Source organism: Sphaeramia orbicularis, chromosome 1 (genome assembly GCF_902148855.1).
Source record: "Sphaeramia orbicularis chromosome 1, fSphaOr1.1, whole genome shotgun sequence".
Taxonomy (NCBI): Eukaryota; Metazoa; Chordata; class Actinopteri; order Kurtiformes; family Apogonidae; genus Sphaeramia; species Sphaeramia orbicularis.
This window is the reverse complement of record NC_043957.1, coordinates 28,481,597-28,545,442: the sequence shown is the minus strand read 5'-3', so window position 1 is coordinate 28,545,442 and position 63,846 is coordinate 28,481,597. Positions and strand designations below refer to the sequence as shown.

The window sequence follows — 63,846 nt, the reverse complement described above, 5'->3', positions numbered from 1 at the left end:
CAAGGTGATCTATAGCTGACAAATGAGAGGCCTAATTAATAAAGGCAGCCTCTCACTGGAACCTCTTGGCCTCCCTGTTATTATATGTACATTACCGGCTTGTGTTCATTGCCTGCTAATTAACTATTGTTTAACATGCAGCGAAGGGAGGAGGACTGCAGCTCTGGCGGCATTTACCTGGACGGTCTGGGTGCCGTCTCTGCACTGTGCACGTAGCAGCAATGGGATCCCCAGCGAGCCACCTATGATGAGCCCCAGAGGACCAGGATGCCCTTGAGGACAGCCAGGGACTGTGGGGCAGAATGGATGGCTGCATTCACAGCCATAAATTCACTGCTTCCTAACTATCTCATTCATCATATGCACACCACCAGACTCCTCCGCAACCATGAATACTCCAACACACACTTACACCTCCCACTACTCCTACCTCCCTGGTTCGCCCTAGTAAATAAGGCATACAGACAGAGATAGGGCAGAGCGAGAAAAACATGAGATAAGTGTATCAGTGAAATGACCATATGACAATGCACAGCCCTCTATTTCACCTTGGAATGTAGGAATACATTTGTATTGGTTTGGAGACAACAGTATTCCCTTCACTCTCTTTCTACAAAAGATACATTTTCATATCTTATTCTTGGCTGGTTACCATTTATTCCAGAATTTCCCAGAGTCTTTGCAGATACGGCGTCTGGGTGGTGGAATAAATCACATGGCTGCAAGTAGAACTGAATCTTATGTAGAATATGATCACACACATGCAGCACCAGAATGGAAACCAAAGATGAGTGGGGATTGGTACAGATGCAGTCCTCAATAACGGTGTAACCTTATAAAACATAAAGCCTTTTAGATCATTGTTTACTCTCAGACAAAGGTCAGTGTCTGCTTTTGATTTTGGCTTCTTTTTTCATCTCATTTTTGTATTCAAGGAAACCAGACTCCGCTATATTGATTGTCCTGTAAAATCAGATTCAGAATAAATACTCTAAATATCTTAGGCCTATTTATGTGTTGTATTAAGAAGTTGTAATATAAACAAGCTAATAAACTTAATAAGATGCATATTTGATTCAAAAGGAAAAACAGAAATGAACATATAAGTCAGTGGGTTCCTAACCTTTTTTGGTTCGTGACCCCATTTTAACATCACACATTTCTGGCGATCCCAGACATTCAAAAGGGAGATTTTTTTTTTTTTGCTAAAATTAATTTGTTTCTGTTCACATAATAGCTTGCTGAACTATATTGCAAATAAACATTAATTTTAGACAACATTTAGTCTATGTAATGTATATTATTATGGATGGAGGCAGAAAAGCCAGGTGTAGATTACTGCACAAAGTGAGAATTTTATTTTCCTTGGTCAGGATATGTACAGTCAGTCCAGCTTGGATTTAGAAGGCTGACAATTAATACTGAAAAAACAATAACTCAAACCATGAATTATGAAAGAACTGCAGCATCTTAAACTGCCCACAAAGAACATTTGAAAGATAAACAGTACCACAGTGCTTCAGCTTCAGAGTTTGTCATGTCTTTTATGTACTGTGATTGTCTCTGTCAACTCACCATATATATATTTTATTAGTAGTTTTAGTTTTATTTGTATCAATTACTAGAAATTTCAGGCGACCCCATTTGAATTCCAGGTGACCCCACGTGGGGTCCCGATCCCAAGGTTGAAAAACACTAGTATAAGGATTCAGAACATAACACAATCCAGGTTTATATTTTCATCATCAGTGAATCTGATTTATCGCAAATTCCTGTGGACCAAATTCACTGATGTTTGACTGAATATGCATCACATTAAACTTTAAGCTAAAACTGGGTAAAGCATACAAATGAACTTTCTATATGCAATTAGAAATGCAGGAATAGACCTAAACTTTTCTTTGAGTGTATCAGGTTTTGTGTCGAAGCTAATGCTTTAATCTTTACATTTAAGATAGATTCAATTTCTCTTCTTAAAAACCATAAAAATGAAAGGCTTCCATTTACTTTTGCACATCCTCATTCACTCTTACAATCTCTTTTGTTTTTCTTGCTCACTTCACTGTGACCCACTAAGTGATTCGTGGCAGCTGAAGACAATGAGGAGCCGAGCAAAAAGAAATTTCTCTCTTTTGACTGAATCCACGTTTCATACTTTTACTGCTATTGCAATATTAATACTGTTATCTCTGAATCAATCATAATTAGTCTTGCTGCTTGCCAACCAGCCTGGCCTGAATGCAGGATGAGGACCAGGACCAGAGGATTACTCAACATCATGCATATTTCTACTGCCCTCAAGTGTCTGCAGAGGGAATTTCAACAGCTGCCGTTACTAAACCATATAGACACCATCGAGAACCCACATCACAGTTGGACATAGAGACTAAAAAAAGCAAATCCATAGCAAGCAGCTCAAAAGTTTCCAGGGTCTCCATGTGTTTTGAGGAAACAGATGTAATATTTGCACAAGAATCTCAGTGTCAACTGTAAAATGCTTTCTTCCTGCCAGGAATTTGAAGCAGTGGACTGCTTCGCTGGAGCCCCATCACAGTGGGGAGGAACACTGAAACACCAAATAATTTCACTGTGTTCTCCTTTTTCAGCCCAGTTTCAGTCACAAAGAGAATTATTTGGAGGCAAAGGAGGTGTCTGCAGAAAAGATGGGGTTTGTTTTGAATTAGTAAGGGTGATGTTTGAGAAAATTCCTCTGTTTGCAAAGTATTTTGTGACACAACTGCAAAAAACTAAAATAAAATAAAAATAAAAATCAGTGATTAATTTGATAGTCAATAGATGGTATCACACATTATATGTGGATAAAACTGTTTCTTGCTCACTCCTACAACACATTCATTTTTTTTTCCTTTTTTCTGTAATACACTATATATTTCTCTAATTCTCTGCATATGTCATCATGTTTTCTGAATATTTTCATTATCACCATAGGCTCACAACCATGTTTCTCTCCCGCTCCCTGTGCCGCTGGTTGTCACTATCAAAACAGGGCAAACAGCAGACTTTTTGTTTCAGTATTAATGTATTCTATCTGTTTTGAGAGCTGCACATCTCCTCTCCTCTCCTTCACAGCAGTGCTCTAACCCCCTCTGGGACAACTCAGGGATCCAGTCAACATATGGCAAAGACTGGTGAAATATGTTGGAGGCTGTGGACCCCCACGTGTAAGGTGGCACGTTGTACTCAAACAGACTCGTTGCGGCAGCTGAAAAATTCAGCACAAAGAGACTGCTCTGTCAAATGCATTTTAGGCTCTCTCCTCCTTAAGACGTTTTCATTCACGCCTGCTTATAGCTACACATTTATACTTTTAGGATAAAAGTACTGCAAGTCATGTTTTCCTATGCATACATACCTATAGGAGACACAACATAAAGGATCTATAATTTATATATTTATATACCAAATGTGAGAGAATATTATCTGCTATCATATCAGCTAATTATTTAGTCTTTTGATTTGGAATGAGAGGTGAGAGATGCAGAAGGATGGTTAATATTCAGTTCCTGGCATTATCTCTTACATTTCCACCTCCTGCAGCTGTAGATTATTTATATGCAAGAAAACTAGAGCTCCTGTCAAATGTGCCAACACAGCGGCACATGTATGTTTCGTCCTAATTATATGATGCATCATGCATTCATTAGTGTCTCAAAAACATTTTAGCTGTAATCTCCACAGAGTGAAAACCACACAGTCTGTCTTACTACTATGGCTGTACAACTGACAAATTACAGAACCTTTGATAATATATAGGCCGAGGTATATCAACTCACAACTTTGTTTTTAAGTTTTATTCCAGTGAAAGGGATCTTTTTAGCCCACAACCTATAGTTTATGTGAAGCAGGGTACGATTAAGTTCCTAAAAACATTTATATGTCCTTATAAATATAAACTGAGCAGAACATGGCTGCATAAGTTCATTATTAAGATGTGTGTGATGTTCAGTGGCACCTAGTGATGAAGTGAATGAATGAATGAATGAATTTATTTTTGGTTTTGCATCAATCATTGTACTCAGTACATAAATCGTAATAAACATAAAAACCAAAAAAGGAATAGGCTAGAAGCAAAAGCTTATTTTTTTGCCTATCCTTTTCACCTAATACACTGCTTACATCAACTTAAATGTGTACAGCATTGAGCATTCACACCATAATAATAAAAAATAAAAAATAAAAAAAAATCAACAACAACAAAAACATATCTACCATTTCAATTCAATATTTCTGAATAATTTTAAGCTTAAAGCTTAAGTTGTAATGAAGCGAATACCCCTTGTGCTTGTATGTCCAGACCCACCTCCACACTGTGGGGTGGAGTGTTAGCACTGTATCATTGCTGTATTTAGATCTCACACCTTCCACTATTGTTCTAGAATACAGCTAACAGTTATCTGGGTTGTTTGGTTAGTTCTTGGTTAGAACTTAACACAGGATGCTGCAACAGTGCATTTACAAAACAGTGTTAGAAGAGAATGTTTTTAGTGGAACATGTGCGCATGTATAAATGCATTGTGGTGTTAAAATGACAAAATTCCAACAAAGGAAAGTTCATTTTCCAAACCACTTAATCCTCAAAAGGGTAGTGGGGATGCCAGAACTTATGCCAGTTACCAACAGCAGAGGTGACCTCACCAGTTCATCACAGAGCACAAAGAAAATGGCACATAAAAAGGTCCATGGTTTTCAGGATGTAGTCGATGCTCAGAGGTTGTTATTGTTTTACCACATAGTAAGGAGGACATTGAAAACATAATACAAAGCTAGCAGAAGGGTGGAGAATGATAACATCTCACCATGGTCACTACAGTGCAATGTAATATTCACATTTATTCCAGAGCACACGTACATGCCAGTGAGCCAGATTATGCCCCCTGAGCGCACTCCTACGGTGGTCGCAAAAAAATCCTCAATAGCGCCAGTGTTTGTTCTGTCTGATCTGTTCTTTAATTAAGACAATACTAAGCCTGGTCCAGAATCAAACATAGCAGGTGATGGTAGTGCGTCTTAATGCTCTCGCCCGTCATGAAACAGAAAAAAAAACTAGTTACTGTAGAAACATGGTTGTGCAACATGACAGACTCGATGAACAGCAACTCACTAGGACTCCTCAGCCAAAAAATAAATTCTCATTTTCATATGATTAGAAACTAATGAAAACATTATTATGAATATTATATTCCATTTCTGTAATTAGGTCCTTCTAAATCCTCCTATGTCTGGGACTTTCAACTGGTAATTTTAATTTACCAGATGCCAGAAGTGTTTTCAATAAATTAAGCAAAATAACATTGTGTGGAGTCATTTTTTTCTGCGACTTGTTTTATAATTACTTCCCTTTTTGAAATGCCACTTTCTCGTTTTTGTTTGGCATTTTATTTCATTTCTTTTTCATGGGCTAAAATTATACTGCCATCATTTTTAATGCTGCTCAACATGTTAATTTTGGTGAAATATATCTTTAGCATTTTATGCCCTCAGTAGGTTATGTAAATGCCAGTATTCCAGGCTCTCTAGAAATTAGGTTTTTAAGAGAAAAAAAATCACTAAATTCTCCTCGGGGAGGCATCGATCCCCCTGGAGTCTGCCAGAGTTTCTGGTAAAGTGCTTCAAAACATCTCTTTTAGAAGTTGAGAGACAGAGGGTGGGGAGAGACAAGAGGGTGTTACAAGCTTTGAAGGGAGTTGACAGGTTCTAAAATCACAACAGGTCAGTGCCTTCAACCACCAGGGCACAGTCTAAAGTGGAAACACCCTTTGAGAGAATCTGTTTCCACTTCTTTCAGTGTGAATGCCAAAGCAGCTCTTTGGTGCTTCAGAGCATCCCTTTGCTTGGTTAAAAAAAAAAAAAAAGAAAATATTAATAAAAACGTAAGTGACATCAGACTCTGCATGTTGTCTGGACATTTGGTTTAGTTCTTGTTTCCAAGTCTGCACAGTCCCGGATGAATTCATGTCAAAAGACTCGCTATTAACAGAACATTAAAGCCCTACCCTTCCAGCTCCTCTGAACTCTTTGAGCTTGGTATCAGCAGCAGCAAAAGAAAAAGAGTTGTCTCTTCCCTTTACAAGGCAACACTTAAGTGCTGCAAACCCATGAGGGAAGCATGTAGTCTTGCGCACTCTCTGGAGAAGTGGCTGCATTAGCAGGCTGTTACCACTGCTCTTCAAATGTGAGGTGAGTAGAGAGACGGCTGAAGAGGCCGAGGCACAGGACAAAACACCAACGGTCTGAGGAAAACGTCACACCACTGAGAGGTTTGCAAGGGCAGAAAGCCATGGCTCCTTACAAGCTGGCAGTCGTGTTGTAAAGATGTTGCAGCTCTTAATAGCCACAGGAGGCACAGCGACAACACAGATGTGCTTATTTGAGTTTTGTCAGGGGTATGAGAACAATTTCTGAAAGCTTTTAGGAATACAGGTTAGACATGTAGCACTCTGAGGTGGTGACCCTCTGACACAAAAATAAAACACTCGCACTGTTTTTAATGGTTACCTGTCTTGACAAATATCTAAAATTCTAGGTCCGCTCACTAAAAAAAAAAACAAACCTGTTGGTGGGTTCAAGAGGCAGATGCATAATTTTTTTGATCTGCCAAAATGCAGTGTAATAAACACCCTCTTCATCACCCCCTTTTTAAAATAACAATACTGAGCCCGTTAACATGTATACTAATACTCCAATCATTATCTAATTACTGGATTAATCTGATTATTCAAGAGATCATGTAAACAGTGTAATCTGATATGATTTATCAGATAGCAACAATAATCTGATTATTAGAAATCAGATTAATATACCTGGATTTCTCCCCAATACTCTGATGTATACCTGTTAATCAGATTTAATTTGTTCTTTTACATCTGTGCATATGTTTAAAAAAACAGTGATAATAGTTAATTAAAATGGTAGAAAACTTCCACTCAAAGTTTGAGTCTGCCATCACTCTGTATGTACATACTCTGAAAGAAATAAGAATAATGGATTGAAGCATCTAAACTAGGGTTTTTCCGATTATCGCATTTCTGCATGAAAAACAAAAAATCAGATCTGATTATAATAACCGTTATCAGATTTCTCCCAGTTATCAGATTTTTATTGTCATGTAAACAGGCTCAGTGATATGTTTGGCTAAACATGCTTTTAAAGAGATCAACACCAGACAAAACCATAGATTAACAAGAAAAGCACTCGGAGAGTGCAGACCTCCACCAAGACAGCCCCCCCCCCGCCGATCACCACCAAAATTTAATCAGTTGTTCCTTGTGCCGGAATCAACATTTCTTGAAAATTTCATGAAAATCCATCCATAACTTCTTGAGCTACCTTGCTAAAATCAAACAAACAAACATGCAAACACACAAAGCAAAGTGATCACAATACCTCCTGGCAGAGGTAATTATTCCTTTTGCTGATTTGTTTGCTCACTTTGGGAAGGCCAGTCCTGTAAGTGAGGTGAGGATTGTGATAAAGAGAAAACTGAACATGTATCTGGGTGAGAATGACCTCACTGAAATGTGACAGTAACAATGGATGGTGCCAAAACAGAGTCAGGAAACTTGCATTCTCCTTGCATCATAGATGCTCCTGAGTCCACAGGGTACTCAGACTGATCTCATGAAATTGCGTTGTATGTGATGCCAGTTGGGGTACTACAACCAGTGTGAACACTTGTCTATTTTGGTTATTATGTTTAATGTCATTTGTTAAAATGTTGATGTGGTTTGCATGTGCGAACCCTTTAATATGGTGAGAGGAAGGTCATAAACAGTCAAAAGTTATCCAAGCTACACCACCTACCATCAGAAGCTGTACCTGTTTTCCACCGCCCTGTGTGGTAAATAAACACAAGGGTGGTCTGAACCAAAAGCTCCGTCTCAAGCCTCCTTTGTGTTTCCAGCTGCTACAGGTCATTCTTATAAGCAGCGAAACAACAAGGGAGCTTCAAAAAGTTCATGGAAATAGAACCTAGCTTTGACATGGTTTAAGTCGCACAGCCCTCAGTTTCACAGATGGACTTTAAGGCTGGTATCAATGCTTGCAGAAGTGTATTGACCTAGATGGAGTATATGTTGAAAAATAAACATCATAACTTCAACTGTTTTTTTCAACTGTTCTTTTTTCACAAACGTTTTGAAGCCCCCTCATATATAACCTGACCCAGTTCATGGTAAATTTGCATCTGCATGTACAAAGTTTACTTTGGCCTCTTTCAGGGTTCCTACAGGTTTCTACAAGTTAAGTTTAAGACTTTTTAAGACCTATTTAAGTCTACTTGGAACAGAATTTAATGCCTATTTCACAGCCACTCCCCTCCACTTGTGTCAACCAGTTCGAGAATGATCTTTTCTCCAACCAGGCATATGAAATGTGCACTTCCCCATGCTTTGTTTTTTGCTTGTAATTCGTCCCTTAAAGTCAATTTTCTCGTGCAACGCGCACAACTAATGGCTGCGTGTGTTGGGCTGAATGTTCTGTGGTCATTTGTCACCGGGGGCTGCAAAGTTAGCGATAATTGGTTCCTAATTTGAATATAAATTGTTGAGTTGAAGCAGGTGGAACTGACATTACTTTCTTAGCAACTTGGACATTTCCTAGACACATTAAAACACAAAAGAGCGAACAAGTTTTTAGCGACATAAGACCTGCCATATCAAATTTATTTAATACCTTTAAAATACTTTTTTTCATGGTATTAAATACAGTTTTGTACATTCAAGACTTTAAGACCCCACGGGAACCCTGGCTTAACACAATGGTACCACTGTGGTCAGCTAGAGTATTCTATTCACATCAACATAATCTTTATTTATACTGATGGATTTTTCCTTGGTCGAGGGTTTCAGCTACTTTCAGAACACAGGGTAAAGTGACCCAAACCTGATCCTTCTCCTCACCTCCATGTGGTTCTGCATCAAGAACAGATCTTTACCTCCGCCAGGATTTACTGTGATCACTTTGCTTTGTGTGTTTGCGTGTTTGTTTGTAAGCAGGATAACTCAAAAAGTTATGGACGGATTTTCATGAAATTTTCAGGAAATGTTGATACTGGCACAAGGAAGAAATGATTAAATTTTGGTGGTGATGGGGGGGGGGGCGACAGATCTGTCTTGGCGGAGGTCTGTGCTCTATGAGTGTTTTTCTTGTTTACAATGTGAACAGTTACGTCAGAATTACAATTGGATTTCATAATACTACATACTTTTATGCAAAAGGTTTGGAATGTACACGTATTTTCACTGTGTATTTGTACTTTCACTGAATTATCTGAGCACTGGCAATTAAACCCTCAGAGACCAAAACAGTCACAGCCAACCAAAAGCACCTACTGATCCAAAACATTTAATAACCTCTGAACCACTAATTCTATCAGTACATTGAAATAATTAAGGTAAAATGCAGTTTCTCTGCATGTCATCATCAGGTATGACCCATTTGGACCATGAGAGGCTCCATAGTGAATGTGCAAAGTCATCTTCTACAACGTTGTTTCACCGATAAAACCCAGGTGGTTTGATAAAAGATAATGGCTGTAGAGGCTTGTTTTTATAGTCATTGCGTTTTTATTTTTTAATGCCACTTTCCTCAGTTTTCCTTGTTTTTGTGCAAGAACCTTTGAATTTACACTGAGCTTTAATGAATAACTATATGGCCATTAAATTAAATACAGGATAATACCTGATATTCAAGAAAAAAATGCAAAGTGCAGAGGGTAATTCTACATATAGCAATAAATCACTTGGGAAAGGTTAAATGTAGAGATGTTTTGGAAGAAAAATTGTAGAAGGTCCTTAAAGCAACATATGACTTTCTTCACAATTTTTTTTTTCATATTTGTAAAACCCCAGTGATAGCTTAATTATCACTAATCCATTAGTCTTTCTGTGCTTACACGCCTGAATCTTTTCCCTCACAGTGAACAACTTTGAAGATGCCTCAATTATAATCACAGACCGCTTGTTTACATAAACTGTCATGTCAGTCAGGCCTTTTTGGAAATTTTTTTGCTAAGTACATTGTGGGAATGCAACCAAGTGAAAGCAGTTTCTCACAGATTTGGCAAAAAAAACAAGCCAAATTGCTACAATGTAAAATTCTCCAGTCCACCAGGGTTGTTTTAAAGACTGAGTATAGGCATATACGGTGGATAGACGTAAAGACATTTGGGTTCAACACTCATGAAGAGACAGCAAAATTGCTGCCGCGTGGACTTCACATTCCCACAATGCACTGACAAAATTTCCGAAAAGGCCCAAGTGACGGTTCGGTTTGTTATGTAAACAAGTGGACTGTTTATAATGGAGTCCTCTTCAAAGTTGTTCACTGTTAGGGAAGTGATTCAGCACAGAAATACTAATGGATTAGGGATAAATAGGATATAACTGGGGTTTTACAAATTTGAAAAAAAAAAATTGCGATGAAAGTCATATGCTACTTTAAGGGTTAAATGTGATGTGTTGATGGCTATCAGTGTTAGCCTTCATTGCCTATAATATGCATTTTTTTCCCCTAACTCAACCATGTTCTGTCCAGTTAAGTTTTAAGTTCAAACCAAATGTACTTCTCAATAAGTACTTACAAAATCACAAACAGGCCTGTCTTCATAAACCTACATCTCTTCATGCTTATATAATTTTCCTCCAGGATGAACTGTTTCTTCAGTGTAGGTGCAGAAATGTCAGTGCTGTGGCTGAGTGACAGGGAACTTCCAATATCCTCCATTCACATCCATTTGCTGTGCATCGTCTCCTGCTGCTGTTCTGACAAAATTTATTGCCCACATGCTCTTACACTAATGACACTTAATGGTGGCAATGCTAAACTACATTTGTCAACTTTTCTGTGGAGGGGCTACCAGTTTTAACTTTTTGTATATGACTCCTTGGAATAAAAGTAGCAAATATGCTGCTGGTTGAGTCAAACTGTCTGTAAATTCTTCTGGATGCTATGTTTAAACTGTTGACAGCAACTGCAGCTTAAAGCATCTATCCAGACACTTTCTGAATGAAATAAGACAGACTACCAGTTTTCTCTGGTTGTTTTTTGTTTTTATTTGCAGTTCTTTACATTTTAGAAAAAGAATCCAAGGATTTTGCCTCCTGTGTGTTTCCGTCTGGCCTCTTCATGGTCCATGATGCCAGCTGAAGTGGTCAGCACAATGTATCTGTGGAAACAAAATACAGCTATAGGTGGTGTTCACAGATAATGTAAGTGCTGTCAGAACTGAAATCTCTATCAGTAAATCAGAACAGTTTAATTCCATCTGAAAACATCCAGAGGCCAAACGGGACCAAAGAAAATAACCTCCTAATATTGTTGTTTAAAAGACAAGTCAGATGCATCTAAGCCACAAACTGCACCAAAATACAGATTTAAATGAGCCACACAGAACACTTAAGACATAAGACCCCAAATATCAAGCCATCACAGTAAAACTAAGCTCTTTTAAAAGCATTGTTAAGTTTTCAAATAAATCTTCAATGAATGATGACAGCTAATTAATTATCCCTCAGTTTTTCTGTTCCAGACCATTATGCAGCACATGGGCTTGACCTGAATTTCTAAATACTCATTCACAGGAGGACATCCTCGTTTCAAACATTTACATTTCAGTTTGACAGTGACAAGTACTGAGTTAATCATGCACAAGTATGATTGCTTTTTCATGGTACTTTTTCAGTTAAGTGTGGTTCCTCCTGTTACATACAACCTCTTTGACAAAATGGAGAGCCTTCTTCAGCCCAGCAGCTACCCTCACTCATGGTGTCAAGGAGTCACTACTGGGAATTCTGGGTGTGCATTAATGTGGCTAGACTAGTGGGCTCGTTTATGGTGATTCTTTAGAAGCTCAGAACTAAAAGTGCTCAGCTCATTCACTTCAACCTACATAAATATTCAATGATCTTGTACAGTAAAGTCATGATGTCAGAGTTAAGACTAAGATCATGTTTAGCTGCAGATGAACCATGATTGACCATCAAACTGTGGCCAGTCTGGTCCCAGTGTGCACCCACATCCCAGTGTATGCATCACAAAGTTAATGGCCAGTAGCAAAATTTCTGTTCACTTTCACATCTGTGTTAACATGTTATGTGTTCTTAAAGTGCATGTTGGATTGTGTACGCCATGGCTCTACAAATTAATGTACTGCAAGGTTAATGCAACATTAATGACTTCTTGTAAATAAAGCTTTGAATGTTCACTGCTGATTGCTAAGCAAAATCCATTAAATGATCCACTGATAATCCATGATCCATTAAATAATTTAATGTGGCCCAATCCCATACAGTAGCACACATTTGACCTCTACACCCAAGTATAGTGTATGTAGTGAAACAATGCCAGTATAACTTTCATACACTTCAGATAAATTCCAAAAAAACTAAATTCAAGGTAGGCAACTATATTGGTATTGAGGAAAAAATATTGTGGCAACAATGACAAGTTAAAAAAAAGCAGAGCATATTAGCAGCTTTCTAAAATGTAATTGAAGCTCCTGACTATCACCAAATGCAAATTACATTTGTGACTTTCACATCATTAAAATTATTACACTCAAATCCCATGCACTTTAAGACAGCTTCCAATTGACCAGTAGACTCCATAAATATGATAGACTTAAAGGTTTTACTATCATCAAATTCTACCCAGGCTAAGTATATTTTTGATTCCGAACATACTCCTTATCATGACCTCTGATACTGTGCTTCTGTATCAGGCATCTCCTAATTTGACATGTGAGCAGAGCCACAGTAAACTTCAGATTCTGTGAATTACTACATCTTTAGTAAAGAAAACTCTGGGCACAACCAGCAAACATAGAAAGGGAAGAACCACCTGTTGTAGAGCAAAGACATACAAAATTTGTGTGTGTATGACATTTAATGTCATCACACTGTCAAACTGGTATTGTATTGATTCATTTCATCTGAGGAAGAATAAAAAAAACGCACAACCCTTCAATCATGTCACTTACACTATTTGTATCTGTTAATGACCCTCCTGCTCATTTCCTTGATACAGGTCTTCAGACCATCTGACTCCTATATCCAAGTTCAGGTCTTTGATGATGGACCCTGCCTTGGTATTGAAACCCTTTTCAGACCTGTGGGTCCTGACATTTGTATACCATATTCAATAGCCACATCATTGCAGCATACTTCAACACAGATTTATATTATGTCTTCAACACATCTCATTTCATATTTCTGCAGGACATTAATCATTTTCAGCTGTATGCTCCTTCAGAAGTTTCCCATCTCCACCTTTAAACTGGCACTGTCTGCTACTCACTGACCAGCCACCTTCTAATCAAAATAAGACCACTAATATAGATAAAAACATTTGTCCAATGCTTTTTAGCATTATAAACTTCACACAAATAATGCATGGTTAACATCAAGGTAACTGCACCTGAGAGTTTCCAAGCATTAAATCAGACTCAAATGAACCAGTGAGACATAATGGAGAGGACCAAGCAAAACTGACCACAGCAGGCTGTAAAGGCGCTACACTGACTCAATGACCAAAACTATGTCTAGGCATAAACAACATTGGTTTTAATACAGTAATCAACATTACAGCCATATAACATGTCACATCACCAAACAGATGAATGGGATTCTTACCCAAACTGTCTTGAGGGAAGCAGGTTGTTCTGCCACTTCTCCAGATCTTTGAGCTGGAGATCAAAACGTGGGCTGATCACACCACACTGAAAACAATACATAAAAAAAACACTGGTTCAAGCACAGACAGAAAAGGGGACAAGTTGTTCATGTGCTCAGAATGTTATGAGCTTAAACTATAGACTAGTTAGACAAAATCTAAAGTGAGATAGTCTGACTCATATTTGAACACTGGCTGTGTTTGATATTGGTCTATTACAAGGTACTGGCATGATAAACTGGGCAACAGTGTACATCAGGTGAAGTGAAAAAATAAACGGGAAAATCCAGCGCCTGTCGCAGACACCCAGATGTATACTGCCCAGAGAGAATTTTCAACGAGCTGCCCGAGCAACCTGCATGATATACTGTCGCCCATAGTGCATTATCATCATGTTCCTTCACATCTCATGCTGGATTTCACTTTGTGAAATTAGTGTATTGCTGCCACCTCCTCTGTTGGAGGTTGGACAGGAGTTCACCATTTACACACATTCAATCTGGAAAAGTTAGCAAACCAACTGAGCACTGTAGGAGTGATGAACAACTACACATTTATAGTACCTGTATAGAACTATTGATGGTGAGACATTTATACAACAAATGGATCTACAATAAATATGAACAGCCTAATTATCAGTGTATCAATGTTATCAATCAGCGATTACAGTGTAGAGCTCCAAGGAGTACTCAGGTAATTTGAGTACAAAAAATCCTTGAATAACTTTGTAATTTGAGTACAAAAAATTCCTTGAATAATTTTTTTTCCCTCGAGTATTCATTTAATCACAAATTTTGCTTAAGTCATCACTTGCATCCCCGCTCCAGGGATTGTGTTGTACACGAACTGTAAATAGTGATGCACGTGACTCGGAGCCAAAAAGTTGGTGTCATGGAAGACAGTGAGGAGACCGTCCGCGAAAGGAAAAAGATGTCCAAAGTTTGGAATCACTTCAAAAACAGAGAATCTCGTGCATTGTGTGTAAATACACATCCAAAGCCAGCACAAGGAAAATGCCCGTCTTCCACTCAACAGTAGCCTAACATTAGTCGATTTAACGTGATTGCTGAGAAACACAGCAGTGCTGGTTAGAAAGTAGGCTATGCATTTGTTGTAGTCTATAATAATGAATCTCAAGGATGCTCTTGATCATGGCTTGATGATGAAATCTGATTACTCTGTAAATTGCTGAAATATTCAATAGAATACTCGACTTCAAAAAGAATCGATAGCTGCAGCCCTATTTCTGTGTAAATGAAGCTACACTTTCCCTTCAACAAAAGCTAACTGGTACTTGTTTCCATTGTGAGATGCTTTGTTAAGTATGTGACAATGCAACACATTGATTGTAAAATACAGTAAACTCCATTTTATATCACTAGGCCATTGTCTAATAAGTAGGGATACAATAGCAACTTTAAGAGGGTTAACTGGGAAGCTTACCTTGTTCAGCCTGCCTGTGAGATTGACGACAATTTTCCCGGCTCTATGGTCGTCTATGATCTCAAACTCACCAATGTAACCTAGGGGTTTCATGAAAAGATATTGAAACAGATTCAAAGCTTGGCGCATTAACAAAATGCTATTGACAAACCAGAAAACATTCACTATGGTTTATATTTCACTCACTGGCTGTGAGTTGGCTTCTGCCATCAGTGACACCTTACAAGATAATGAGGTTACAAAATGTTAGATGAGTAGTCAAAACAGTAAACTCACCGTGCTTCATCATGACGGTCAGAAAGCGCACAATGACCTTGGAGCAGGGCCTGATGAGGACCTGGCGTTTCCCACGCTTCTCAGCATTGTTGATGCTTTTAAGAGCATCTGCGAGAACGTTCATGCGCACCATGATGCCTGTAGAGAAATCACAAAGTGCATCAAGTGTAAGAAAGACAACACTACATTAATCCTCCTAATACTTATTCTCTTTTATATACTCCATTCCAGAACCCCCAGTCCAGATATGTTATCACTATTCATACATTACACACTACAGTTCTCTACATTAATATGATAGGACCTCATCTGGCGTCTTGTTTAGTCAATTATGATTTAAGATGAAGCAGAGATCTGGACATGAGACTGAATACTAAACAATTTCACAAAAAACACAGCAGTATCAAATGATGTAAAATGTCCAGTTACCAAGTCAGGCTACTGCTAACGTCAATTCACGACCCAATCCATCAACATTAATACATGTTAGCATGTTGGCTACCAATAAAAACACACATTATGAGAATATTTAATTGATACCCGTCGCGTTTACCGTCGAGTGTAAAATACTACGCTTGAGTTTGAGTGTCTGAATAAAGTGAAGTTACACTACAAAGCATGGTCCTCAGGATGCAAATGGAACAGCTAACTAGCGTAGCAACCCCACAAACCTAAAAATATCAAGAGCAGATTGCAGTATTAACAGCCACAATTGGCGAGACAAAACCGCGTTGCAATAATATATTCTCACAAAAATTGGTGTACAAATTTATCACTATATTCTACCTCAAGACGTTAATTTTATGGCGACGCTAAGAGTCGTAAAGGCGCCTTGAACGCACTAGTTCCCAGGGCCGGGCAAGGGAATTGATGAGTGATATTTCGGGGTCTAATGTACTTAAATCTTGACTCTTTTCGAAACAATAATCACCCCTACTTATTGACCTAAACATCCGCTTATATAAAGTATGTAAAATGTATTTATTAACACTTCGATGCTTAAGATTTAAAAAGATTCAAAACGACAAGGTAAAAAGACATCTTACCGGTTCTGCAATATGGCGGAAAGAGGAAGTAGCTTACAGCTGCAATGCAACATGGGAAAAAATCCAAGACCTTTTCAGGACAAGATGGTTCACACCAACCATAAGAATGAAGGTCTACGATAACGTCTCAGCTGCTTCAAAAGAAGTTTATTAACCACATTTAGAAACGTTTCAGCAATATATTTGTATATTTTGAAGATATCCTATATCTACGTATTTTGTACATAGTGGAAAAACATCAATATATTTTCCTTCTTTGTGAAATTACCTTTCTTTGTTGACATAAATTTGCTGTTCCTTTCCACACTGGGCATCAGTAAATAAATAGTAAAACAGCAGCTTCATAGATAATGCATTAGCAGATGTGTAAAATTCAAAGTGCGTCATCTAGTGCAGTGGATGAATAACTGCACTTGCACAGAGTTAAAAGTGTTGCTTTTAGTGGTATGTTTTCATGATAATGTGTATTTGATGTGTGTATAGCTTGTTTTTCCATTGCTTTAGAAATGAGCCATACATGCTTGGAAATTATGGAAAAAGGTTCATTTTTGTATTTATTGACCTCATTTGCAGTACTTTGTCTGTGGAACTCAAAATACAGTATGACCATAGTAAATGCAGTCAGTTTTCGTGTGCCTATGACTGAACTCCGGATTTTACTCCTTAATCTTATTATTACAACATAATTATGAAGTATTGTGCTTCCTTTAGATAATAAAATGATTCTTCAATTCTCATTCATTATGATTTTACATGCTACTGCAATGCTGTGCATCCATGTGCCTCCCCTTATCCTCCCTTCACCCTGCCCCTAATCTCTCTCTCTCTCTCTCTCTTCTCATTCTCTCTCTCTCTGTCTCTCTCTCTCTCTCTCTCTGTCACTCTTACGATTTTGGCACTATGTAAATAGCATTTGATTTGATTTGATATACAGTACTACTGGTATGTTGTAATTTTTCCATTTTTTTTTATCATATAAGCAGTTTGTATTTATTTTCATAGTTTTTCTAGTGCATGAAATGCTCTCTATAAATAGTATCCTCATTGAATGTATAGAAAGGAGTCAAGCTGTTCACTTTGTATCTCACTGTATCTTCTCAGGATAAAAGACATGCCTAACACATCTTCCAGTTTCTTCCTAAACAGATTATATGTCATAATAAAGATGCCTAAGACAATAAGACAATAGGCAAGAAAGTGGTTTTGACACTGTCTGAGCCATTTTATTTCTGTTTAATTCTATGTTTCCACATGAGTAAAAACTCTGTCTGATACTCACTACTGGCAGGTACATCACCACCAGTTGAAATAGTTATTACAGTACCTAGATGAAAATAAAACATTGAATACAGTAATACTTGCTAATGTTTTAAAGCACTAGTGAAATATAAATTGCAATACAGAGTCTGTATTATGTCTTTGTAGGTCCTTAGATACAGATTATATTTTAATGCAATGAGCAGTAGCAACCCCATTGTCATGTGTGAAGTTAAGTTGATCTTTATTGCGCAAACCTCACATGCAAAATGAGTAAACAGGAACTAAAGTTTTAGATTACACCTTACACATGTAGTGGGGCTGTGATGTGCTCGTGCTGGCCAAGTCAGATGAGTATCAATAAGTAATCACACTTTTGTCTTACATGCACACAAAGCAATATATCTCAGCACTGCATTAGGAGATTGTGGCTATAACTAAGTGACATAAGTTGCAATGATGATTGTCTTTGGAACTGTGTGTGCAACAACAAGCTGAATAAAAATATAAACAGTTTAAATGTGGTGCATCCTGATAAAGCTTCAAATACATGGGAAATGGTTAAAAATTCCAAAGAAACAAATGACTGTGATGTGAGGGAGAAAGATTATAACTACACTAATTATGTTTCATGCTATTCCCAATGCTGACAAATAGGTGCAACATGCTTGCACCACTGATATTTCTAAGAATCTTTAATCTTTAAAAAGTATTCTTTTCTACTACCATGCTCAGAGGTTGAATTTTCATGTAGGGTGGTAAAAAGAGTGTCATCATGAGGATGTGTCTGGCTATCTGCAAAATGTAAGCCTCCTCTACTACAAGTACAGCACACTGGGATTTAGAAAGCACTTGTATCTGTTGTCCAGTAGAGGGAGAGCCAAACATTCCCACCCAGACACTGTGACACACCCGCCAGCCAAGTCACCAGTTTAACACACACACGGAGCATAATGGAATGCTGAGCGGCACAAGAAGTAGTAACCACATTTCTGTACTATTTCTGTGGTTACATTAAAAATTTCAACACATTTTTTCCACCATCAACCCAATGTATGGCTACCTCTTTAATTCCACCATCCTTTTTAACTTAACCACCATTGCTAACCATGCTGACCAGCGAATCAGCATCTTGGGAATCTACACCCAGCTTCTGGAGGTCAAGGCCCATAGCCACTAGCATCTGGACCAAAGTGAGCTCCTGTTGGGTGGCCTGGTCCATCAGAACGGGGCATGTGGGGTTGCACTGGGGCCACTGGCAGGTGTCCACCAGGTGGAATGGGCAGCCTTTGGCAGGGGTTCTGTTGTTACGTATTGCCTCCAGATTTCGGTCCCAGCAGTGTAAAGCCCGTGGCAGAGAGGTGCCTCTAACTTGGAAAGTCATCCAGTTACTACACAGAAACACAGATTACATGGGTAAGATTTACAGAAATGAAAATGGAGAAACAGGCAACAGACAAGTTAACAGGACTATTGAAGAACACTATCTTATTACATTTGTTTTCTAAAGTGCATATATACATTGACCTTTGACCACTGTTTCCCACACTAAACATGAATGAGGCTAGTCTATGTGCTACATATTTATCAGCTCCAGTTTATCTTTATCATTTTCTTAACATAACTGAGCAAAAAATCTATGATTAACTTTCAGATGTTGTAATTTGAGTTGAGTGAGAGGAAACAAGACTTCTGCAACTCTTCTAGACTTCGTTTAAAGACTGCAGATAGTTTCAGCACTGATGGTGTTTTCAGAAATGTTGGGGAGCTGAATATGTGATTGATGATAGGTTTCATAATCAATCACTGTTAGTATTCTACATAGCAGCTCCCATAGCAGGATAGGCTGGTAAATCTACTACCACACGCTGACAGAGATCAGAAGTGATGATTGAGAAGGATTATTATTCTATAAGTCTATATGGTGTTTTTAGTTTATAGGAAAATCAAAAATGTAGAGGGAAGGTGTACATTTTAATGTTCTAAAATTTTTCTCCTTTTATGTCGATGATTTTTTATTCAACTTTAAGGAAATACAATATATGAGATGAAGCCATGATATGTCCCAAAATTTTTGTCCATATACTTTATAAACATCAATGTTTCCTTAAAGTTCACTTTTCTTCTTAAGTGAGATGTGAAGAAAGAAGATGATGAGTTTTGGTAGAAAATTCTTTTGTCCCAATACTTTTGTCCATATAGTGTGGTATGCAACATTTTAATGCCACATGAGCGAGATATACTTTCTTACCTTTTAGTTATCACTGTATGTGAGAGGCAGGATGGAGCAAACACTGCCCTGAAAATGCAACACAGCAGACATTAACTGGGTTATGAATCTATTTGTTGATAAAGAAAAACAGTACACTGTGGGTGTATTCACTGATCCATGTAAAGCATTTGATCATTCTTTATAACAGAAAAGTGAATAGTATGGTGTAGAAGGTGTCACCCAATATTAGTTAAAAAGTTATTGACATAATATGGTTTCAGTGTGTAAAAATGAATAATACAGAATGACACTTTACAAGAGTAACCTGTGGTGTTCCACATGGTTCAATATTGTGACCTCTGTTATTTATACTTTATTTAAATGATATCTGTAGAGTATCAAATTTCTTAAAATTTGTAATGCTTGCAAATGTACAAATCATTGTTTTCAGGGGAGGATATAATGGTAGAAAAGAAAAGTTTTTTAAAAAATGGTTTGAGGTAAATAAGTAATCATCTAAAAATTTGTATGAGTGGTCATAGACCATAAACTGTTGGAAACCACATATAGAATATATTAAGCATAAACTATCTAAATCTATTGGTATTCTGTTTAAAACAAGAGATTTATTGCGATGATTACATGTACTGCAGTGTTCACTTATAATGCCGTATATGTCAAAATGTTGAGATTTGTGGAAATGTATGGAAAATAAATAAAGACTTTAAAATCAAAAGCTCGTTATCATGAGCTCATTAATTGTCCTTTGTAGGATCATCCATCCTGAAATCACTGGATACTGAATATGTAAAAACACTACATATAATTGATTTTCCTGTTAAGAGAAGGGAATTATAATTGAAGAGGCCGTGTGTCTGTGAGACATGTAAAGTGGATATCTTTCTGACTCTTGACTCAAAGTTGGGAATGCACTGAATGAAGAGTTAAAACTCAGTAGCTCTCTGTTGAGTTTCCAAAAAGCCTTAAAATGTAAAATACTTGAAATGTAAGACTAAGGAACAATAACAGGAAAAAAATCTAATCAATTATAATGACTAATGTTAAAGTAGTTGAGAACATACGTGACATCGGTGAGGGTGTTCTTGAGTTCCCGGCCCAGGTTCTGTATGTACTGCCACTGCTGCTCAGACAGACTCTGTCCTCCCATGTAGATGTTCTCCATTCTCAGCTGCTCCTCATCAAACAGCCACTGTACGATAAACAACGGGGCTACAGGAAACACAAAAAGATTTCATGTTGAAGCTTTTCTTGATACCTTCGGATAAATGCATTGGGAATCCCTCAGCTCTTTGGCTCTTCAACACTTAGTAAAATTTACTAACATCTAGTGGTGCAATACCAAATCGTACTGCTCTATCCTCACCTTCACCTGCTGCTACGATGACAGCAAAAAAGAAAAAAAAAAATTCAGCTAGCGGTTATTTTAGTCATTCTGGTCTTTTTAGGTTTGCATTTTTAGGTAACATTGTTCTGTAGTGGATGCCTCATGTGGTAAAGTTACTGTAAAAAAAAACAACAAAATGTAACAATTCATATTTGTAAGTGATGATAAACTGAGGAAAACATTATTATGAATGCTATGTTCAATTTGATCAATTAGACAAAATCCCTAAATGTATAGAATTTAAATATTACACATTGGACCTTTAAAGTCATTTTTAACCACAAGTCTTTGCATTATTGCACACTTCACTATTTTGTTCAAGCTAACATCAGTATTGTTTCTAGATTCAGCTTTGATGACCACATTGTACCCCACTTATCCACACCAAACAGTGACAAGATTAGAATTATGCATTTGGCTTGGAAAAGCAGGGGTTAATGGAGACCAGAACAACAGCAAAAGAAAGAGAACATTGACCTTTGTCAGCCCACATGAATGACAATATTGCCATATTTACCAAAGTTATTTGAGATAGTTCTTGTATATGTATTATATCACGTGAAGCATCTTGTGATAATAAACACTCATAGAAAAATCAATAGTTGCCATTTTTAGGCGTAAGTCATATGTGATTATACAATGGTTATGTCAGTTTCGATGTTGGAAATCTATTTTCTAGTTTGTAAAGGAACATGAATCTGTATTACAACCAAATGCAAAAAAAACAATAAACAGTGGCTCCAGCATGTCTTCAGTGTTAATTTACTATTTAATTCCTGAATAAAATAATAACAGCTTGACATTACATATCAACAGAAAAGTGTTATGTCACCCTAGGTGGACATTCTCCATGCCGTGCATGTTTCTTCTGGGTCCTCTGCTTTCCCCTGCTATCAGTAACATATATGATTGATTCTTCTGGCCTTGACCAAGGTACTGGCATAGATCTGGAGTTGTGGCCTTCAGTGGTAGCTCACTGCTCCTTGTCTGTACTTAGATGGGTGAAATTCACAGGCTGAATTTTCCTACAGGGACAATAAAGGTGAACTTTACTTACAGGTCAAGGTAGAGTATAGGTTGTGACCAAAGAAGCACTGCCATTCCTCTCCTCTCTTATAGAGTTGCCGACATCTATCGGGCACAACTCCATTCCACAGCCTGAGAAGACCACACATCACACACATTCACTGCTCAGTTACTTGAACACACAATGATGAGTGTTTTTTTAACTGTAATTCCCATCATTAGACCTATATACAAGAGAAAGAAGACATGTCCTTACCTGAGGCCTATTTTGATAGCGTCTTCAGGAGAACATGATACAGTTTCAGGGCAGTTTGGTGATCTCTGCAGTTTACTCTGTAGAAACCAACCAGAATCCACAAGGCCTCGGACCTGAGCCTCTGCACCGAGCTGCTCGAGCTGACTGGCCACCCTCTCGATGTTCAGTAAAACACCTGTCCCACCAGCGCTGCAGGGGAAGCCACATAACCTAATAAATAATTTGGCTTTGGAGTTCCAGCTTAGTTAAGGGTATCAAAGCGATCAAGCATTCCAGATAGCGGACAATGTTGTAGGCTTGCCATCACATTAACAGCGGATCCTGTATTAGGGCTTTGGGGTGTCCCAAGAATCATGTTGCTAACCTCAGAGGAATGTCCACTATCATAGGGCAAGGCCTGTTAATAGACATTATGTCATTGTTCACACTTGACAGCAAACATCTTCATTGCTGACATGAGTATGAACTTAAAATAGGTCTGTTGTGCACAGAGATGGTCAGTTGAGGCATCACCTGGGATTAGGACAGAAATAAGGTTGTGTACAGAGGATGTAGGTGCCTGTCCAAAAACTGTGGTTAGCAGCAGAGGGCAGTACAAGGAGCTCACCTTATGCCAGACAACATGACAACCTTGGCCTGCTTTATTCCTTTAGGGACGAGATCTTTGATGACCTCTCGAATGATCAGAGATCCCATGAAGGTGTATTCAGCTGGTAACAAATGGAGACAGGACAGCACAGTTAGGCTAGATAGCTATGCAGATACACTAGTATTTATTAACCAGTGCATAACATTTCTGTATGATTACCATTTACATAATATATCATTCAATCCATGGCATTTCAAGGGCTCTTGGGGGCCCTTTGGTGGCCAGGGAAGTCCTTAGCACATACATTGAACATAGAAACTTTTATTAAATGCTGCTGAGACACTTGAACTTCCCCACTGTGGGATCAATAAATCTTATCTTATCTTATCTTATCTTATCTTATCTTATCTTATCTTATCTTATCTTATCTTATGCATCATTCACATTTTCAGTATGATCCAGGGCTTCCAGGATTCCCGTTAAATACATAAACTAAAAAAGCACTCAGAGAGTGCAGACCTCCACCAAGGTAGATCAGTGCCCCCCCTACCCGATCACCACCAAAATTTTATCATTTGTTCCTTGTGCCGGTATCAACATTTCCTAAAATTTTCATCCAAATTCGTCCATAAATTTTTGAGTTATCTTGAACATGGACAGACAGACAGACAAACCAACACTGGTAAAAAAATAACCTCCTTGGCGGAGGTAATGAGTTTCTTTCAAAAAATTGATTTTTCAGACCAGTTTTTAAAAAGTCCTCTATGTAAATTTAGGGTAATTTATGAGCATTTAACTGCAGTAATGCATGTCTCAAAACATGGTTCATGCCTAATCTTTCTTCAGTATTGTTATTTGTGTAAACAAAAAAAATCTACTGAAGTAATTGTCAGAAAACATACTTGTGTTTGCATTTCTGTCTCTTTCTTTCTCTCGGCCTCTTGGTCTCGGGGGAGGGTTTGGCGCTGGTCCTGTGCCGCTCCACACATCACTGGAACAATATGGGATAAATCTGCAGCAAAGGACACATTCACAAACATGAGACCAAAGTCTCAAATTGGCAGCATTTGACTACAAGGATATTTAATGTATTGGAAAACATACGCTCATGTTCAAATAAAACAATATATACGTCTATACAAATAAAAACACCTGTACTTACACAATGTTTGCATTGTACCAGTGTGGATTTTCCTCTGCTTGGGCTGACAATATTCCAGTCCCTGTAAATGGAAAGAGATTTGTCAGATGCTGCTCTCTTTGTCAATGAGCCAAACACTATACAGACATGCATGACACACTTTCTAAATCATGGCCAACCTCTTTTTGTTTGGGGCCACATCAATGAGCTCATTAGTCGGGGGATATTTTGGTACCGGGAATCACAGGTCTCTTTGCTGTAACAGCACCAGCCACCTAAAAATAATAGAGACTAATATTAGACAGTCACATCCGGCACAGAGCGGGAGACCCTTTTAGCTCATCGCTGAGGCCTGTGAGGAATGGAGAGGGAAAGGGATGCACCTGCAGCAAGACCCACGAGTAAAAAAAAAAAAAAGACAGATGATTGACACAACTTGCATTTGACTTCATCATAGATACAGATTTTTATTGTCTGTTAATGACAAGAAAGACACACAGAAGTCATTCACGATGATTCAAGTGAAATCATTTTATTGGGTAAGTAATCGAGTAAATTCAATACGCAATCAACAAACATTTTAAAGCCCACCAAAGTAAAAGGCAGCAACCAAAAAAGGATAAAAAGAGAAGATGACAGGGCAAGATGACATCCCCATCAAAATTCCAGTGGGGGCGTCACGCCAGAACAAGCTGACCTTTAGGGACCAAATTAACCAGTTGAGTTTTTGAATACCCACCTTCCAGAAATAACAGCCATCGACGGCTTCCTCTGAACTCCTTTAGGTAAAACCTGTAGAACCACAAATAAACAAGAATGAGGAGACGGTGCATATAAAGCAGCCATGTAAGGAAAGACTCTGAATGTAATGTAACAGACAATCAGCAAATGGCAGAACTCTAATATTCTAATTTCCCACAGTGAGTGAGAAAGCAAATGAAATAATGATGGATGAAAGGGGTTTAAGATGCGGAACATCTCACCCAGCTGCTGTTCCATCGTTGCATGTAACCTGGGTGTTCTTGAGGAAGTGCAGCCTCATCTCATCTGTCTGTTGTCCAGCTGCTCGAGCTCCCGCTGTGCTTTCTCGTCCTGATTCAGCAGCACCACCAGTGCCTCTTGTGTTTCCATTGACTGCGCTTCCTCCAGAGCTTCCAGTGGCTCTTGCATTGCCTGTACTGGTACCTCCACTACCTCCAGTGTTCCCAGACCCTCTAGCATTGCCTGTACCTCCACTTCCTCCAGTGTTTCCAGAGCCTCTAGCATTGCCTGTACCTCCGGTTCCTCCAGTGTTTCCAGTACCTCGAATGTTACCAGTACCTCCAGTATTTCCAGTGCCTCCTGAAGTGAGCTCAACCTCAGTGGAAACATCACCTCCTTGATTCCCACCAGACTTCTTGGTGGATTTACCACTTGCTTTAGCATTTCGGTTGTTCTGACAAAAGATTCCCCCAATCAAGAGCAGAAAAACAATCTGGCTGAGTAACTTCATATCTGTTTAAGACAAAAAAAAAAAAAAATATGTGCAGCATATTATTACTCATAGTGCCCATACCTTACCTGTCAGGATTAAATAAATTTTTGATCTGGAAATGAACTTACCTTGTTGGGAATCAGCTTCCGGAATTCTTGCAGAGGTATTTCAAGAGACAAGTAGAAGAGTAGTAGTGCTGCTGAGGAGAGACTGAGAAGTTCAAACCACACTGATCAGGTGTATGAGGAGGATGCCACTCATGAGTAGTGATGAAGCTTTGACAAAGTTTTGATGAAGTCTGCAAATCAGTGGTCAGCTTTATAGTGCCACCATATGGATCAGATTTTCTCTTTGTTTTCTCTTCGAACTCCTGCCAGAACCTGAGATAAGCTGCTGACGACACAGGGCAAAGGGGAGGTCCTAGATGCTCAGTGGCGAGGAGAAAAGATAACACACATTTCTCCTCAACATATTTCACATCTTTGAGCACACCCACCAACAACCACTTTCCCATTCGACCACAGCTCAAGAATGAGCTCTCCTGCCCCCATCTTCTCTTTTCTCCTCCCTTCCACCATCTAGTGCTGCCGATTGCCCGTGTTTTGATTTAAACATCTACATGGCTGACATAACTGCGTAGCGCCTCGGCATGGTATGTGACCCTGGGGTCAATGGAGCACGCACCTCAAACATTTTCTGAGCACCGTAAGGCTCCCGCATGGACAACAGTTTAGCGGCCACACTCAGGGCACAGGTGGTGGACATCATGCTTGGCCGTGGCACCAAGCACATCATGCAGTTTCAGAACAGTACTTTAAATAGGGCTCTTTTAGATCAATTAAACCACAGATCAGAGCCACTTTACATGAGTGAAATAAAAATTGTACTTTTGTCTGAAGTTTTGTCATTTTCTAAATCAGTATTAAATGTTCAAGCACTCTATAAAGGTTTAATTCCACAAAAAAAAAAAGAATTCAAACGAATCTCATTTCACTGTACTTGTATTTTCTGCTTGCAGATTGACTAATATAGCAGACTAGTTCATGTTATTTTGGATGGTTTTGTTTAACTGACTTTGTTTGACTTAGTTTCATTTCTGCTCTCATTAAGACTTTAAAACTAACATTAGCCTAAATAGTGCATAATGCATAAGGGGTATATATTTGTCTAATATAACCTTAACCCTAAGTTTGGGTGTAGGGTTAGTTTTAAGGTTTTATGAAAAGAATAGATATTGAAAATCTAAAACTTAGCATAGTGCTGTTCTTGAAATTCAGACAAAAATGTCATAATTTGTGATAAGACTGCATATTTACACTAATTCTGGGATAATCCTAACCTTAAAATAGGGTTGGAGTTTTATAAAAAGAATAGATGTTTAAAGTTTAAAAACTAAATTCATGCTGCTCTTGAAATTCATAGATAAAAATTACATGATTTATTATAAGACTGTATTTTGTATTACTTATATTACATACACTTCTTCTGTTATAATGGGAAAGAGTGGGAATTGTGGGGATATTAAAAGTTTAACAGTTGCATTAAATAAAATTCTGAGATCCAATGACATAGTTTGCGATAAGACTGTATATTTATTACCATCCAGTATACATGTGGCTGCCTTTATTGTGAGAACCTGTCTATATAGTGAGCTGTCATAAGATGTCAACTCACTAGTTTAAATAAAGTATAAGAAAGTACAAATACAGACTGACTAAAAAGTATTTATGTTGTGTGTGATAAGGTGCCTTTACCTGTGTTTTGTCCCCTGCCGGTCCGGTCTCTGCAGATTCCTGGATCACAGAAAACTTTAGTTTGCCGTTGGTGAAGAAAGAGACAGAGAACTTGAAACTGATCTATGACTGTCCCCCCTGGGATGGCTGTAGGGTGACGTACCACCAATCTCTGAAGGATCACAAGCCCCTGGACTGTAAAATTCTCATCAATGAAATGCACACCATCCTGACATGTCAATCATATGCGAATAATGATCTCTGTGAAGACCAGGGCTGTGTGGGACTACTAGGGCTGAAAGGACTGCACGGCAACTCAAGGTCTGGAAATATGTGAACCACAAAAGCTAAAAAAAAAAAAAAAAAATTAAGATTATAATAAGTATTGTAACTTTGATGAATCTATTCAAGCATCTCTTTAGAGAGACTGACACACATCAAATGATTTTACGTCTGAGGGAGTATTTAAAACATTATGATTAGGCCAAACATGTACTGTAAAATGGTATCTCTTTTTACAAGTTTAACTTAAAGGCATGTAATGTGTCATCTGCAATAATTACCTAAACATGTGAAGACTTATAAACAAGACAGGCAGATATATCAAGTTTGTCTTATTGCTCTGGCAGGTGAAAATGGTATTTTTGTCTCATTTTCAAGCATTTCATGCTACTTTAGTTACTTTCAACTATGTCCAGAAAGAAAACAAAGCTACTCAAAAATATGTCTGTGAGATCATATGCACCTACCCACAATAAAAATGTAGCCTAAGGACATCACTATACTGAATTTGATCTACTGAGCTGAACCATTCTTCATTCCTTCAGGTGTCTTGAAGCATGCACACCACCATCTGTCTTCCCAGAAATCAATGCAACAATCTGTTTAACAGATACCTCAAATAGCTGGAAAACAGAAGAAGTCGCTGTAAATCTATCATTGTTTCACCAGAATGTCACGAACACAGCAATGGCATTGTTGCTATTTAGTTTTTTTCTTTGATATGAGATTGGAATGATATGTTTTTCAGTACACGCTTCAGATCAGTGGATTAAAGTGAATTTGTGATCTGCACCTCCAGGTACTCACATCCCAAAGCCTTTTTAGTATCTTCAAGCGCACAAGTGAGATCTGACCCACTCCTGGAGTCTATTACGTTTGTCTCCTCATCTCTGAAAAACAAACATTTTGCATAACCTGCTGCAAAATGTGTGAGGGTCTCATGAGACATGTTGAACTTCACCCTGACAGGGGCAACAGTTTGACCTCTTGTGCAGCATAGGAGGCATTCTTTCTCCCCTTGTGTTGTTATTTTTCACAGCCAACCTCCAAGGTCAGGACACCTAAAGCCCGGGTGGTCCGGGCACTTTGTCTGCTGAGCATGTGTGTCATCACCAGACTCAAGAGCTAAGAGCTCAGCCACGAGCTAGAATATTTGTCAGCTGATAGCTTCAAAGAACATTGAGCCAGAGACAGCAGTCATATGTTGGATTCTTCTTTTCGCAGCACAGCACAGAAAGGTTGTGACCCACAGGTAACAATTTCAAAATCAATCCTATGAGCAAACATTTCATGACCCAATGATTTAATTTTTAAGGCCTAAATTTAAAATATATTTCTATCAACAACAAAGTAGCCAAACCTTTTTTCAAATCTGGGGTCCATAGACCAGATTAATCTTGCTTTGCAGCCACCTCTGCCTTGTTGCGTGTAATTTGACAATCTGTGACAGCATCACTCTGAATCTATGTTGTCAGCAGCAGCAGAGGTCATAGTTGGAGAGAGGGGCCCATGATAAATAGGAGATAACAGCGGCATCTTTACAAGCCACATGAAAACGAGCCTCAGGCAAGAGACATGAGACCTGGCCTGAGCAAAGCAGCCTGTGCTCTCCATTCAATCAATGAAGACGACAGGGATGGTCTTAGCTGGATCGGTGTGAAGTATCGGACCACTACAGGAGGCTAGCAGGTGGGATAGGCAAAGCTGTATCTAACACCAGGTGCTCAGAGGCCTTGCATGTTAACCTTCTACAAACTGCCAATACATCAGTGTGATAGATGGAGGAGGGGTGGATGGCAGGGATACAAGGTGCTGGATTCAAGAGATGTGAGGGTTGATCTAACAGGCATAGAGGAGAACAGTTGACAAGTGAATAACTTTCGTGTGATGCAAGGTGCTGCAGCTTTTTGAACCCCTCACAATCAACTATGCAGCCCACCTTACAAACATGCCTGACACACCTCCACCCAGGCAATATATGTTCAGACTCCAGTGTGAATCCCACAACCACAATCCTTAGCAGTCATAGATGTGCAAACGACAGTTTGGTATGTGCAAATTTGCAGAACTGAAACACCATAGAGGTCATACAATGGTCATACACCTTGACTCCATTTATCAAAGTGATTCCAGGTACCAAAAATGTCATAACAAAGAAATTGTGTCAATACTGGACTTAGGGCAGTGTTGCTGCTGTCTGTGCAACTTTAAAGTAGCTTAAAATTGTAGCAATGCATTTGCACAAATACAATAGTAGCGGTGGCCTGATGGTTACCCATGACCGAACTAGAAATGAAATTACTGCTTCACATGAATTCTGCAGGCCTCAATTCATCATGTTTCCATGGTCTTCTTGCCTTATGAGTGGGCTTCTATTCTTAAGGAGTTGTATGAAACATATGTAAGTGAAAGACTCAAAGTGTCTTTGAAACCCATGATACAGTGGAGCAGTGAGGTGGCCTTGAGTCACGCTAGAATGAATAAACAAGTCTGTCAGTTCAGTGATGGATACCGGTGGAGAGGTCAGGTTCTGCTCCTAAGTCACTCAACACTCAACAGTGTGTTGGTCATTGTGTCATTGTGTGTCCATCAGACACACAACAATCACACAACACCAACTGAAGACCACAAACCCAGTGTGATTTAAAAAAACAAAAAACAAAAAAAACCATGGTAAAATCACTGTGCGGCCATGCATTACGCCTCATCATGCCACATGTAAAATGCCACAGAAAAGCTCTAGAGCATGACCAGCACTTCTGGCAGTTATAATAATAATAATAATAATAGTAATAATAATAATAATAATAATACGTCGGTTTTATATAGCGCTTTTCTGAGTACTCAAAGATGCTTGTATAGAGAGCAGCCGGTCAGTAAGAGCAGAGAGACAGAGAGGACAATAGTCACCCAAGCTCACTCAGATCGCAAACCCTGCAGTTCAGGGACACTGACCCAAAGACCTTTGTAATGCAAGAAAATGACAGTTATTTTCTTATCAGCTGTCATTGTTTTATTTTACATACTGTAACTGGACAATAGAAGAGACTGTTAAGATATAATCGGGGTTCAAAAAATCTATATGCAGTACATGTTCCATTAGTGGAAGACTGACCTTTGTGTTTTTTCTTTCTCTCTACAAAAGTGTTGCTAAATGGTGCTGCATGTGTGACAGCCACAAAGTCAGAGATTGAAGCAGAAGTGATGTCAGCTCTTTTCATCATGTGTTGTCTCCTTACAGTGAAGACGTGCAAACACATGTTTTCACAGCTCTTTCAGGCTGCACACCCCTCAGTCATCGAAAATATTTATCATGCGTGTAAGCAGTAGGGTGCATGTGAACATGCACATATGCATTACAGCCCAGCAATAACCTAATCTGACGTATTCACTTACAGAATCATTAGAATTTTAGCATCTGTGCAGCTGAGCAATTTAAATTAAACAGTGACATCACACCACATGTATTTTTATGTATAGACATACCACAGAACTGTAAAAATGCTTCATGTTTACTATTTATAGAGTTCCCTGTCTAAATGTAGGCGTTTTTTAGCCCTCATGTGAATAGCTGACCTGGATAACCAGGGCTTCTCAAAAAGCTCTACTGAGTCACTTCAAACTAATGGCCCCTCGCTTCTGAGAAGCCCTTGTTAAAGGTTCAAGGCAATGCCTCTTATGATAAGTAGGGACATGATTCATACATAAAATTTATGGTGACATGGCAGCATCTGTGTTAGCTTTATCACCCACAACTGTCAGCGGAGCTGAGCTCATCAGACACACATAATGTCATTATGCATGGGAGTATGATTATATGTATGCATATTAACACACTCTTTCACAATATTGACTGAAGTCATAATAGTTGAGAGTTGAGACTAAATAATTATAAATGACATAATAGTCTTAATGGCCTGTAGAATATCAAATGATCACTTAACAAACCATCAGCTTTTGGGGTTTTGTGACACTCAAATTGTTTAAAGACCACATAATTGTCGTAACTGGTACAGAAATTAACAATGAAAATAATATGTTGTTGGCCTGCTTGGTTGTAAAATATACTCAGTTTTATAAAATCCCAGGCAGAAACAATTAAAATAGTCCTTGTCCAGATGAAACAATAAAACACTATACGTAGATGTGTGTATTAAAGCCAGTCAGGGCTCGATGTGAGCTAGTACCTCCATTCCTGCAGGGGAGAGTAGGGACCATCATAGAACCTGATATAACTTCATGGTCGTACCCTCAGATGGCTGCTGTCCTCACAGAGGACACTCTGCACCATATGACTGAATAACAACATTAGAAATCTGAGTACTTAGATACATCATATCCTCATGGTGTTTGTTTTTCCATATTGTCTATTTTAGCAGGGAGGGCTAAACATGTGTCAACTATTGCCTGACCTACATCTTACACCTTGTATGCCAAAAAGCAGACTTAAATCCCAATACAGAACCACAGAACATTATTTAAGGAGGAAAGAATTGCATGTATGATTTAAAGGGAGACATTCATTTCCTGTTTTCTATTTCTGCCACATAAAGGAAAACTGTCAGAACTGTCATACTCTTAGCTAAGACATTGTGTCTTTAAAGTGAAACAATGCCCACTAAATCCCTTGTGACTTTTGAGTGCAACAGACAGACCTTATGCTACCCATTAGCTACAATAAACTAAAGAAATGCCTGTTAACTGACAGTCTGCTCACATCTAAGCCAAGAAGCAATACAATTTGTATCCGAAAGCTTTTATGGCTTATAGAGGATTGTATTATTCATGCAGCTCAAAATTTACAGCCACAATTATTCACGGAGAGCAAGACAGTCTGAGTTTAGTTGAGTTTTATTGCCCTTTTCACATTCTTGTCGCCAGTTTCTCAGTTAGTGTTTCAGCAGATTCCTTTGGACACAATTCTGAGAAAAGAACCTAAGCAATTTACTCAAGCCATTGATGGTTGTGGCCAAAATGTATTACACAGATATTACATAGAAATTAAACTGTCTTATATTAGTAGTTACACTAATTTAGATGTAGAGTTTATGGGTTATTAACACCTGCACTGTGAATGAGTCATCACTCCTGTTTTTATTTACCGGTAGTTTCATCACCCAAGATGGTGCTCCACACATGGAGCTCTGCATTTGTTGCCATATTTAACCAGTTGCACCTTGCTATAAAACTGTCAGCACTATCAACCTGAAGCAGAGATAATGTTATGGTGATCTTCACTTGATTTGCAAAGCTGTGCACTGATTCACGTTACTCAAGTGCATGAAATGGGCAACCAGCACATTTAATGTGGTTCGGCCCTGTCACATGAAAACAAATGATGCTATTCTTTTTCATTTAGTAAGCTGAGTAAAAAGTGTGAGTGATAGTTTTATATGCATACATAAAAACTGCAAGACATATGGCTCATATCTTTTACACCATTAATCAGAAACCCTTAGCGTTGTAAATAGCGCTAGACAGGACCAGAGTCTATGCAGTATTTCATTTCACATTTTGGAATTTTTATTTTTTTCTACCTTTACATGAGGTACTTCACAATTTATTATTAATGTCCATCATCACAATAAACGTGGTGGGGCAGGAGGCTGTTTTATTGGGGCTGATGGAGAAGAGCCTATTTTTAAGGATCTGAGGCCATGAGGTCAGGTCTGATATGCAAACCCACAGTAGCTAAAATAATACCTCTGACTTCATGCTGGGCAATATAGATCAAGGCCAGTGAACTAGTGTAACTGCAAGGAAACATGCAGATGGAGGACAAATTAAAGGAAAAAAACTGAAACAACTCATAAAACAACGCCTACACAGGATACGAGGGGAGTTTTGCGGTTGCAACCACAGACTGTATAATAAGAAGTGCACTGAAGTACCATGATGGTCGGTTTGAAGCCTTTCTTCATGCTAGTCATGTCTTTGGAGCCAGAAATGACCATATTTGGACAAAGGGGTGGAACTAGAGAGCACAGCAGACTCCTGTTTGTATTAACTGTCAGAAAATAAATCATTTAGCTCAGTAAACAGAAACTCTAAACATCCAGTCAATTACAGCCATTTAACTGATAAACTTATGAAGCAACAGTTTAAAGAACGAAAACAATTTAGAACAGTGTTTTTCAACCTTGGGGTCAGGCCCCCACATGGGGTCGCCTGGAATTCAAACGGGGGTCGCCTGAAATTTCTAGTAATTGATACAAATAAAAATTAAAACAAAAAAACTTACTAATAATAATATAAGGTGAGTTGAGAGAGACAATCCCAATACATAAAAGACATGACAAACTGTGAAGCTGAAATTGAAGCACTGTGGTACTGTTTATCTTTCAAAATGTTCATTGTGGTTGGTTTGAGATGCTGCAGCTCCTTCATAATTCATAGTTTGAATGACTGTTTTTTTCAGTGTTAATTATCAGCCTTGTAAATACAAACTGGACTGACTGTACATATCCTGACCAAGGAAAATAAAATTCTCACTTTGTGCAGTAGTCTACACCTGGCTTTTCTGCCTCCGTCCATAATAATATACATTATATAGCCTAAATGTCAACTAAAATTAATGTTTATTTGCAACATATAGCAAACTATTACATCATCAAAAACAAATAAATTTTAGCAAAAAATAAGTCTCAGTTTTGAAAGTCTGGGGTCGCCAGAAATTTGTGATGTTAAAATGGGGTCACGAGCCAAAAAAGGTTGGGAACAACTCCTTTAGAAGGTCCAAATAAAAGGACTGAGATGACAGTTACCCATGGAAAAATGTATTAATTTTGAATTTTTAGGGAGAAGTTCAATGTAACTATATGGGATGTATTTTTGAGTCTAGTGGCAAGAACCTTAGCCCCATAATGAGCCTGATGAAATTAAAGTGCAACTGCTTTAAAACTGTGATACAACTGATGGCTCATAAAACCCTGCTCCCATACGCTGGACATCTGTCTGAAAATTTATTCCAGCAAAATCCATTTATTTGATTCCTCTATTATGTGATCTGGTGGTCCATCTTCTGTTAATAAGGTCCTGGTATAAACAGAATGCTTTGACTGACAGGTGTGTATGACATCTGTCAAGAATTTTGATTTGTTTAATGAAATTTCTTTCTTGAAAAACAGCTCAGCTGTAGTTGTAGTTCATCTGGTTTCACCAATACGACTGAAATTGACAAGTCAGTAAGCTAGCACTTAGTATCAGCTCACCTCTGAGCCTTCTGGCTGCCATAGCTCCACCCTTTTGTCCAAATATGGTCACTCCTGGCTCTAAAAAGCCAACATGGAAGCATGGCAAAATACTGGCTTCAAAACAGCAGTTGAGAAACCAATGGGTGACATCTTGGTTCTTCTGTCCACTATTTACATATCTTCTGAGCCAGTATTAGTGGCTGTCAGCAGTATTACAGAACAATGGCGCTGCATTTACTTCACGCTGGACATGAGGTCCTTGCCCCTTGGGTTCAACTAATAGTTTTTGAAATCTATGTCCAATACAAAAATATTTTTTTATTTTATTGGTTTTGCTGACACAAAATGTCAGAAACATTACTAAAGTCCCTTGTTTTGGCTAAACAACTGTCAAAAGCCTCAAAAAGTTCAATTTATAATATTAGAGTCCCAATGTCATATGACACAAATAAACCGTAAATGACAACTACGCAACTTTTATTTAACCTACAGATTTATCAGTTCATCCTATGCCCTTCTCTACGTAAGTGAACACTTCTGATACATTTTTTGATGCGTTTTACTCTATTCCTCAATACTAGGACGAAAAAAAAAACTGAAGGACAGATTTACATCAAAGGGCGTCATTTAAGTCCTCTCTGCCCCTTGTCATAAATCACTGCACCGTCATGTTCCCAGCTCTGTGAAATGCATGGTGATTGAAAAGGCCAAAGCAAAGGCCTCTGTACTCAATGTACAGTGATCTGATATTGACACTTTACTCAACCTGCTGAAAGCTCTAGTAGATTAGAGGCCCCTAGACAAGCCTCTAGTCTTTTTGTCAGTGACCTAATGTACCCTGAACAGCTGTGTGAGGACGCTTAACAGTTAGGCCAGGACGACAGGTCACTACTCAGCTTGATATATGAACTATTACATGTGACAGAGATTTTGTTGAAGGGTATGACAGCGGGACTACACAAATATCAATATGTCCTCATTAGATGTATTTTAGGGGAGTATTGTTTGATTAAAAAGGAACATTAGATATTTAAGTGAAAGCAAATTTTACTCATTTGGCAATTCTTCGGTTACATAAGGCAAAGAAGTACATTAAAAATATTACACTGGGGTAGCACGTCTCTAAAACGTTGCTCCTAATGCAATAAAATAATAATCAAGGCAAAAAAATAAAAGAAGCAAGACTCACTGTAAATGTGTGTCATTTAATGAAGGAAGGTTTGTTTCCAACACCATACAAAGTAAATAAATCTGTATTTTAATACCAGTATACATTTGTATGTGTCATTTTTGGCAGGATGTTGTTGCACAGGGTTGAGATAAAACTCAAGTCCACATACAGCATATCAAAATTAAAGTGGCTGAAACTCATTAAATATGTTAGACACGTTGAGAGACGTATATTGCAGCTTTGCAGCCCAGCTGTATCGCATTTTTTAGTAGCCAGTATCCAGGTACCTACAACAAAAGAAAGAAAAAACACCGATTATAGAAATTCAAGTTATATTCAGTGAAAACTCAAGTCAGCTGATGAATGAATAAAAGAGCAAAAGATGCAAAATCCTCATAATTAAGAAGTGAATAGTTAGGGTTTAAAGGGTTGATATTATGGAATCCATTAAGACCACAATGGTAATAAAATATACTTACTGACTCAGCATCATGCTCTACTCCTGTATCATGATGCTCCATCTCATCATCTCTGAACTCTTTTATTACCTGTTAAAATATATCCCCAAACCAGGCATACAGTCTGTTAGATAACATACCATGACACTAATCCTCTCACATATATACATCTTGAATCTCATTTTGAATCCTGTACATCCATGTGGGACACTGTGTACTTACTTGTGTCATAGGTGAATTTAGTAGTTAGTAATGTTGTCTGATCAAGATAATCTTCTTTCCTTTTAATGGTGAATTACAGTCAAGAACATTTGAGAACATCTGACCACAACCGTTGACCACATACATAATGGTCAATCACATAAAAATGAAAAATAGTTTTACTTGAGTGAAACTATTAGTTGAGTGTACCCAGTTTCACACAAGATGGAAATAACTGTAATGATCTGCACCAACAACATGTCAAGTCAATACTGAAGTTAGTGACAACAAAGCTAGAGATAGCAGCTTCCTGCCACCAAGATCAGTGGTCCTTTCTTCTTCACTACGTAGCCAAGATGAATGAAGAAATGACCAGTGCGCCTCACTCAACTTTCTGACTGTTGCCATTATTGTACAACACCTGGATACTCAACAGCGCACTTGAATGTTCCCATGGATTGTCTACTCTGAGATAACCCAGACCAAGCAGATGCATTTACCAGCAAGTAAGGCTGGGTGATATGGAAAAAAATCATATCGCGATAATTTTTTCATGTCAGATTAAATTGATATGTATCCCGATATAAATCAAACCACTATTTTTGTCAAGCTTAAATTTTCCGTTACTCATAAAACAGTTGTGAAGACATCGGAAGGTTATTTTTGATTTAAATATGATCTATTTTATGTCAGAACTTGAACATGACAGATGTGCTGAAGAAAATTATACAACTGTTTCAGACAAATACAACAGGTATATATATTTAAAACTAAACTAAAAGTCGGACCAGCAGGCAAAAGCTTTCAAGTTTTAAAAGAGAACACAAACAAAACAGACCAACTTCACGAAACAATGCTGGAGGTGTATACGTGGGGGTGCGCGTTCCGTAACTGCCATAACTGGCATAAACCAAAAGTGAAACTTAACATGCTTTAAACATCCAACTCCCGGCTTCTATGCCTCAGTTGTACACTGGAACTGAAACGGTTCGCACCCTGCTTTTCAGCAACCCGGTCGCACAAGTTCTTGGTCAAATTTTTTCCCAAGGGAACACTCATTACCTCCCACTGCAGCCCAAACATCAGTGTGTGTGCTGCAGCTGCTCTTACACCTGTGCTGTGTGTGTCAACTGAATTTGTGTGATTAGTTCGGTGCGGCACAACTTAATTATGATTGGCTGTTCTTTTGTCTATGAAAACATGGATGAATGAATTCTATCAAAATTGTATCGAGCATGTCTCATTAGGGCTGTGCAATTAATCGAAATTCAATTACGATTTCGATTATTACACGCAACGATTACAAAAATTATGTAATCGAGAAAAAACGATTATTAATTTTGAGTTGTTTTAATTCACATGCACACAAGCTCCCATGAGCTGCTCTGCCCCGCCCCCCTCTAAGCTACTGCTGCCAGCTAGCCGGCAGGTCCACCCCAAGAGGAAAGTTGGACCCAGCGGTCTGGAAAAACGGCAGGAGAATCACAGCAGAAGTGCTTGGTAAACAAAAAAGGCAAGTCAAATTCAATTGTATGGAATCACTTTGGATTTGATGAAGAAGACGAAGAGCAAAAACACATCACGTGCAAAAAGTGTTTCGTAGTTGTGTCCGCACCGACCGCTAACACAACAAACCTTTTTAACCATCTAAAGTTTAACCACCGCCACCTTTATCATAATCTTTATCTTATGAAAAACTAAAACGCATAAAAACAACTTCGTCCACAATGCAATCTTCAGTCTCCGAATCTCTTTACGCTGCAACTCCCGTATTAACCTAACCCTAACCCGTATAACCCTAATGTACATATTCTACAGGGTGTCCCATAAGTCTGCATACATAGGAAAAATAAACGTTTCTTGACATAAACCATTTTTATTTATATAATATGCTCTATATGACTGCCATTTTGTCGGGAACACATTTCAATGCGTGTCCTCCACTGCTGAAGAACTATAAAGAAGAAATATAAAGAAATACATGTTAGAACCATATGTATTATGTCTCCTATGTATGGAGACTTATGGGACACCCTGTAGATGGCTGATGTATACAGAAGGCCTGAACTGAAACCTCACAGCACGCCACTGAATTTACTATGTTTCATACTACATTGAACATACTTGAATTTATAATTTGCACTTTACGTGAGGTTTTTTTTTTTTTTTTTTTTTTATTGCTACAGTTCTATGGCAAGTCTATAGCAGTTTAATTACAGTGCACTATTTGTTTACAAAAGGAAACATACTTGAATTTACAGTACACTTATTTGATTTCAAAGATTTTTTTGTTTCGTACAAAAGTGAAAATCCTTTGTTTTAGTGGTTAAAAGCTTTATTTATGTTTAAAGAGTATATTTTACATTGTTTTGCAAGAAAAAAATAAAAAACTTTAAGGTTAACAAATAATCGTTTTTAATAATCGTGATTTCAATTATTGCTAAAATAATCCTGATTTTTTTTTTTTTTTCTATAATCGAGCAGCCCTATGTCTCATATTTCTATCGCGGAAAAGTTATTTTGCAATATACATAATAATTATCGTAATAATAATTAATTAATAATTACCCTTCCAGCAAGTATCACACAATGCATTATGAGTTAGATTTGTGTTCCATTTTAACACAAGGATGTAAGCAACAGTAACCCTTATGAGATCAATACAGCCACAGGAACATGGCATATTGCAGAAATTCTTTACTATCCACTTATTTCCACAGTTGTGTATATGAGTGGAATTAGTGCTGCCAGTGTTAATTCCTTTAACAAAAAAATTTAAATTACATTACACTCCTGTAAATAAAAATGGATCTTTACCAAACTTTTGATTGTGGAACACTGCATTGGATTCAGCAGAGTTACAGAATACCTTCCATAACTTGAAATATTAGAATGGCCTACCATATGTGTCTGTTTCTGAATCAGTGACAGTATTGGTGTCAAGGTCATTTTGAACCACACATTAATTTTCCATTTGTAACTTGACAAAGGTTTTACTTTTCAAAAGCAGGAAATCCAATACCTCTACTTGTCATCTGTGTGATCTGTAAGCTTCGGATAGTAAAATGTTGGACATTACAGCTGATTTTTACGTCCTCCCGCTGCCCTGATCTGCTCTCAAATTTGTTCCACATAAGGCACAGTTTACATTGAATGAGTTTATTGTTAGTCTGAATGCTCTACTACTCTCAAGGCACATCCTACTTCAGGATGTCTCTTATTTCTTATTCTGTTTTGATCCCCTGTGGGATGTGTTTGTTATATATTCCCTGTGTATCACTTTTACTACATGAAAAGAAGAACATATGCTCATGTCCTGTTATAAGTGACACAAAGCTACTGTCAAGTTATAACATATGCATTGGCATTCAATCAAAATCAGGGTTTCTGCAGGTATCAGCAAATCTAAATTAATGCTTTTTAATGCCCTTTTTAATGCCACTTTAAACAAATTTAATGCCCACGTCCAACTGCAGATACAGTTTTACATATAGTTTTATGACAGTTTACCGTCAACGGGCTTAAACCAGGTTCTGAATAGCTCCTCCTCCAATCACTTCTGCTGAAACTTGCATTTTCCCATTTTTCCAACATTTCTTTCTTTTTTTCTTTTTTTTTCTTTCGCAGATGCTTTTTTCCAAAGCGACTTACAAGGGAAAACCAATTAAATCACTCAATCAATCAAATTTTATTTATATAATGCCATTTGTAAATATTCCTTCCACTCACTCACAGCACGTTACATTCTAAGCATCCGGTGTTGTAACTTTGTATATCGGCCATAAACAATAGCCAATTCAAGGGTCCTACCTGCCAATCATCACACTATACTTCTGATCTAAATCATTAAATGTTTATATAATCAAAATAAATCATAAATTAACAATGCTTTTTTTCTATCAAGTGTATTTAATTTTTTAATGCCTCTGGACATCGAATTTAATGCTTTTTAATGCCATTTAAGGCCTTAATTTTCACAAAATCTATTTAATGACTTTTAATGCTTTTTAATGACCCACAGAAACCCTGAAAATAGCAGTTGACTCACTTCTAGGAGCTCAGTGTATCTCTCTGGGTCTTTCTCCATCAGAGCTCTTATCTGGCTGTTGTAATGTTCAGAGATACTCTCCTCCACTGCCACGGTGCAGGCCATGGCCCCTTCTTTTCCCAGCAGTGCACTCGATGCCCCTGAGGGATATTTAAAACAAATGAGACCCCAGTGAGGATTGAAAAATAACATGGAAACGTGTATTTATTGAAGCAGACAAATGTGTCTGTTAATTCTGCAAAAAAAGTTCAACAGTGATCAATATTACATTCATGCATTTGCTCTCTTCTTTAAACTGACATACATTCTTATATTATATGCATATGTGTAAAGGCTGTATACCTAATACAAATCCTGCGATGTTCCAGAGAGGTAACAGCGCTGTGGGCCGAACTCTGTTCTCTGCCAGGATTTCATTGAATTTTTCAAGATGTTTCTTTTCTTGATCCCACATTTGCTAAAGGAACAAAGATAAACAAAGTGGACAGTCAAATGTTTTGGAGTCAGGCTCATACTTACGAACACTATGAACTCATTCTTATTTTTAATCATATTCAATCGATATTTCCTCCATAATAAAGCTTTAGTGAAGTTTTGAATGCAGAACTTGTACCTGCAGGTGAGTATTTTCACACTGAGGTATTATTACTTTTATGTTTGTGTATTGCAGTATATAGACAATTGTGATGGGTATGGACTCCAGGAAGAATAGTGATGACCTAAGCCAAAGCTAATGGAGACCCAAATAAATTAAATGAATTGTTATGTGCAATATAAAATACCGTAATACTTCTTGCACCTGTCGCTTTTTAAAGAAACAATCTAACAATGTGATGTATGACAGTAAGCAACCTTGTCTAATCCATATTATTAATGGGTATTTTCAGTGATGTACACTACAAATGTTACCCAAATTCCCCAGAAATTATTAAACCAACAGATATAACAACAAAATTAACAACAGCCATTGGTCTGGAGTTCATGTAGTACAGTACAGTGTAACATATACCTCTAATTAAACAGTCTGTCATATAAACATTACCTTTTTTCCAGTTCTTGTTGGTCAACTTCTCCATACAAAAATATTTCAAGCAATTTCCCACCACTGATGTGGGTTTGGGATATTCACATTAAATCAGTTCCTAGTGACAGCTTTCCTACTTGCTGTTATTAAGACCTAGATAAAATAAAGATCCTCTTTCGTCACAACATCACCAATATTCCCAGGATACATCACCGAGCAGCCCTTAATGGCTTTAAAGTTTTATTAACATTTTGCCAGTATGGTACTACTTTTGTACAGCTCCAGAAAATATGTGAATGGTCAGCTTCTCCAGTACTGCACAGCCTCCAACATTGCAGTTATGTACTGAGTTGCCTAATTTATTTATTTATTTATGGGGGGGGGGTTACAAAGAAGCGGGTTAAATTTTTCCAGCAGAATTCCCTCCACTTAACAGAATTTGGAATTGGGCAAAGTCAAGGGAAGGTTAGCACCTGGTCAAAAAAATTCATTGATAATAATCTACACCAAACTTATACAGTATTTTTGGGTAGGTAATTACTTATATTTTCGGGAAAATGTATTTTGAAATGAGAAAAAATTTGTGGAAAAAAATTTGAGGAGTTTTATGAGTGTGAATGTTTGGAAAGTGACAAAGTTTTCTGCCATCATTCTAGGTTCATTTTATAAACCCTCATAAATAAACTAAATTTATTCCAAATACATTGATATTTGATTATTATGTTATTTATGTCATATTCTAAACACACGGTGTTTAAAATGAATAAACGCATATATCTATGCAACATTTGAATATAATGTTAATATTATTCGTATGTTGTAAATATTGTAAAAAAAAAAAAACATATATGATACTGATAATTGAAATAAAAAATGCTTGATTTGATATTTACTTTTGTTGTCCATCTGTGACGCTGCCATTTTTCCAAATTCTTGCTATTTAGGTATAATAAAATATTTTTTTCCTCTAATTATTAGGTTGCAAAATACAGGGTTTAAGGTATACAGTGAATACATTTTAGGATGAAAATGTCATCGGAACTTCACTTTTGAGAACTTTGTAATTCTTGCAAAAAACAGACGTCAAATTTTTGTCCATCCGTGACACAGTAGTTTTTGATATTTTTCATTTAAAAAATATTTGACTCTAAATTTTGCTCTTTGAGTATGTTTAAGATGGCATTTAGACCTTTCCAATTATGTGTAATATTTGTCTTCAACTTGTCTGGTTCAAAAGTTATGAATCAAAAAGTAGTGGGTTGTCCATCTGTGAGGCCTTTGAAATCGCTCAGATGTAGATTGCATCTCACACATTTGATACCATTCTTCTTCTGTCATTCGGATCTTCAGCTTTGCCACTTTGGTTTTATGTATAATGTTTACTCCCTTCTGCTTTCTCCAAGTGTGCCTATATGGTCTTTTATCACAGCACTGTTATAATGTGGTTATTCTGAGACTGAGCTGTTTTTTGTCCTGACCTGTATGAGCGGTCCAGTCTGAGATCTACCCAACACTGCCATCTGGCCGGCATAGATGCGGTTGGCCCCGTATTCACCTGCATGGTCCACACGCAGGATTCGGTCCAGCATCTCCTTCTCCTCACTGTCACGCGGGGGCGGGACTATACTGTATGCGCGTGAGGTCAGCTGCAGAGGAACTGTTATAACACAGGAACAAACATGTTTATCACACATTTAATGCACTATAAAGCCAACAACAAGGCTTTTTGATTACTGTTTTCATTTTCATGTGATGAGGATATGTAATACAAATGTTCAAAGTTAGCAAAGAACTGTGTATCAGTTCCGTACTGTCATTTACAGCCACCCATGCCTTCTGAGAAATGGTAAAAGACAACAACTGTTCCATGAAATATCATCTAGCGTTCAACATGAATGCTATGTATGACCACTGTGGTGTTTAGGCATTAGCTAACCGAACCCCAGCTGCTATTTGTCCCTGAAAATAGTAAACAGCAGCCCTTTTCTTACCTCTGCATCTCAAACAACGGTGAACCACATGCGATCGTTCAAATAGTGTTAAAGCTGTGTGTGTGGCTCTCTGCATTGCTGTCGGTTTACAGTACAACTACCAGAGTTACCAAAGAAACATATAAAATGTTTGCAAAACTGTCATTGAGGGTGTTATGAGACGGACGTGGCGCATGCATATGACGTCAGCGCGTCACAACCTGGTCACCATCCTGCGTGCAAGAGGATATCTAAAAGTAACAATAAAATAAATATAACATCCCAAAATGTAATTACTTATTTTAAACATGATACTAACAATCTAGAATTTATTGTAAATTTGTTCATATTATTTGGAAAATTTTATATACATAAAAACAAATATACTAAAACATTCCCAAATTTTAAAATCTTCCTATTCGAATTTGGAAATTATATTAAATCTTTAGAACTCATTTATAATAATAAAAAAATAAATAAAAAGCACTAACACCTTGGCTATTTATAAACTTTTTTTTTAAAATACTGACTGAACTCTCTGTTGCATTTATTTATTTATTTATATTTGTCAGAATTATTATTTTTTATTTATTTACTTTTTTTTTTACTATTATTTATATATTATGTTGTATGTTTAAATCTATGCATTATTTTCTTAAACTTATATGTTCAAATGCTTTTTCCCTTTTGACATCTTGTTTGTTTAAAATGTTGTACTGTATACTCAAATGTTGTTAATAAAGTTGAAAAAAAAAAATCCTGCGTGCAAGAGGTAAAGCATTATGGAATTCAACTTTCTCTAAAACTGAGTGTTCAAAAGCATGGGCATTACCATATAAATACTGTATTACGAACAAAATTAGAATTATACATCTCAAGATTTTACATATCGTATGCCCCTCCAACGCTATTTTGTCTTAATTTTCTGACATGGAAGAAATATGTAACTTTTGTCATTCTTGTTCTGAAACTACTTTACACTTATTCTTTCTGTGAGAACACTGTTCTAATTTCTGGTCCAGAATTGAAAAAATATATCATATCCAAATGTAATGAAAAGATAACTATAACATCCCAAAGTGTAATTACATATTTTAAACATGACAGTCACAATTTAGAATTTGTTGTAAATTTGTTCATTTTATTTGGAAAATTTCATATACATAAAAATAAATATACCAAAACACACCCAAATTTTAAAATCTTCTTATTGGAATTTGAAAAATATATTAAGTCTGTAGAATTTCTCTCTAATAAAAAAAAAAAAAAAAAAGCAAAACTCTAACACCCCGGCTATTTATAAACAATTCTTTAATATTGACTGAACTCTCTGTTGCATTTATTTACTTATTTTTGTTAAATTTGTTATTTCTATTTATTCATTTAATTTTTGTATACTATTATTTGTATATTATGCTTTGTGTCTTTAAATCTGTGCATTATTTTCTTAAACTTATTTGTTCAAATTCTTTTTCCTTTTTGACATCTTGTTGTTTGTTTATTTAAAAATTTATGTATTGTACACTCAAATGTTTTTAATAAAGTTGGGGGAAAAAAATTGTCCGTGCAAGAGCAATCTGATAATTTTATTTGGTAAATTCCACATACATAAAAGTAAATATGCCAAAACACTGCCAAATTTTAAAGGCTTTATGATAGAATTCGAAAAAATAAATCCCCTCACTAGAATTTGTCTAAAAAAAAAAGAAAAAAAAAAAAGATGAATTTGCTCTGTTGTATTTTCTTTTCTTTATATCTTTTTCTTTTTTGTTTCTGTAAGGCCTTGCATTAAGTTTAGTTATTTGTTTGGAGGATTTTTCTTTTTGACATCTTGATGTTTGTTAAAAATTTCAATATTTTGTATGCATATATGTTTTCAATAAATGTATTTTTTAAAAATCCTGTGCGCAAGAGCACTTTCAATTAAAACCTTAATAATAATAAATAAAAATAACAAGTAAAAGTAACATCAGCAATAGTCGAAATTATTAGTTTAGATTGATGTAATTATCTGGACATTACATACAACAAGACAAATACAGAAATAAACAAATATTAGCACGGGAAAAAATCACAAAACAAATCAAAACATAAGCATCAAAATAATATAAAAATTACTTTAAAAGATAGGGTCATTGAGGTGCAGTACAAGGAAATATATGAGACACAATCCATTTTCACAAGTTACCTTTTCAACATTCTTCTCAGATTTTTTAACAGAGATAAAACATGAAACATACTGAAAATACTCTTCATTCAAAACCGTAAACATTTTCAACAAAACAGACTTAAAGTAAATGAAAGAAATCATTGCTCAGTAAAACTGTCCCTTTTTGTGTTTTTCCATAATATGTGATGTTGTTTGATTCATTTTACCACTGCATACATGTGTATGTTTGAGTGTGCTGCTGTAGATATTGACCTAGAGGTAGAGGTTGACCTAATTTTGCTGACTTTGTTTACGGTTGGTTTGTTTAATTTAAAGCAATGCATAATATTCTATATAACTGCTTCATACTCTATATTTGCATGTTCACTATCTTGTGAAACCCTCCAAAACGTCAGCAGAAAAGAGGCCTGTTTTTAGCTTGTGATAACAGGGACAATTTTAGCACGTACATCAGATCCAGTATCAAAATATTTGGAAATATGTGGTTTTCATTGACCAGGGGGTATGAAAAAGAAGCAATACATAAAAGCTAACTAATAACTACAGCTGTCCCACACCTGTAACACAGTACAGAGTGCAATATTTGTTTCAGAACTGTAGTAGAGTGGATAGAATGGAACTCAAGTACAATACAAATACATATTAATCATATTTACATAATTTTAAATACAGTATTGAAGTGTAAATACTTGCTATGTTCCAGTGTTTAAAATAACAAAACATGTATTTCACATTTTCATCCCCCATGATGGTTCTACCTTTGTCAGACTATGCTCTAAAGCATATCTAATGGTTTTACATAAAACTTTTATTAAATGGTGCTATATTGTTTTTCTAATGGGTCTGTATAGCACCTCTAATTCTTGCACATAGAACCTTTGTGAAATTACGCAAGATATAAAGTTCATGATGCAAGTATAGTAAGCCCATCTGACTGAATTTAGGGTTCTAGTTACCATTTCAGACCAAATTCCCAAAGGCGTTAAGGGCCACAAATGATTCATCCATTTTTTTTTTTTCTGAGGTTACAGGTTCATCTGGAGACTTAACAGGCAATTTAGAGTTCATGTAGTTCACCTAACCCACACATCTTTGGCCTGTGGGAGGAAACCAAATCTTGAAATGAATACAGAAAATAAGGAAAATTACCTTTTGGCTAGACATTCTCTACCTTTCAGTGTCAAACAAGCCATGAGTGTATCTGTTGGTTTGGATTGTTATGTAAGACTAAACCTGACAATAAGAAACTGAAGTTGGTGAAGCAAACAGAGGCTATGCTGATGATCAATGGTAGATGGCAGTGTTGCACAGAGGAATGATATCAGAGAGCCGTTGCAGTTGTTGACTCCATTTGGTCATAGATTTCTTTATTATTGAAGTAAACATGTCACAGTGATGCGGCCCTTTCATCAAAATGTGTCACCAATGATTCAACTATTTCAAAGTTAGTAAAACAAAGTAAATGAAATTGTGAGTTTTTTAAATCATAACACATGTAGTGCGTGTTTTTATGAATCCTCACTGTTAATACATTAGTTAGTCTTTTTCTGGGGAGGACTGTGTTGGAGGACCTTTGATGAGCATAAAACCACCCTACTCTCTGCAAAGCATATAAAATAGTGCACAAGAATTTGTGGAATGATGGGTTTGACGGCTGCAGAGTTGCGATGGTCATGAGTAAACAGGGCCAGGACAGTGAATGGTGGGGTGTGTTGGTTTTGTCTGTATATGTGTTTGTGGTGAGACGCCGGTTATGTGTTTCCCTATCTGACTGTCTGAGTGTGGGTGGCTACGCATGTGTGGCTGCGCAACAGTATACGTGCACTTTTCCTATAGTCCTTTGTCCATGAAGACAAAGGTGAGCCTGGGTTATCGAATAAACAAGGAGGAGAAACAGGGCTCCAAAATCCAAAATCCCCCACAGCCTGAAAAATCCCCATGTGAGATGGGGTTAGGAAAAGCAGTCTGCAGGGAAATGTCACTTGAAAGCAGATCTTTCATTATCACGTATACTGGTGTTATAATAATACTGACCTGTTTTAAGGTATTTGGTGATTTCCGCCTATCTGCACACATTAAATCAGTGCTGGTATTTTAGAAAGTGGCACCACAAGTGGTCACCGATATCTTCTCAACTGGAATTATGGACCTTTAGGGGGAAATATTCTGTATGAAATACTCACATTTAGCATTTTTACATGTTGTTTAATCTTCACGTCTACATTTGTTGATTAATTACATTGAGTTTAATGTTGAGTGATTCATTTATTTATTACTTTGACTTCAGTTCAAGAGTTAATTCAGTTTCTTATATTGTGAAAGATTGTTCATTTCCATAATTTCCAAAGATCCAAACTGTAATTATATTGGTCAATGGATCTTTCTTTCTTTCTTTCTTTCTTTCTTTCTTTCTTTCTTTCTCTCTCTCTCTCTCTCTCTCTCTCTCTCTCTCTCTCTCTCTCTCTCTCTCTCTCTCTCTCTCTCTCTCTCTCTCTCTCTCTCTCTCTCTCTCTCTCTCTCTCTCTCTCTCTCTCTCTCTCTCTCTCTCTCTCTCTCTCTCTCTCTCTCTGTCCGTCAGCTTGTGGAGAGACTGAGCCTTTCAACACTGGGGCTTTTCAGAAAGGTATTAAAGTACTGTCAGACAGGTGTACCGTCTGTCCCCCAAAGAGCAAACATTCCCTCCAGTCATGAAGGATATACTGTATTAGGTAAGCAGCAGCAAGGTCTTCTACGCAATTAAAAGAAAAGACTGAAGAAAGTGTGTGTGTTTTGCTCCTGAGTGGGTTGTGTGAGTGATGAGTGGATTAAAGACCAAACCGCAAAAGCTGCTGGAAGAGTGAGACTGGCTTATGTATGTGTCTACGTAACCTGTATGTATGTGTATCTTTGACTTTGTTTATGTGATGTTTGCATGCATCCATGGATGTGTGTGAGTCTGCACACCCTTGCTCCGAGGCTCTGGTCAGACAGTGCATAGCTGTGGTGGGACGCAGGCTAAGCGCCTCTAGACTACAGTGAGTCAACAATGTCTGCTCTCACTGAGAAGAGACATGATAGGTCTTGTCTCACTTGTGCCTTGACTGGTGTGGCGGGACACCAGAGCTGGAGTGTGGATGAGTAAATACAGGCTTGTGTGTGACATGCATGATTTTATGTAAAATTAGTTTACCAAGATGTGCACAATACTGTCTACACTTCAACATAATATTGTTTATAACAAGCTGTTTCTTAGGAGGTGCATCTGTGGGGGTCCACACTCCACATCACAGGACATCAAATGAAGCTCAGAGTAGTCACAGACCTTTTGGATGTTATCCCTCACTATATGTATCATAACAGAGGTGCAAATGTTAGGAAGCCACTTATCGAAATAAGTTACTGATTCAGAGTAATACAGCTATTTTAATTACATCCTCACTGTAATGTAACTTATTGCACTAGTTTACTTTTTGATCAGTTTTCTAACAAGAGTTTTAAACTGGGCAATAAATATGTAAAGTCCTTCAAATGAAAAGGTAATGTTAGAACCCTTTTGTCATTTCAGATGGAAAAAAACTGTTGAATTTCCATCATATTCAACATGGAATCTCACCTTGAATTGGTCAGCAGTTATATTCTACACATAACCCACCCAAACAAACATTTTCCGAAGCGTTTAGACCACCTGAGGGTTATGGGGATACTGGAGTCCATCCACTGGTTGAATAGAACACCCTGGGCATGTCACCAGTTCATCACAGGGCTGATCTACATATAGCCTTTTTATTAAAAACAATGTATTTGGATGTAACGTCTTTGTTTGATCCTATTATTTCTCAGTAACTAATAAATTAAGTAACTCGGATATAACTTAACTGTAACCAGCTACTCCCCCATAGTCTAAACAGTGAGCTACAGTTTATGCATATTTAAAATACTGAAATTTGCATTCAAAACTAAGCAAGATATAAACAGAACACTCCTTATGTATTATCCCAGCTCTGCTCATAAGTATCTTCAAACATTACTACATCAGTTCTGCTTCCTGTCTTGATCAAGAGCCAAGACTGGCGTCTTCCTGTTGGTCTCAAAGAGGCAAATATATTCACTCTTACATCCAAACAATCCATCCTGTGTACCTGACAGAGAGAAGAGACTGAAGATCAGTAGCCACAGAGCGAAGGGTGATAGTTTGACAAAGCTGTGCAGTACAATTAATGACATGCATCAATTTTACACTTTTTTAGTGTTTATGTACAAGAATCCCCCCCAAAAAACAAAGAGAGTGGAGAAAACACAGGACATTCTCTGTCATTATTTGTGCTTAATCAGCTTTAGTATAAATTACCAATCCTCCCCTTGCTGATTTTGGTTTTCCGCTATTAACTGTAAGCGACTATAGAAAAGCGCCCTTAGGGGTTATAGTTGTGGTTTTGTGTGTTGTTTAAGGGCACTGCAACTGGGCAGGTGCTTACATGTATGTGGGCTTTGTATGTAATTGTGGTCATTTTGGTTTATTTATGGCCTTGGAGGAGTGTTGTTGATATTTAGAAGTGTTGGTTGGGCTGTCCTTGCCATATAAATTCTTTAACTGCACGGTATTCCCCTGGAAAGTAAAACGTGCTGTTTTTTGTACTGTTGTTATTTATCCAAATTGTTACAAAACCAGGTTGAGAAAAAAAATTAAGGTTACGCAACTTTGTTTTAAGAAGCCAACCATTTTATGGTTTGGTGGTATCCCTCTGGAAAGGACAAGATGTCTCATAAAACAGCACAAAAAACACATGGTTCATTTTCAGATTTAAATTCACCAAGTCTCAGACAAAGCCACCTATCCCTTTTTATAGATGGCTGTACAAGATTAAAACCAGAGGAAAGTGACTACTCTTTTATTATTAAATTGTTGACACTTGAAAACATATCTTGTACATCATAGACCAAGCTTATTCAATTCTCTTAACTGCCTGTTTTCATGGACACTGGAGAGTGTATTTAGCCTTGTCTGGTACAAGTTAAATGACCCTTGTCTGTCTGGCTATGCTCCATGTGTGATTTTTCTTTTACACCAAAGGGATAAGATAATGCTTAAATCTGTTCCCTATGGTGAAGAAATTGAGAGCTCACACATGTTCAGACTATCACTGTCAAGCCACTTAAAATGGTTTTCTGAATGGAGCAGTCAGATAGTAACTACTATATCACATATGAAGCCAACAGAGAAAACACACAACAAGGCTGTTTAGAGGAAGTGTGTAAACAAGCTCAGGAAAATGAGTCACAAGTACAGCCTAGTTGACAGGGATTAGATTTACCTCAAAGGCAAGTTCAGACACTTTGGTTAGTTTATATAAAGAGGCTGTACTTTGGATGTGAATTACCTGGTGAAGCTGATCCGCTTTAACGTCATCATGAAAAGTCCATCTAGGCATTAAAAAGAGGCATCACATCTGACACATTTACACTGATGTCAAACACAGACGCAGATAAATTTAGTGACAACAATCCATTTACAGGGTGTGATGGCCAGACAAGCAGTCATTCATTTATGAAACCTGTCATTTAACCAGCATTTCATGTTCGCCACAGGATGTGGCTCACTTTGCCGTCCCGGCCTATGCCGTCCTATATGGTTTTCCGGAAGTCACGTTTACACTCTCTTATTTACACAGTGAAAACTGTGGGTTTGCAGTATGTTGGTACATACTGTAGAACAAATGGCCTTGCAACAGGAAGTTGAGTGATGAGTGCTGAATTTTGGATTTGCCATGTGGGCAGTAGTAGCTTTTAGTCCTCTGTCATTTTTAGTGTATGACTACATTTAAAAGGAGGAATATAGCAAAGGATGGTATGAATGCATGGAAATTATGGTTTTTGAAGCCTTTAGCTGGATTTGAACTTTATAAAGTGACTGGTTTTAAGTGGGTTATTTTGTCACTTAGTGCTCTTCTGAGGTGGCAAAAATACACATTCCTTACATAAGTGGAAGTACAGATACTAAAAAAAGACTCTGGTAAGAACTGAAGAACTGATTCATTAAGTACAGGCTTTAAGAGGAAAAAGTAGTCAGCAGTTCTACCAGCTGTTTCTGTGAAAATTTAATGGAATTTCATGTAATATTGTTATAATATGATGATTATCAAACTCCAATATATCCAGTGCTCCAGTCTATTTTCAGTGTCAGTACAGAACTCCATAAATCAAACCATACTTTCACTGTTTTGTCTTCTTTTCATGCCTGTTTTGTCTTTTTGTGTCTTATATGTTGCTTTTCTCTCATTAGATCTGGCCTTTGTGATGTGCAGCCATCGATACAGTAGAGGTTATTACCCTTGAAAAGCAACTTGAAAATTAAAATTTTACACAACCGAGGTTCTTTGGGTGACACCCAGAAGAGGCTTGAATTCATCTCTAGTCGATTCTCTGGATCACTTTCTTTATCATTGTGAGATTGGGTATGTTTTGATATCTTCTCAGAAATTAGGCATTCTGGAAATTCAAAAAAAAAAAAAAAAAAAAATCACATACAGGATAATATCTTTCAATGTCATCATTTCTTATTGATTTAGAGTTGAGAGTATGTATGAGTATTGAGTATTTATTATTGTACTGAGTGGCTTGGTTCTTGACTTTTCTTTTTTAGTGTAGTTACAAGGTAGCAAAAATATACTGGACAACAACAACAAAAAAACCTTTTGGCAGCTGTTGGAAGAAGAACATCTGACCTTGGTTAAATCAAGTGTACTGATTCCAAAGCTGAGTTCATCAGCACATCAGACTTCTGAGTTATGTACAAGCAGTGTTGAGCAAGTTACTTCCAAACTGTAATTCATTACAGATTACTTGTTACTGTTATTTACAAGTAATTCCTTACCTTACAATATTACTGTCTCAGAATTATAGTGCGTTGCATAACCCCTGTATTATTTTTGAGTTACATACAGACTCTTGCCTGTGTGTGCGCAGTAGACCCCCCCCCCCCCCCCCACACACACACACACACACACATAAATCTGCGCCCAAAGTACATGTGGATGGATTGCTCAATAAGTAACGCAACGGTCTACGATGTTCAAATCCCAGCTGGAACACATGTGGATTTTTTGGTTGTGTTTTTTTTTTTTTTTTTTTTTCAGTATTTTACATGTTCAAATAGGATGCCCAGGATGCTGGTAGATAAATCTGCAATTGATGAAGAATTCTAACTAGTTATAGAAACGTTAGCTTACCTTGTCATTACTGATCACAGGGATCATGCTAACTAGCTTCTGTAAAGCAGGGTTTGGGTTAGTAATGAACATGCGTTCATGTGGAACATGTACTGTCTTCTGCCGTCCTCACTCATTGGCTGAACACCAACAGGAAATAGAAGTGTTCTGCTGCATTTTTTATTCCTTGTGGTCTCGCCATCTTGCAGTTTTTTTTTGGTTGTTTTTTTCATTTCAGCAACTCAGTTATGGGGAAAAAGTGTGTTGTAACACAGGTGCTATTGAGCATGTACCGAGTAAAACATTTCTGAAAATTGATTAGTAATGTCTTACAGTACTGTGTTACAGCAAAAAGTAATATGTTACTGTAATGCATTACTTTTGTAACACATTACTCTCAACACTGTGTACAAGTCATTACATAGCCTTCAGCTGCATATCACACCATCCTTTTCATTCATAAAAGTCTATGTGATCAAAAGTCAAAGGGCTTTCAAAATATGGAAAAAAAAAAGCCTAATTCAATCTGTAGTCGCCTTTAATCAGTTCAGGTTTTATTTAGACAGCTGGAGATGTTGTCATTATTGGCAGTTACTAATCTGAATGAGTGGCTATGGCTTGTAGAACTCCTCAGGGTTCAGTTTTTGGATGACTTCTGTTCCATCTGTATATACTCTATATATATAAAATCAGGTATTCTGGTAACAGAACTGTTGTTTACCAGTGTTACTGAGTATTGTGGACATGGTCTAAAGAGGTGACATCGTGCAGTCACTGCTTGTTGTCTCATCCATTAAGGTTTAAACCAGTCTTGATACTGAGAAGGTGCCTCAGCGATGCAAAAATCCCTTCACATACATCTGTAGCAATGTAAGAGTAGAAGGTAAAGATATTTGTGTCAAAATGTAAGGAGAGCAATTCTACAGTAACAAAGTGTTTGTATGCAGCTACTGCTGCTGCCTGGTAAATGACTAGTAGATAGTGTTGCACGTTTATAATCATTGTTACTGTTCTTGTGAAACTACATCACCCATGTAAATGTAAAACAATTGGGTGGTACTCAAAGACATAAAATAAGGACCAAAACAGCCTAGAATAAGGGCTGTGGCAGTTTTCTGTGTCAGAACAGAGAAACATTTTAATGTAACAACAGCAACCAGGCCTTGAAAATCTGCTGGTACCACTTCATCTTTTTACCACATTTTACTCATCCCATTTGTTTTCCAAACCAGAGAAGACAATGTTTTTACAATATGGAGGGAGTGGATAATTTCCTAATAGACGTCACAGCCATGCTCCTGGACGCCCACTCAGTTATTCTTGGTGAATATTTTTAGAGGGGCTTGGTCCACAATCCTCAAGTAAAAAAAGGAGGGAATTGTTTTTGTTGATGAATGTCTTACCACTTCAGGGTGATGACTCCTGATGAGCTGGTGCCTTCATACGTCACAAGAGGCCAGAATGAGTGGGAGTTAGGCTCCATGCTCTATTAAGGGGGGAGCCAGTACTCAGGTTATTGGGCAACTATTGTTGAGGGACTGTCCCGTAGATTTCCACTTGCTGCTATTTAAGATGGCAGAAGGTCTGTTTTGAGTTTACAGAAAAGCCACAGTATCCTATTAAGCGTTGTTAAAGTAATTGAGAAGTGTTTACCCAGAGGGCCTGCCTGGGTACACCAAGCCTCCTGAGTCTCTGCAGATGCTACGTCAGACATATGAAGGTTACTGCTTGCACATGCATGGATGAAGGAATAAAAAAAATACATCTTTGTTACCCATAATTATTACTTCACTTAATCTCTGTTTTCCACAGCATGGAAGGATTGCATGTTTATGCTTAAAACAGCGGGCAAAAAGTCAACTTCACCAGAGAAGCAGCTGCATGGTAGTTACTGCAGCCTCTTATATCTTCAGTGCAGAACAGACACAGACACATGCTGTGACCTCCTGGCTCACATCCAGCAACTCTATTTTGTTTAGAGGCTGTCTAAATCTGACTCAACTGTGGCTCGGTCCGCTGGGACAAAGCCAGGTCAGATCCAACCAAAACTCACCACAGGCTGACAAAGATGTGCCTCAGGTTTTGATTTTAGTCACTTAAAACATTGAGTAATCTGATGTTATTTCACATAAGTAGCAACATCTTTTTTTTTTTTTTTTTTTTAACACATAATAGAAAGCATTATGTGACAGATTAGAAAGTATAAAAGTGGTTAATGATTATGTAAGATCTGCTAAAAATACAATAAATTCAGACACAGATGTGTTTTTAATCATGAAAAACGCAATTAGTGTCAACATTTATTTGTCCCTAAGAATGCATGTAAGAGAAATGAATTGCTCATATTAACTAAATCAGTATAGAGGATCCTTCAGGGGATTCATTTCCTGTTAGTGTTACAATGGGCTGCACAAGAGAATATGAACACAGCTGTTAAGGCTTTGGGTGCAGAGGGTGTTACTCTGCTGAAAATTCCTATACTAGCATGTATTTTGTTTATTTACAAAGAAAAACTGAGGAATAAAATCTTGTTACTCATATCTCACTCAAGGCATACAATGGGAAAAAGATAACTATTTAGAAACAGGTTAAACTTTAAACCTCCAATGAGAGTACATCCCTGTGTCACCTGTTTGCCTAGAGTAAAAGCCACACAAGTAACCAGGATGTCAACATATTCACACAGAAATGAACTGCACACAGTTTAAAAACAATGAAACAAGAACGCTGGCATGATCTACACAACAGAAATACTATAACCATTTTGCCAAAATGCACGTTTAAACAGCTTCTCTTCTCCAAGTAATTCCAGGTGGTATGTCAACCCTACAACCCGTATGGACCAGCCGTCACTATTTCCTTCATATAATTAATGCAGCCTCTTCTTATCTTTATGATCATATATAATCATTTGCAGACATTTTAGTAGACATGAACCAAATAATCAGTTCAGTTGATTTGTTGGTTCCATCAGTGTCAGTTGAAGTTGGTACCATCAACTGCTGATAGCAAGTTAGTTGTTCAGTTCCATACATATTGATTTAGTAATTTAAGTTTAATGTTCAACAAGTGGTGCCAGGCACAATAAACCCCGCCCCTCACACGTATTGTGTTTTTTTTTTGGCATCGATCCAGCTGATGTTGTCATGTCTATGCATGTGCTGATGTCAGCATATTAATTGCCTCTATATATGTGCTATGTTTGAAGTAAATTGAAACAAAATGGATGTTTTTTATAGACATATGAAATTTTGCCTGTAATAAGTAAATGGGAGGGAAAAAAAGATTTTAAAAATTCATTAAAAATTTTAACTCTGACCTATTTTTCCCAAAATGCAATCACATCTATTGAGACATTTGAAATTTCACCCACTATAAGTAAATGGGATTTTTTTTTAAATCATAAAAAAATTTAACTTTGACTTACTTTTCCCAAAATATAATCTGATCTATTCTGGGTCACTGGCAATCTGTAAACCCAATTTGGTATAGATTCAATCAATAGTTTTGCGGCTAGAGTGTTAACAAACAAAGAATCAAACAAAGAAACAAACAAACTGAACCAAAAACAATACCCTTTGCCCCCCCTTCGGGGAGCTGGGTAATGATTCAGGTGTATTTATTTAGGTATTTATCACTTTGACTTAGATGTTCAGTTTGGTAGTTACCCAATTCCTAATAAAATGAAAGACTTCATTTTGACACGCATGCATATATTAAGTCAAATTTTTAGCAGTAGAGGGTGTGGATGATGGTGGCAGGACTAGTGCATAGTGATAGTGGAATCAGCTTTTTCCTGCTGTAAACTACTGGTCAAGCTACAAGACAACATAACTTTTTCATAGCTTATTTGGTGCAAGAGGAAGAAAGATATGACATATCACAAGACACATGATACAGTCAAAATGGGTGCTGTATTGCCCAACTGATAAGCCAGCTGAAAACAGAAGTGAAAACAGACCCTTCCTGAAAAAACTGTGTCACAGAGGAGCTCTTCAATAGAGTTAGAGTAGTGGGGAAAAAAAAAGTTTTTGGACACCCTTAAAGTTTTACACAATCTCAAATATAATCATGAAATATTTGCGGAAAAATGTTATTTGTGGTTCAAAAACCATGGCCACATCAGACAGACACAAATAAGCCCAAATTTATTCATTGTTAACAAGAAAACATAACTACATTCTTGACAATGTCAATGTGTCATATCCTGGAGGTGTTTCAAAGAGCATTATCTTGTTGAAACATCCACTTTTGACCTCAACAGAAAAGTGGGTTTTTTGAGAATGAGAATAAATTCACTGACTTAAGAGTGATTCTTAATGCATTATATCACAAATGCATGGGATGAACAAAAACTTTTTTACACCACTGTATGACTGTTACAACAAAGCATTTCAGCTTTATATTCTCTACTTTTCTATCTTAGAAACCTAATTCAGCTCTAATCATTAAAATGTCATTGATTTGTAAGAGGAGAAAATCACCTTTGAACTGATGCTTCATATTGCAAACATGTCAGTGTCTATAGGGAGGCCAAGAATTGCACAATATGTAGATGATTATTTACACAGTGTGCTTCAAAATGGGTGCTCTAAACCAGTTATGCGCCACATCTGCCACTCCTCTGACTGGCTGTCACCCCGCGTGGTTTTTCCTCTGAGGGGTAATCACAGCACTGTCTCTTTCAGACACCTTCAGCTTCCAGAGCTGTTGGGATAATAATGGCAAGGCATCTGCTGTCTGAAAAGAAAAAGAGCATTTTTACTATGTCTGAGGTTTGGAGATAGTGGGTTTAGATTAGAGTCACTAGAAAAAAAAAAAAAAAAAAAACTAACTTGGGCCCAGTAATTACCTTACCAGTTCTAAATTGGTTATGTAACCGTGTCGCCTAATGTTGCGTTGGGTGAGTCAAATTCAGAATAAACACTGATGTGGAGGAGGAGGCAATGAGGAGCTTCTCTGATGAGCCCATAATCCGCAGGCCTCATTGTGGTATTAACAGTATATGAATAAACACGCTGTGAGTATTTGGACTTCTTGTGAATGAACGATTCCTGTCTGCCAAGACAGTAGGGTGATAAATACTTTTAGGCTCATATCACTCGCATAAGCATGCGAGATGGGTCTGGAGTGTGCAGACTGAAGGAACAGGTCTGAAGCACACAAATTCAGAATATATGGGCGCTTCTATGAAACTGGTCCCTAAAAACAGGACTTGGAGGCTAAAAATTCAAACAAGATGTAGACTAAAGTTATGAAGCAAGTTTGGAGGCACTTTGGGTCTATTTTAAAAATAAATACTTACTGAGATAAAAAAAGAAACAATTTTTCAGATTAAACACATTTTTATATTATTATACATTATATTTAACATGGAAAATGGTCAAAAGGACACGAAAATTACACACTACTTTTTTTTTTTAATATCTCTTTATTCTCTCACAGGTACATTTTGGGAATTGAACTAATTATGCAAGGCAGAGTGTTTCAGAAATATGACCACTGTTGCAAAATCATTCGCGATTTATATGTGTTTAACTTGGCAGGTTCTGCATGTAATGCAAGTGGACACGATGGGTTACACATGAAACCTGGAATGAGACTGCCGATTCATGAATAACCCGCATGTCTGGATTAGAAAAACCACTAGGATTGTCAAATTTAACACAGTGTCTTTATTTATAGTGGTATATAAGACCATTTACAGCCATGTGGTCCAGATCAAATGCACCTAGGTAGTTTTCTCTATCCCAGTTTTGGTCCTATTTTTGGCCCCAATATTTGATTAAAAATTCATTAATTTTGGGATGGCTCAGAGCAAGAGTATAATTTTTTTTGCATTAGGTACATCCTGGGGGGACATATGTCTAAATTTCTCTTTGATTATTGGGTAAAAAAGCTGGAAAAGTGCAAGGTACCAAAATGTACCCAGTTTCATAGAAGCACCCTTATACATACATACACACACACACACACAGTACAGCTCAAAGAGGTTGCAAAATATAGTCATTGTGACATACTGTATATTTTCCTTTTACCTTTAGGGTTTATTTTAAGTAAATAGTCTGCTAAAACACTCACAAATGCTCCATTATTTTGTTGTTCTATTTCATTTTACTTGAATAGTTTAGCGTCTTCCACTTCTATGAACTGTTGGACTGTTTGTTTATTATGTTCTGACCATAGAGAGGAGTTTACATCACAATTTGTGTTGCTGTTGTTGTGACATATGAATTTAGAACTCTGATTTAATGTGTGAAAACCAGCAGAAAACAATGCCAAATCACAAAACCAGGGTTTACAGGTATATCTCTGTTTTGCAATGGTAACAGTGTAATGACCTTGAATGATCTACACGTCTGCATAGGGTCAGAACTCTGAATATGGGAGACTCATCTCATGAAATCACGTTGTATGTCACGCGAGTTCTTATGGTATTTGGCATGTTATACGTACACATTTTTGACCTTTCATGTGTTATTCAACACCATTTGATCATGTGTCAATTTACGCCAAGATCTTCCGGTTCACATAACCCTGACTGTAACCCTAACCCTGACCCTCAGTGCATGGTATTTGATGCGGCATGAACATACACACAGAAAGCTTATAATGTATACAGATAACTGTATATTTACGTGATTTCATAATATCAAATTGGACTAAGACCAGGTAGGTTCTGAATGAGCCCAGCCTTCCTCTATGGCCGGAGTTCACGCTGCTTCAGTCTGGTTGCACATACGACCTACCATGTAGCAGGATCAATAGGCACAGGAACTTTTTTTATTTCTGCTGCAATCAGGTTCCTGAATATTGAATAGTGAATAGTGTGTAATTTGAGTTTTTACATTGCATCTATCATTTGTTTTTGATGTGTGTACTTCTCGGTGTACAAAAATTTGCCCCTAGGGGATAATAAAATACCTTGAACCTTGAACTTTGTCCTCTGTGTGACTATAACTAATATCATTTTGTAAACCGTATGTGACCCCATCTTTGTGAAGCTTCTCACATTTAGTTCTTATCCAGTATCCAAAGGTCTTAATTGATACACTGACCACCTTCCACTTAACCTTGGCCACAGTCGTTGTTGTGTCAGTGTGTCAGAAGGGGATGCTCCAAATAAGACATTATTCCCTAATAATGATTTGCTCCATCACCTCTTTGGAGATGAGTACTATATGTGTTAGTGGCTTCCAAGTCAGGTCTTTTGCATTGGTTTTGTCTTGTTTCATATTTTGGTAACACTTTATAATAAGTAGACACTATGAAGCATTAGCTAAACATTAATAAATACTGAATTCATCATTTATAAAGCGTATTTCTGATATGAATGCTCATTAGTACATGGTTTATAAGCAGGGTTATAATGGTTTTATTCATCATTAATAAGTACATTAGTTTAACATTAAGAAATACTAAATTCATAATTTATAAAGCATATTTCTGTCATGAATACTCATTAGTATATGGTTTATAAGCACAGTTATAATGTTTTACTCATCATTCATAAGCTCATCTACAATGTGCTTAATGACTGTATTTTCATACTTTATAAATTATGGATTCAGCATTTAAAAATTTAGTATTGCATCATTTACAAACCAGTTATGATGTGCATTTATGCTTGCACATACACTATTTGGACAAGTAATAATGTTTAATGAATATTTTAGTGGGTATTTTATACTAACTCATACATTTCTTTTCCAATATATGTCCTACAAACAGTTATTAATACAGAAATTCATTATTTCAGGTAGTTATAAAGCACTTACTACTCATTAATTAAGTCTATGGTGTGAGCTCATCTAAAGTGTGCACTATCTATGCCATCTAAAGCATTTACAAATGAGATTTAAAGGTTGGTAATGCCGAAAGACTCACAAAAGTCTCAGTTATTCTAACAAAGGAAAGACACAGCACATGGGATTATTAAAACAAACTGCATGATTGAATGATGAATGATCATGAAGGATCAGTAAAACATTTATAACTGTGCTTATAAACCATATACTAATGAGTATTCATGTCAGAAATATGCCTTATAAATAATGAATTCAGTATTTGTTAATGCTTAGCTAATGCTTCATAGTGTGTACTTATTATAAAGTGTTACCCATATTTTACTTTTTTTGGTTTGTTTGATATTTTATAATGTTTGCATCTTTTATGAATAATTTACAACCACAAATAACCATCTGGGTTCTTCAACTTTCACTCCACACCAAAAGTCAACTTTTAAATTGGAAATAAATAATGATTTGACCTTTTTTCCCAATAAAAATGTTTATTGTGATAACACTGTCGGTCAAATTGACCAGCTTTTGCTTCAGTAGTACAATATTCCAGAGCACAGTTACAACTACAGGTACTTCTGTTGTGTTATGATATATTTTAGGCATGTTCTTACATAATTGTGTCCCACTTGGCTGGGTATTTGAGATGTGCTATACCTCTTATACATGTTTTTTGTAAACACAGTTTCAGCCTCATTATGTCGAGGCACTTTCACAAAACAATAGTCCTGCTGAAGGACAAGAAGCCAAGCTCAGTCTCCCCTCAGCCAAATTCAACCAATGAGCAAAGCAGAGGGGTGAGAGTAAGATGGTACTGTGGGTAAAAACGAAGGGGGGGGGAGTGGAAGACAAAGCCCAGTTATAATTGTTTGCGTAGGCTGACACACTTGAATTTACAGCTTGTTGGAGTAGCGCCACTTATTTAAGACTGTGTATTTAAAGCTTTGGGAGAAAAAAATTACCAAAAAGATATTTTGTTCGCTTGTTTCTTAATCTGTTTTAGGCCCCTCCCTTTGCTTTGCTGTTGCTAAATTTGTCTCTCCCTACTCAAACGTAAGAAGCCAAAATGACACCATTATTTTGACTAGACTGTTTTTCCTCCAAGGGAAAGAGGCCAGAGGAAGTGTAGGTGACCTAGACTGGTTAACCACCGCTTGACCACGGGTTGGCTGGGACACTGCCACCCCCGCAGCCACCCTCTGCATCCTCCGCCTGCCAGGTCCACATTACTACTACTACACGCCATGACCACAAGTGGCCCCGCTCCAGTGTCAGTGCCTCCCAATGGGTCCATGCTGGGTGCTTTCTACTCTCCCCATTGGTGTAAACAGTCTGCCGTCTGGCCATCGGCTGGCACAGGTCTTATTTAGGTCGTATTTACAGGCCAGATGTGTGTATGTTTATGTATGTAAACCCGCCTCAGGCCTGCACTGGCGGTTTGTACAGCTCTTGCTCTTCATTGCATCTGCTCAACTCTGTGCATGTTTTGTTTTTCTTACTTTTTCTTCATGAGTTGCAACACCTCTTAAGCTCAAGCTCGTGTCTGTCTAGGACTGATCAGCTGAGTCTTGGCAGAGATGCTGCAGTGAAGTTTATTCTGGACTCATGGACTCAGAAGGGGAGATAGTAAATCATCTTTCATCCAATCCAACACAGATTGTATATGTTCATTTATTTACAACCTTTACACAAACATAAAAAAAACAAAGCGATCAAGTTTCAGACTCACTACAAACAAGAAAACACATGTAACCTTAGTCCCAGGGAGACCACAATGCACAGGGGCCCCTTTTTGAGAAATGTTCTCACACACCCCTAAAAATGTCCGGCTAAAGCCAAGCACCAGATGTTGTCATCTGTCTACTGTTGATTAGAAAACACAAACACACTGAGCCACAGAGATTCAAGCATGTCAGCTAAAACAGAAAGGGAATCCATGCCAAGTCTCTTTTTTTTCTCCCTCTTGGTTTGGACCCCAAGTATTATTTGGGACAAAAGGTGTACTGTAAACACCTCAGCCTGTGTTAGAGTCACACACCACCCACACTGTGGTGCACTGCTCGAGGTGTTTCGGACCATTTCTTAGTTGCAGCAACACTCAGTTCAGCCTGTGTGACAGAGACATAACACAACAGGCCATGGATGTTCATTTTGTTTAGGTTCATCTGACAGCTACTTCACATTCAGTAACCCTAACTTTTTTCTTCCTAATACTCTTAATATCTATTTCTTAACTGAATTAAGTGAACATTCAGTCCCTCAGACATCAGCCCATAAGTACAAGTGACATTCCTCATCTTAAAATAATCAGTTCTAAGTATATGTAAGCCCATTAACAGTCTGTTGCCATTATGTTGTCTCTGTATCCAGCAATCTAACTCATAATAAAATTCCACATTCACATTTATTCCCACATGTAATGTTACGTTCCTTATTATTTTTCACCATGAGCAGAAGCGCTGCATAAAAGCTCCCACTCGCCTGGTGGAGAAACATTAAGTGATGACTCATTTTTAAAAGAATAATAATCTCATATTTGCACATGGCGAGACACAGGACTTGGTGGTGGTCTGCCTCTCGGCCGAACTTTCCATGTTTCTTCTCTGTGGTGATGATTGTGATGCTGTTAGTCCCAGTCAAAACGGTGTCATACTTTCCTGAGCAGCTGCTGTGCTGAAGTTTTCCCCTGTGTCCTGACCAGAATGACCATCATCACGCCATTGGTGCTGCCTTTCAAGATAGTACAAAGAGCTTTAAACACTCCTCTTTTTGTGCTTATGCATAGTTAAACATGAGTGA

General features: G+C 37.4%; 3 protein-coding genes across 3 annotated transcripts; all 3 read right to left on the bottom strand.

Moving 5' to 3' along the window:
* Positions 1-11,052: 11,052 nt before the first annotated feature.
* Positions 11,053-15,580, bottom strand: rps15a (ribosomal protein S15a). Its single transcript, XM_030145827.1, has 4 exons — positions 15,409-15,580; positions 15,133-15,212; positions 13,650-13,735; positions 11,053-11,185 (listed from the first exon to the last, which is right to left on the bottom strand). The coding sequence occupies exons 1-4, from the start codon at positions 15,539-15,541 to the stop codon at positions 11,092-11,094; spliced, it is 393 nt and encodes a 130-aa protein (XP_030001687.1). The 5' UTR covers positions 15,542-15,580; the 3' UTR covers positions 11,053-11,091.
* A 2,155-nt stretch (positions 15,581-17,735) lies between these two features.
* Positions 17,736-26,065, bottom strand: notum2 (notum pectinacetylesterase 2). The gene is made up of 13 exons (XM_030144644.1): positions 25,943-26,065; positions 25,616-25,834; positions 25,324-25,456; positions 25,080-25,132; positions 24,520-24,615; positions 24,362-24,422; positions 24,102-24,211; positions 23,218-23,320; positions 22,611-22,799; positions 22,386-22,486; positions 21,006-21,153; positions 19,963-20,010; positions 17,736-19,102 (listed from the first exon to the last, which is right to left on the bottom strand). The coding sequence occupies exons 2-13, from the start codon at positions 25,830-25,832 to the stop codon at positions 18,802-18,804; spliced, it is 1,560 nt and encodes a 519-aa protein (XP_030000504.1). The 5' UTR covers positions 25,833-25,834; positions 25,943-26,065; the 3' UTR covers positions 17,736-18,801.
* A 10,142-nt stretch (positions 26,066-36,207) lies between these two features.
* Positions 36,208-44,093, bottom strand: coq7 (coenzyme Q7 homolog, ubiquinone (yeast)). The gene is made up of 6 exons (XM_030148645.1): positions 43,916-44,093; positions 43,403-43,581; positions 41,243-41,357; positions 40,901-41,040; positions 36,673-36,741; positions 36,208-36,480 (listed from the first exon to the last, which is right to left on the bottom strand). Exons 1-6 carry the CDS (start codon positions 43,989-43,991, stop codon positions 36,403-36,405), a joined length of 657 nt encoding a protein of 218 aa, XP_030004505.1. The 5' UTR covers positions 43,992-44,093; the 3' UTR covers positions 36,208-36,402.
* Positions 44,094-63,846: the final 19,753 nt, after the last annotated feature.

Bases quoted from the DNA above. Each gene is read 5' to 3' on its own strand.
- coq7 (XM_030148645.1), bottom strand. From the start codon at position 43,991: ATGCAGAGAGCCACACACACAGCTTTAACACTATTTGAACGATCGCAT. The intron at 36,742-40,900 runs GTGAGTCAACTG...ATATTTTAACAG, and splicing joins GATACACTGAGCTCCTAGAA to GTAATAAAAGAGTTCAGAGA. The intron at 36,481-36,672 runs GTAAGTATATTT...CTTTTGTTGTAG, and splicing joins TAGAGCATGATGCTGAGTCA to GTACCTGGATACTGGCTACT.
- rps15a (XM_030145827.1), bottom strand. From the start codon at position 15,541: ATGGTGCGCATGAACGTTCTCGCAGATGCTCTTAAAAGCATCAACAAT. The intron at 13,736-15,132 runs GTAAGCTTCCCA...TATTGTTTTCAG, and splicing joins TCACAGGCAGGCTGAACAAG to TGTGGTGTGATCAGCCCACG. The intron at 11,186-13,649 runs GTAAGAATCCCA...TTGTTTCCACAG, and splicing joins CTTCCCTCAAGACAGTTTGG to ATACATTGTGCTGACCACTT.
- notum2 (XM_030144644.1), bottom strand. From the start codon at position 25,832: ATGAAGTTACTCAGCCAGATTGTTTTTCTGCTCTTGATTGGGGGAATC. The intron at 24,212-24,361 runs GTAAGTACAGGT...CCTTTGCTGCAG, and splicing joins TGGTACAATGCAAACATTGT to ATTTATCCCATATTGTTCCA. The intron at 22,800-23,217 runs GTGAGCTCCTTG...CTTCCCCTGCAG, and splicing joins GTCATGTTGTCTGGCATAAG to CGCTGGTGGGACAGGTGTTT.